Source organism: Copadichromis virginalis, linkage group LG1 (assembly GCF_057382275.1).
Source record: "Copadichromis virginalis isolate Kocher_CV1m ecotype Utaka linkage group LG1, C_Virginalis_male_GT1.1, whole genome shotgun sequence".
NCBI classification, from domain to species: Eukaryota; Metazoa; Chordata; class Actinopteri; order Cichliformes; family Cichlidae; genus Copadichromis; species Copadichromis virginalis.
Window position 1 is genome coordinate 9,627,588 of NC_140618.1, and position 72,089 is coordinate 9,699,676.

The 72,089-nt window shown below is 39.0% G+C and overlaps 2 protein-coding genes across 4 annotated transcripts; both read left to right on the forward strand.

Annotated features, from left to right (window-relative positions):
- Positions 1 to 1,342: 1,342 nt before the first annotated feature.
- Positions 1,343 to 23,464, forward strand: cyld (cylindromatosis (turban tumor syndrome)). 3 transcript variants are annotated; one of them, XM_085448631.1, is made up of 17 exons: positions 1,343 to 1,702; positions 2,804 to 3,346; positions 5,194 to 5,505; positions 7,258 to 7,363; positions 8,024 to 8,125; positions 10,191 to 10,307; positions 13,527 to 13,915; positions 14,389 to 14,554; positions 14,654 to 14,795; positions 15,540 to 15,662; positions 15,899 to 15,990; positions 16,998 to 17,064; positions 19,602 to 19,734; positions 20,200 to 20,308; positions 20,537 to 20,655; positions 20,994 to 21,210; positions 21,638 to 23,464. In XM_085448631.1, exons 2-17 carry the CDS (start codon positions 2,855 to 2,857, stop codon positions 21,820 to 21,822), a joined length of 2,871 nt encoding a protein of 956 aa, XP_085304757.1. In that variant the 5' UTR covers positions 1,343 to 1,702; positions 2,804 to 2,854; the 3' UTR covers positions 21,823 to 23,464. The 3 variants fall into 3 exon arrangements, with proteins under 3 accessions (XP_085304757.1, XP_085304833.1, XP_085304896.1); XM_085448707.1 differs by lacking the exon at positions 10,191 to 10,307; XM_085448770.1 differs by lacking the exons at positions 8,024 to 8,125; positions 10,191 to 10,307.
- A 7,337-nt stretch (positions 23,465 to 30,801) lies between these two features.
- LOC146718319 (uncharacterized) lies at positions 30,802 to 31,701 on the forward strand. The gene is made up of 2 exons (XM_085464338.1): positions 30,802 to 30,876; positions 31,059 to 31,701. Exons 1-2 carry the CDS (start codon positions 30,802 to 30,804, stop codon positions 31,617 to 31,619), a joined length of 636 nt encoding a protein of 211 aa, XP_085320464.1. The 3' UTR covers positions 31,620 to 31,701.
- The last annotated feature ends 40,388 nt before the right edge of the window (positions 31,702 to 72,089 follow it).

The following is a 72,089-nucleotide window of genomic DNA, read 5'->3' on the forward strand; positions in this document are numbered from 1 at the left end:
CAGGTTGGGGTGGGAATCAATCAATCAATCAATCAATCAATCAATCAATCAATCAATCAATCAATCAATCAATCAATCAATCAATCAATCAATCAATCAATCAATCAATCAATCAATTTATTCATAAGCACATTTAAAAACAACACAGGTTGACCAAATGGTTGTAAGTTGACAGAAGAGTTCATGGAGGAGTCTGATCTGTACTGATCTGTAATGCAAGTACAGAGCAGGTGGAAGAACCTGGAGAGGTGAAGAGAGGTGTAGGTGAAGGGAAGAGAAATGAAAGTCAGTAGAAGTAAGACAGAATTTGTGTGTGAATGAGAGAGAGACGAATTAGACAACTTCTAAATATGAAGATGCTAGGAGCAGAGATAGTGAAGGTAGATGAGTTTAAATATCTGGGGTCCACCATTCAAAGAAATGCACAGTGCACAAGAGAAATGGAGAAAAAAGCGTATGCAGGCGGGAGTGGGTCGAGGTGAGAGTTGGTGTGAACAATAGTAGCAAGAATGAAAGGGATGATTTACGAAGTGATAGTGAGACCTGCTATTATGTATGGTTTGCAGATGGTGGCAATGACAAAAAGGCATAGGGCAGAGCTGAAGATGTTAAGATTTTCATTGGGGGAGAACAGAATGGACAAGATTAGAAATTAGTAGATCAGAGGGACAGCACAGGGTTGACCAGTTTAGATAATGAACATGAACAAAAAATGTCAAAGATGGAGCTGTCAAGCAGGAATAAAAAAAAAAAGAAGACTAAGGAGAAGATTCATAGAAGGAGGACATGCAAAGAGTTGGTGTGACAGAGCAAGATGCAAGGGATAAGGTAAGATGGAGCCAGATGATCCACTGTGAGAACCCCTAAAGGGAGCAGCCCAAAGAAGAAGAAAAAATCTCACAGGACCACAATGGAGAGGCTGTATTGTCTTTGACACTTTAAAACTTGGAACATATAACGAACCTGTTTGGTTATACTGAGAAAATTACAAATGATCTCCAACACTTGAGACTGAGAACCTTCACAGACAGATCTCCAGCAATTTTATACTTAAGTACATGATACTATTAATAATGTCAATCTTCTTACTCTTAGGCCATATTTAATTTTATACCAATTTTTTAATTTCATAATTATAGTGTAAAATTGCTTCTATTTAAATAAATATTTCTGAACTGCCTGCAGCTGATGAGCATCATCTGCCTTGGAAGCCACACTCCAACCTAACTACACTTTCTGCCGTCCGTGGGAAAACCCCAGAAAGTGGGACTTGGTTATTGACAAAACAAACAGCGAATCAGCGTTTTAGAAAGAAACGACTAACCAATGTCTGTCAGCGAACACGAGGACGTCATACATTAAGTTTAGTGTGGTCGTCTCCTGTAAATAATATATCTCATAGATGTAGCGATACACTGTATTATTTCACACATTTCTCGTGGAGAATAGGTGTATTTAAATGTTTTTAGTACACTTAGGAAGGTGGCAGTCTTCTGCCAGCCTTCTTGCTGTTGACCGGCTCGCTAGGCTAACTTTAGCGTGATACTTAGCTGGTTAGGATAGTAGCATTAGCTGTCCATTTAGCTAATCAGAGGTTATTACGGGAGCAGTCTAACCTGTTTTCAGAAGCATTTGTCTAACTGGAATGGACTTCGAAATGACAGCCATTTGTAGCCACTAACCGAATTCACGCATATCAAAGGTAAGGTGTCCGTGTTGTTGGCACTGGACGTAAATGACTGTCTGGTGCATTTTAGCTCACTGTACGCTAGCCACTTTCCTCTCTTAAAGGGCCTTTGACTGACAGCTTCTGCCCGGCGACACGCTGCTGATGTTGTCAAAGGAAAATGATGATTAAAGCAAGTCATAGTATCGCTTTGTAGGTGTCATCTGAAAGACCCCGTTAACTCAATGTCACAGCAGGTCAGCGCGTGTCAGTTTGAAATTACTTTCATTTTCAATCTGTGTTGGGTTTTAGCCATGTATGGCGTTAGCCTTACAAAATCTTGTAAAAATGGTCTAACGTTACTCAGGCTCTTAAAAACAACAGCGTATTGACGGAGTAAATGTCGCAGTTCAGTAGCTGCTGTCATGCTTGAAACAATTGACGGATGTAGAAGTATTGTGTGCTCTTGACTCTGTCGGGTGGTTGAAAAATCATATCTGAGGTGTGATCAGGGGAAATCCACCCGACTAGTATCTGTCTTACCCAGAGTGTCAGAATAAGTCAACTGTTTGCTCACTCTCTATTTTTAGAAATTTGAAATAAGTAGTAATTTTACACAAAGTGCTGATTTTTAAATAGAAATCACTGGTCTACTGAATGTAGATGAGAGCACAACAATCTCTCAGAAGAAACCAAAACAAGCGAACTGGATCACAGATTTTCTGAACTCTCAGTGCAGTTAAGACCGTTTTACCAGAGTTTTGCCGTGGTTAATTTCAGTATGGCTCATCACACATCTTTTTGCATCTAATTAATGAAACTGTTCCAATGTGTGTTTTTTGTTTGTTTGTTTTTTGCTCAATTGTACTTTTAGACAGAATGAGCAGTTGTTCTTGTTAGTTGAGTTCTGATTTGTGCTTTGGAAAATTTCTAGATTAGAAATATTGTTAATGTTATGAATTATATTAATGTTTAACTTATTGTGGTATTAAAGCACATAACCGCAGCTGTCTAACCACATTAATTTACATTGCAGAAATGTAAGCTCATCACTTTCACTTATTAGGTCAAACCTTAAGTGTTCTGGGCGGGGGTTTTGTGGGGAGGGTTTTCCTAATTTTTCTCGTTTCTTCTTAGACCACAGGTCAAGGTTGCCTTGACATTGGAGCTTCTGCCTAGCATGCAGACATGAGCTCTGCCCTGTGGAGCCAGGAGAAGCCCAGTGGGGGCTTCAGGGAGGACTGGCGTTTCTACATGGTTGTAAAGGAGTGTACAGTGGAGAAGCCTCCCCAGAAGACCCTGAGGATTCCCCGTGGCAGTCTTGGCCAGGCCTGTCAGGAGCGCAACAGCCTAGGAAGAACGCTGCCCCCATGCAAGGGGAAGAAAAGTCTCCGTATTCTGGACCAAACCAACGTGGTTTTGAGCCTGGATGAGCGGGACGTCTTGGAGCTGGATGAGAAGTTGGCTGAATTGCTCTTCCCCATTACTAACTGTGAGGAACGGTATGCGCTACTCTGTAACAAGTCACGGCTAGAGCGTGTCCGTGATATTGACTGTGGTTCCAAGGTGCGTGTCCAGCTGCGCTCAGGGGATGAACCTCTGCCTGGTGTGGTCCGCTTCAAAGGCTCACTGCTTCCTGATAGAGCTCTTTCTGGAATCTGGTTTGGAGTGGAACTTCTGGTGAGATCTCTTTCAGTTTTATTCTCATTTTTGCAAAAACATGGTATCCATGTAGATTCTTAATTTGATTTTTGATCTGTTCATGAAAAATGAGATGACCACTATAGTTTAAATACAATTTAAAGGACTGACAAAATTGTTTAAATGTAAAAAAAAAAAAGTAACAATTTAAATGAGAACATTTCAGGCTTAAAAAAGGTTTTATTTCAGCTTCATTCATGTATCTAATTAATATGAGACAAATGCTTGCAAAAGTAAAATAATCACTAAAACCAATGTATTACTTTTTAGCATGACCTTAAAAAATCTTGAAAACCAGTTATTATGTCTATGTCTGTGTAAACAACTGAAAACTAAATAGGAATAACAAAAAACAGGAACTGTTTCTTGAGTGCTGTTTGAAACCAGGTGATTTTTGCTTGACTCATGCAACTTTTTTTTGACATGATGGCTAACTGGAAACTGTTGCAAATGATTCCAGCAAATAAAACACTTATTCTTCAAATAACTTACTTAATAAGTTACAGAAGTACCACTATTTCCGCTTACATCTCATGGCACTGATTAGTGAAAGTGCTCAAGAATTTTTTTTTAGTTGTGTTACAAACTGAGTATAGATAAGAATGTAGGTTGTCAGTCTAAGTATGTCAGTGTCATTTATATGGTACTGGGAGGGAAAAAGATCCCCAGATCTTCTCCTTACACAAAAGCACTGTTGAATTCTTGAACTGTTGCTATTTTTGGAAATAATGTATAACAAAAATAGCATAGCTAACAATAAAAAAGCTTTTTTGTAGACTTTTTAAACTGTATTGATGACTGTTGAGGGTACACAGCAGTGCTGCAGAAGCTGAATGAAAAGCAAAATATTCACATTTGTATTGCTTTTACAGCGATGATGCCACACATTGACAACTTCTGTTTCAATTCACTTGGTTTAAAAAGCAGTGTGATAATGACAGTTTGTGTAAATATAACACTGAAAAAACAAACTGTAAAGCTTCAATCTTGTGAATCATGCATCTAATGGCTTTGAGTAAAAATGTGGGATTAAATAATGTATATTGCTTGTTTTATTTTCAGATATTTCAGGTTTTATTTAACAGATGTGAAGTTATTAGCTAGTACTTAAACTTCTAAAGGAAGTGGCTATAACTGTTTACCGTTTACACAAGGCTAAAACAGAGATGCAGTGTTTAAACTGGTTCGATTGTAAGAAGATAAGGTCAACATTTTAATTCTGTTCCTTTTAATCTCATCACAAAATCTGAGTTTTTGAACTAGGCTATTCATTCTGGACTGTACATGCAGTACAATAATTAAATACAGTACAAAGGCTTGTTTATTGCAGCACAATGTTGTTTGTATTCTTCAAAGTCCAGCTGCTGTCTTCTTGAGTGGGCTGATGGAGCTAAAGCATTCAAACTGCGCCTCAGTATAGCTGCCTCAGTTAGCATATAAGCTTATGATAAACTTCTGATTTATACTCCTAACTACATAGAGTTCAGTATGTTCGCTTTGCCAGCAGTAATGGTGATTCAGCAGTTTTTCTATCCAAAGAACCTGCCTGTGGATAAAGATGCACAATATCTTATATCATCCAGTGTCTGTACTAGAAATGTTTGCATTTATCATCACAGTAAGTCAAGTCATATTCCTGCTGCAGTAATCGATCAGATGCTCTCACAGCTCTAGGATGTTTACTCACCTTTATTCAAGAACGCTGAGAAAGCCGTTTTGCAAACTGGCCTCCTAATTAGAAGAATAAGTTGCTCATCTCTGTTGCTCCTGTTTTGACTTGCTCTCTAAATTTGACTCATTGTCTTTCCTCTATTTTCCCATCCCAGGAGGAAGGTCGGGGTCAAGGCTTCACGGAAGGTACCTACCAGGGTCGCCAGCTTTTCCGCTGTGAGGATGAATGTGGTGTGTTTGTAGCCTTGGACAAGCTTGAACTGTGGGAGGATGATGATGACGAACCTTTGGGTGAGCTGGAGGTAGACAATATCGGTCTGGTGGAAGAGGATCAAGACTTTCCTCCACTGGAGATCAACTCAAGGGTCCTGGTGCAGACCAGGGAGGGACCAGAGAGAGGCACCATCATTTTTTGTGACCTGCTACCCGGCAATGAGAGCTTGGGGTACTATGTAGGAGTTGACATGGTAAGAATGGTTCCCTTTAAATGGGTTAATCTATTCATAAATGTACACCTGGACAGATGCAGAAACAAGCAATAAAATTTTTTAGTGCTCTGAACTGCTGGTTAGAATAAAGGATCAGTTTGTTCACCTTCCAGTCTGGGGAAAATGCTAAACATTCAACATAATATTCTAAGATCATACAGAAAAACATTCTCTTTTTCTTTTAAGAAGTAAATAATAACGCTAAATCTGGAAGCCCACTGTTATCAGTCAGGTAATAGTAAGTTGAGATGCCTTAGTGCCTAATAATATGTGTTGTATAGTATGCGTATGTGCTATTGTACAACCTTTTCTACAGACTGAGCAATTTTAGTAAAAAAACAAATATATATATATTTTGTCTTTGAGCTTTAGAAGAAGAAAGAAAATGATGATTTCAAAATATAGTGTATTTCCTTTGAATACAGTTCATTCATGTTTGCTGACATTCAGACCATCTATTATCTGTGGTTGCACTACGTCTGCCAGCTATGTCAAACACATTTCAATTCAGTCTCAAGTGGATGTTGCAGTAAACCACTGAATAATAGCCAATTAAAATACCTCCAAATTTGTCTTAAGAAAAATCAGTGCAGTTTCAAGTGTCTCATTGTTTTTTTGTTTTTTTTTACACATTCAGTCAACTATTATAAAGAAATGTGTCAGTATTGCTATTTTGATACAGACTATGGGTAAAGTCTCTGTCAGTAAGAAGTCTGTAAAACTGAGTGATTTAAACTGCTGGCTCAGATAAAATGACCAGTTTAGACATCCTCTCTCATGATGGAATTCTTACTTTAGGACTTGGTGTGAAAATATAAAAAAAGAAAAGGAAAAAAATGTCCTACTCTGCTGCAGTTTTCATGCTTTATGTTTTTTAAATGTTTTAAATGTTCTACCATTTGTCATCATTTTTATCCATAAACAATTTCATGTGGAATTTGCATGCAGTTCCATGTAATTATCACAGTTAACTCATGTTTGCTGTACAACTTGCCTGTGTTTATTATTTTCTTTTCTCTGACAGTTACTGCGTAGGAACGCGTCTTGTTGCCTTGGATTGTAGTAGCTGGTATCTATGACTACTGTTGTCAGGCGGGAGTGGTATTGTAGTGATAGAGAGATTGAAATACATAACTAAGGCATTTGACTGCTGATCGTTATCAGCACCACCAGCAGCTGCAGCAGCAGCAGCCCACTCGGTGCATCTGAGCCTCCCACACAAAGGCAAGACAGTCACGCGGGGAGTGAGGTAAAGACTTAGTGCTGTATGACCCAACAGCATGGCAAAGGGCCAGCAGGCAGCTGAGGAGAGCCCACTGCTCTGCCTCACTCTGCGTCCAGCCTCGCCCTGCCTTCTCTAGCTAGTGGCACTGGCTTCAAGCTTATCTTAGGCTATCCCTCTGAAGCATATTACTGGATTCCAAACTAGAGAAGAAGAAGAATACCGTGGTTGTACTTGCAGAGACAGTGGAGCTTTCAGGTGGAGGAGGACCTAAGGTGGAAGATATGGTTAATGTGGAAAAAGATGAGATGAGCATGGTTTATGGTTTATCATAACACAGAGGATCGAGTTTAAACAAAATCTTTAGATAGAGTGGGATATAGCAGACCTTGCTGAACATCAAAAAAATACGAGGAGAAGTACCACGTGTGGCACCACTTTAATCAGTGTTCCAGTGCTGAGGAGCATCTAAGAGGGTTACAAGGTTGTCATGTCTCCAACTCTTTCAGGACAATCCTATCGGGGACTGGGATGGTGTGTTTGATGGAAAGCTGCTGTGTAATTTTGCCAGTTTGGAACACACTCGACTTGTCCCCATCTGTGACGTAATGCCAGGTGAGTTATGTAGTATTTGTTCCTGGTTTTTACTGTGTTTGTACTGTCTAGCATTAGCATTTCTTTTCCTGATAACATTCAGCTGTGCCTCACTTGGACCAGCACTAAGCTGCTTCCTAGCATTCTGAGTTTGTGTTTTGCTTGCAGCGGGAACAGAGAGCCTTTTGTGTTGATGGCTCACTTGTTTTTGAAAGTCAAGTGAGATACTCTGGCTCTTTGTTCCCCACAGTGGAATATTGATTTGCTTATCTGTGCTGCTGTCTGACTGTTCAAAGTTGTATTCAAGTTTGAATAGTCAGGTGACTATTCAAGACTAATTGACATTGAAGAATTTGCAAATTTGCCACCTTTCTTTAAAACCATTCATTTAGCAGTATCTGACCATGGAGATATGTGTTATCTCAAAGTAGAACTACTTTAAATTGTCTCCCTAAACCAAACGTGTTATTTATTGGTTCCCAATTCCTCTTGTTTTGATACTTGACAGTGAAAATGTTACTTACAGCTTGCGGGACAAGTGAGGGGCAAGATAACTTGCAGCTAATTAGAATGCCTTAAGCAGCAGTTAGATGCTCTAGTTAACTGTTTATGCAGTTAACAAATTGCACTGGTCATTAATGTGAATTTCCTCTAATATGGATGTATTTTTGGAATTCACAGAATATTCCATGCAGGACCAAAGGCTCCAAAAGCACAGTTTTGCCCCCAGAGGCCCGGCCAGTGACAAGTCGTCCTCTAGCCAAAGCAAACCAAAGAGCAAAGGTAGTGCACTAAGTTATGATGCACAGCTACCTACATACATAACCACAGCTTGATGTGCTGATAAATCTTAAAGAGGACTTATGGTTATTTCCAGCTTTGTATTTTTATTCTTGGACTCTCTTAGAGTAGCTGTCTGGTCTAAAATGTAAATGTGAAATAATCCTTTTTTAAAATCTTATCTGAGTCATCATGCAACTCTTCTGTTCATCCACTGAAAAAATGCTTTTAGCTTCTCCTCCCTTTAATCTGTCGTTCTTTTGACTGGCTGTCTTTTCCAAAGAGAAGTTTTGAACAACAGGTGGGAGTGACTTGCTCATAGCCAGCACTTTTTGCCTGAGATGACCATATTAGTGGTCAATAGCGCTCATAAGAATTGAAAATGCTGCCTTAAAATTAATGTTTAAAGTAGTTGAAACCCTGAGCTTAACTGTAGTAACACAATAAAGAAATTAGGGAAACAGTGGTGGAAATAATTATTTCATCCCATGCTGAATTTTTAAGTTTCCTTACTTACAAAGAATTGAACGGTTTCAAATTGTTTGGGGGTTTCATTTTAGTATTTAATTGCCAAGCAAACATGACCATACTTGATAGAGAAACCATTCCTGGCAAGGACAGCAGTAAGTTGTTTAGTGTAGTTGGCCACTAGGTTTGTATACATCTTAGGAGGGATTTTGGCTCACTCCTCTTTACAGAAACTCTCTAAATACCTTAGGTTTCTAGGGTGCTGCTTGGCAACTCAAAGCTTCAGCTTCCTCCACAGTTTTTCTATTGGGACTAAGGCCTGGAAACTGACTAGAAAACTCAATGACTTTAATGTGCTTCTTCTTTAGAATACAGTATAATTTGGTGATTGTCATTCTAGAAGATCCATCAACAACCCATCTTCAGTGTTCTTTTTTTGGGAAGGAGATTCTCGTCCTAGATTTTACAAAACATGGCCCCTCAATACTGTGAAGTTGTCCTGTACTCACTGTTCTGTCAAAACAGTCCCAAAATATAATGTTTCTAACCCTGCGCTTGACTGTGGGGATGTTGTTCTGTGGGTCTTACTATTCCTCCAATCAAAAAGGGCTCAATTTTGGTTTCATCTGACCATGGCACTTTGTTCTGAATCATTTAGATCACATTTAGAAAGCCATACAGGCTTGTAGATATGCCCTCTTGAGCATTAGGACCTTGAAGGCGTTTCAAGATTTCAATCCATTATGGTTTAGTGTGTTATAAATGCTGTTCTTGGTGACTGTGGTCTTAACAGCTTTTTGATCATTAACACGCTGTCTTTGTAGGACTTGCTCTGTCTGTAAATGAAAGCTTTAAATGAGTAAGGAAGAAAGTAAACAGATGACAGGTGTGTTTACCAGAGCTGCTCTACAGTATTTTGATGCAAAGAAAGTCTCAGTCTTAAATGTTGAAGGATTTTAGTCTTCTAGACACAAAGTCTTTTGAGGAACATCCATAGTGTAAATATGTCAGAAAAGATCTTAGATAGACCAGATGTCATTGCTCATGACATCTGGTTTCAAAACCCCAAAATCCTAACAATGCTCATCTTAAACAGGAGTTCACAAGCCAATGGATGAGGTTTTACTTTTATTCTATGGGAATATCACAGTGGGTTTACTTTAAAGGGGCATTCCATCAAATTTGCCAGGTTGTAAAGCCAAAAATATCCTACACATTTCCACTTTTCATACACTATATAAGCCAGTTATGGCTGTCTTTTATTTGTTGCAGATAATTATTGTTGAAGCTTATAATATTTTTAGATGAGTAAAATCAGGGATGATACCTTTGTTTTGTCGGGAAGTCCCACATAAAAGAAAATAATACAGATTGCTTAAGTTGACTTGATGTGAATGCAGTGCCTCTCACCCTGCTCTTCAACTTTTTGTTGCCGTTCATGATTGATCTTTTCCTTAGAGTTGTAGATGCCTGTTTCCTTTGTTCAGTGTTGAAACATGGTGAGAGAAGTTAAAGCACATACACTGGTACAGTGTGCACACGTGCACATTATGCTTATCTCTCTGTACTTTCTCTTTTCATGTACTTGCTGTATTTACAGGATTAGGTCATCAGTGTGGCAGTAGAAGCAAGTCTGAGTTTTACTATACTTTAAATGGCAGCTCTCTTGATCCCCCAGCCCAGCCCAAATCCAAAAGCACATGGTACATTGATGAAGGTAAAAGGGGGAAAAAAAAAGTACTCATGGGATGTCACCATCTTAAAGGCAAGCTACTGTTTACAAACTACATATTAATCTGAGTTACTGCAGAGCTTTAATACATTTACAGTTGCAAAATAAGGGTTTCCATTCCCACATTCCCTCTATAGTAAAAGACATTCACACTCTGGTACTGTGAGTTGCCATAAATAAACGGGTCCATCAAATGTATGCCGTGAAGTACGGGTAATATAAAGAGAATGTTGTAGAATTTGATGAACGACGTTTCAAAGCTGCTAAATGAATACCTCGAGGTACCGTAAGCCTTGAGCACTGGATACTCATTTGATTTATTGATTTAATTCAATTGCATTTTATTCATACGGTGCCTAATCAAAACAACAGTTGCCACAATTTGCTCCAATGTATTGCTGGTCAGAGCCTGTGCTGCATGTAATTTCCCCGCTCTGTCCTGGTTATCTGCAGCTATCCAAGAAAAACTAAAAATGTAAACGAAAGGAAAACAGTTCCAGAGTGGATTTGTTCAAGTGTCTTTGAGTTCCGAGTCATAAATTTTGGGGCAAAAAAAATGTTATGTGATTGATTTTGCAAAAGAAGGATAACTGTGAGGTTTCCCCCCCTTCCCAAGGTTCTGGTAACAAAAAGTAATTGCAACCAGATTTAAGTAAACACTATTTATACAGAGCAATACTATCAAGTAGTTTGCTGCAGTAGCTTGCTGTAAGGACTTTTCCAGTAGTCTTGTCCCTGTTCACAATTTCAGTGTTTCTTTGTGGTATTCTACCTGCATGAGCTATTTGGTGTTTCTAAAGGCTTTTATTGATGCTTTGTGCTGCAAATGACTCCTTACCTTTCTGATATTTTTGTTTTTTGCTACTGATGGTGGTTCAGCACATTTGCCAGCAAAAGCATTAGTAAAAGATTAGGTTTGTGGAGTCAGACTTGGCTAATTTTTGTCAGATTGTTGTCTTGTTTATGTGTTTCTCATGGTGTAGGAAAACAAGTTGATTGTTTTTGTTCTTCTTCCACTGCTCGTTTCATCACCAATCATCACTAGCAGTTGTGAATAAATTTTTTAAGAATATTTATTGTCCTTGGATCCAGTGACAGAATCACAAAGTAAAAGAAAATATAAATAAGATTAAAAGACATGCAGGAAAAGGTGATAATGTGCCTAAATATCATGGCAAATTTGGACTAATCATAAGCAGAATTTACTGTCTATAGCTGTTTGTGATGTTGCCGTGTCATGGCAAAATAATATTTGAAAACCTTCTGTGTTATTTCAGTAATGCATTTAGTTCAGGTAATTTCACATGCTGTTTGAAATTAGGACAGTCACAAATAGCTGATGTGCCATTTTCACAACTGCTTACTCATCCTGTGAATGTGTAATCATTTTCATCTTCCTCAGGGTTACCCTGCATATTTTGGGCCTTTTATGCACTGGTGCTCTCATTTGTATCAAAGTCAGCAGACAAGGTTACACATTTCTGTGGTTCTTTCAGTACAGGAAGAGTTCATTTGGAGATGGACAAGCTTGAAGTTGCATTCTGTCATGACAATTCAGTCAGCACTGGTTATATCGCACTTTTTTTTAATCACTGGTACATTTAAAATTCAGAGAGGCACAATGAATAAGCATGTATTTGTTGTTTATTCTCTCTGGATAAGCTATGTTACCACAGTGCAATGGTGTCTGTTTATTACAGAGAAACAAATGTTACAATTTAGAGGATAACAATTTGTTAAAAACATTCAGAGAGGGGCAATGAAACTGTGAGATTGGTTTATGAAGTCACGTTATTAGAGATTGTTTGAGGTTGTTGTGCAGCGGGCACCCTAGGTGGCAAAAGCAATAAAATCCATAGATAATAAATACTGAACTAAATTTTTATAACTAAAATGGCTAAAACCTAAGTGGCCTTCTATTATGTTATGCTCTTTATATTACTCAGTTTTCCATATTGAATTTCAAGAAAACAAATGTCAAAGTCCTCTAACAGGGCTGTGTATATTGAACATTGTAAAGGGTAGTGGGGAATAAATTCAGTAACTTCCCACTTCTGTAAAAAGATGGTGTGTAAAGTTCCACTTTTCAGCTTTTCAGTCATTCAAGTCATTCACTGTTCAAGGATTTGCATGAAACATTATATTTACAGCAGTGGAAATGCAGATGTAAATTGCGGTGGCTTTACCAGAATCTCCAGCTTGCATCAGATATTACATAGTGACTGAACTGTCCTGAACATAGGGAATTCATCTGAAAAGTCCCATTTCACAAACACATGGTTTGAATTAATGGTACAGTATTTCCTTGTGTACTTCATTTCATGAAATATTTGTTCACAACTTGATTTTTTTTTTCAATATTATCAAATAAAGCTGACTCACTGTGACATATGGAAAATCTGTAACTTGATTCTGCCAGTAAATTGATTGAATGATATCCAATTACTTAACCTCATACCACAGCTGAGGGCATTTTCACACCATATAGAATATTGCTCAGCAATGGACAATTGTTTTTTTACAATTGTCTAAAAGACACAGATAATTATTTCTGCTTGCCAGTATCTACTCAACAGTATACCCTTTCACAGATGCCTCTTATTTTGGTATTTTCTTCTCATTTAAATAACAAATATCTGGTCCATTTAAGCTTTTGTTGTTCATTTTCATGTTTTCTTCAGCTTGATCAATGGGTCCAATATTTGAGAATTACTTCTATTATTTTCTTTTTACAGATTGTCAGCAAAATAAATGAATAGATGGCACTACTTTGGCACTCATGTGTCTCAAAGTTCCCTGAACCTACATTTTCAGAAAAAGATGCCATTTACTGCATTTTTACTACAAATTTCTTAGAGTTTGATCAGTAAATAACAGTAAAAATCAGTTCGGTCATGAAAAGACTCTTAATGGTTGATCTCTACTGTTTCCACGTGCTACTGATGTATCACTGATGTGTGATAGCTTTGGCGTCACTTGTGTGAAAATGCCCAAAGATGCTGTAAAAATGGTGTTTACCATGTAGTAATTCATCACCATCTGAAACCATCTGCTGATCTGCTGCATGTGGTAAAAATGGAATAAAACAAGCATTTATAGTTTTCCTCCCTAAAGACCGCTCTACAGTCTCTGCCCTACACACAGCCTACAGAATATATTTTTAAAAAACATATTAACTTTTGGGTTTTGTTTTCTCTCATGCAGTTGGGGAGGACCCCGCCAAGTCACTTACTGACACACCCCCTGACTTCAACCAGTCCTCTCCACCATCCAGGGCCCCACCCTCTGGCTCATTGTCCAGCGACAACAAATTTCACTCGCTGCCCTTCAGTCTCAATCGTAAGCCTGGGCCTATTGACAGCATGAGCCATGGACCCCTGTCACTCTCTGTTCAGTCAGTGATGGGAGAGCAATCAGAGTCCCCTTCTTCTGCTGCTCCTCCCTCGCCACGGCCTTCAACACCTCCTCGAGGACAACCAGGTTTGGAGGTGGGGTCTCTGGTAGAGGTGAAAGAGAACCCTCCTCTGTGTGGTGTCATCCGTTGGGTGGGTCTGCCTCCTGGCCTACTGGAGCCTCTGGCTGGTCTGGAGCTGGTGAGACGACACAAAGATGTAAAATTAGGGACAGGAATTAGAGATACTGCTTGTCTTGCCAGTATTATGCAGTATATTAATTTGTTGATGTTTTTGTCCTACCCTTCCCCCATTATTATTGCATTTCCTGTCTGTCGTGAACCTGAGCTCAACTCATATTATTGCCATTTTGCGCATAGTGTAAATATATTGTGCTATCATTGCAAACAATTTGAACAAACACTGCCTTGGTAAATAATATATTGGTAGACAGACAGTATGCATATGGTTAACACATACTAACTGACTTCTATATAGACTAGGTATATGAAATTCAGTATATCAGATACTGAACAGCCACATTATTGTCAAGAAGTACACGATCAGGCAGTCCTTGGTTCCCAGACGTTTGGAGTTAAAGAAAATGTTACTTTTTTAGAGTACATGTTTGTAGGACCTTGCAACAATTTAATCACATGACCTTGTAATTCCAGGAAGAAGAGTGCCCTGGTTGCACTGATGGCACATTCAAAGGCACACGTTATTTCACCTGTCCCCCCAAAAAAGCCCTGTTTGTGAAGCTGAAGTGCTGCCGGCCCGATTCCCGTTTCCCGTCTCTTCACCATTCCTCCAATCCCATAGAGCGCTGCAACTCCATTGGTGAGTCATTTGGAGGTATATCAATAATTAAAATGATTAGTTTAACTAATGGTCTCACAAAATTTGTGCTTACACTTGTACTATGTGTATTTTCTGCAGCATTTGGGGGTTACCTGAGTGAGGTGGTACATGAGAACACACCTCCACGCACAGAAAATGATGGCCTGGATGTCATGGTGGGAAAGAAGAAAGGCATTCAGGGTCACTACAACTCCTGCTACCTGGATTCAACCCTCTTCTGGTCAGTACTCTTTAGGTGTAAGGGTAAATACTTTTTTATCTACAGTATATGAAATTTGTTTTATTGCCCTATGTGCACTTTAATTATCGATTGACTGCACAGAGCCTCACCAGCCTTTGCCTTAAAGCAGTAACTTAATAGATTTTTTATTTTATTTTAAAGCTTTGACCAGGATGAGCTCCAGCTGTGAGCTGACTGGGAGATAGTTATATAGCAGTTTCTGTCAACAGTCATTTTAGGTGAAGCAGTCAATCCAGAATAGTAGAAATTCCTGTAATAGTGCTTGAACTATTGTTGTGGTTATTAAATTCAGTCTGAGGGCTGTAGACAGTAAGGAAGGTCCAAGATTCACATGTGATGCTTAATTAACAAAATGGACACTAATGTAAGTGAACAAATTGTGTTATGTGCATCATATGAAGTTTTACAACTAGGTATCCATGATTTAATACAAATGTTGAAAATGGATATTTGACCAGTAGCTTTTAGTGAATTATTTTTTCAGTTTTTTTTTTGTTTTATTTTTCTTTTTGTTCCAGGTTTAGATTAAAATTTAAATGAAACATCTGAACATCTTACTATCAGAAAATATCTTCTTGTTTGCGGATAAACAGCCATCAAGCTAGTTATATTTCCAACTGTGATACTTTTGGGTCTGTTTGTTTTAGTAAACAAAGACAACCATTGTATGGCAATTAGCTAACAGGCAACATTCATTTTAATTCCTTTGGTGGTCCTTTGCAGTTTGTTTTCCTTCAGTTCTGTACTGGACACGGTTCTGCTGAGGCCACGATCAAAGACTGACGTAGAATATTACAGAGAGACTCAAGAGCTGCTGCGTACAGAGATAGTCAACCCTCTTCGCATGTAAGTCTTAAAAGATACTCAGATCCATGTATTTAACTCTTGCAGTATTGTAAGTCTGTGTTGGAACAGTGCTGAACAATTTTAAATTAGAGCTCATACATTTAAATAAAAGAAGACGTTTTTATTCCATCCATCAAAACCTGAATTTAGATGTGAAGCAAACTGCTTCTGAAAAGCTAAACTGTAGTTGTATTTGCTAAACTGTATTGGAGTATTTAGACCACTTTGTTTTCTAGACATGGATATGTTTGTGCCACTAAAGTTATGAAGCTAAGAAGGATCTTGGAGAAAGTAGAAGCTGCTTCTGGATTTACATCTGAAGAAAAAGGTATGAGACTTTTTTTTGTTTTTTACCTTGTGCTCATGTCTGTGAAGGTTCTCAGTCATCCAGGTCATCGTAGTCAAAGGAGCTTGCAAAGAAAAGCGTCTGGACTTGAAGACGTTTCACCTCTCATCCGAGAAGCTTCTTCAGTTCTGAAGAAGCTTCTCGGATGAGAGGTGAGACGTCTTCAAGCAACTTAAAGAAGTCCAGACGCTTTTCTTTGCAAGCTCCTTTGACTTACCTTGTGCTCATTATCATGGGTTTGGAAATTGATATTGGAAGTTGTCTCAATTATTAGTATTCTACTAGTAGTCAAAGGAGCTTGTAAAGAAAAGTGTCTGGACTTCTTTAAATTGTTTGAAGGCGTTTCAAATCTCATCCGAGAAGCTTCTTCAGTTCTAAGGTCAAATGGTGGGGAGTCCCAGATTTAAACCTAGTGGGAGTATCCCCCCCACAGAGGGACAAAAGGACCCCCCTGACGATCCTCTAATCGCCTGAGCCAAGGTGTAAAAATGGGTGTGGGTCCCAATCAGCCAGGGTTTTGGGTGAGCTCATTGTGAAACCTGGCCCCACCTTATCATGCGAATTCCTGAGGTCAGATGGCCCAGGATGTGAGTGGGCGTTAAGGCGTCTGGGGAGAGAACTCAAAACTGGATTATAGATGGCAGAGAGTTGGTGTCGTAAACCACCGCCTCTGTTCAAAGATGGTCGCTCACAGTGGACATAGATGGCTTCTTTCACTCCTCTTTCAAACCATCGGTCCTCTCTGTCCAAAATGTGAACATTGGCATCCTCGAAAGAGTGTCCATTCTACTAGTATTGCTTTTGTGTCTGGCTAAGGATGTAGATTTTATGTGACAAATTTCAAAATAAATGCTATAAAAAAAGAAGACACTTACATACCAAATCATTAATATACTATATATACGTACACTCATAGTTTGAACAGTTTATGGTGGCATTTGTGCAGAAATATTGCCTCAAAACTCATTTCAGTTAATTTTGCATTGCAGATCCTGAGGAGTTCCTCAATATCCTTTTCCATCACATACTGAGGGTGGATCCGTTGCTCAAGCTAAGGTAAAGGCCAAGTAACTTACAACTAAATGTGAAAATCTGTAAATTCCAAGGAAATACAGGTTTATGTAATTTACTTTTTTTTTTCAAGATTAAAAAAAACAAATACCAACAGAAAATACCCAAACTGATAGGTTTTGTAAAATTAAAATATTTTACTACTCCAAAAGTGACTGTCTCAAACACCAAGAAGAAAACTGATTAAGCCATGGAGAGAATGTATGCTCACTGGCCACTTCATTAGATACACCTTGATAGTACTTGGTTAATATACTATATACATTTTGAAAAATTATTCCAAGATGTTGACTTGTTTTGACATGATATCAACAATCTTCATGCATTTTTTGTCAGCTAGACATCCATGTGAATCTTGTAAACTTAAAAAAAACAAAACTTATCAGTAATATTCTATTACCCAGTTTTGATGAACCTTTGTGGATAGCAGCATTGGTTTCCCATTCTTAGTGACAAAAGTGTTACCTCTAGTGTTGTCTAGAACTCTAGGCTACCAAGGTACACTCTTCTGCATACACTGGTTTAAACAAGTGGTTATTTGAGTTACTGGGTCCTTGCTATTAGCTTGAAGCTAGGGATGCAACAATACCAATTTTTTCAAACCGGCACTGTCTCGAGCTTTCGGAATAATAAATAAACACTTCTGTTTGGAATAAAATAAATACAAATTAGGTTTGAGAATAAAATAAACTTTTCAATTGTTGCAGAGTTTCCATATTGTAAACAAACAAACAAAATAACGAAAGTATTTGGCATTGACGAACGAACTCCCCATCTGGATCATCAGTCCACTTTGCCGTTAAACCAAGGACTGACATCGTGCACACACTGCTTGTCTTTACCTCTTTAGAAAGTTTTGGCACCATTATCTCCCTGATGTGTGGGCGGCTGGGAATTTCATATCGCAGCTTGAGTATGCTGAGAAGAATCCTATGTTTTCCACGACTGGCATTGGCTGGTCATCCAGAGCGATAAAATGAGCCTCTGTTATTTTAACTGCCCGTGGATTTTCTCTTGACATTTTTCATCGCTTTTCCAAAACCTGAGTTAAAGTTGGCTGTTCTGGTCCACACTGACATTTTGTTTAGCCTAGCTACAGCAGCCTCCAGTTTCTCTTTTTTTATCTGGTGCTGCCAGTCTGACTCGTCTAACCCTGTGCCTGTTTAGCGCGGGATGTCCCCCTAGTGGCCAATCTAAAAAACTACAACAAAAATGACAAGCCACCCTCTGATTAATGAAATAAGTTAGTATCGGTTCATGGTATCGGTTAACTTTAACGAGTATGAGTACACACACATTTTACAGTATCGGCCCCGATACCAGTATCGGTATCGGTGCATCCCTACTTGAAGCAGTTTCATCTGACCTCTGACATAAGTTATTAGTCCTTTATTTAACCAGGTAAAAAATCTCATTGAGATTAAAAATCTCATTTCCAAGAGAGACCTGGCAGTGAGGTATTGTTATCCAGAGAACTGATTTTCACTGAATATTTTCTTTTTTTTTTCCAAAGAATTCTCTGTAAATTCTAGACGTTGTTGTGTGGGTAAATCCCAATAGAGCCATAGTTTCTGAAATACTATGACCAGGCTGTCTGGCACCCACAACCATGCTATGCTCAAAGTCATTTAAATGACATTTCTTAAACAAAAAACATCCAGAAAGCACCATCCCTCCATCTAAACAGTCTTTAATTGCTAAAACATGTTATTACTTTGCTTTTTGTAAAGAATTAGTTAGGGATGGTAATAAAAAAAATTCAGTACTTTTCACACAAAAATAATATTAAAGGTTAGGGTTATGATGTGCCATAAAGAACTTCCCCCTGATTATCAGTGCATTACCAGACAGTGGAAATATAGTCACAACAGCACTAAACCATGTGTCTAAATCTGTAATATGTAAATTTATACCACAGTTCTTGACACTGGAACCTTTATGGGTTACAACATGGGCAAAGTGGTTGGACTGTGGGAATTTTGTTTGACAGACTGAAAGCTAATGTTGCGGTTTTATTTACAAATCTTTGAAATTCCGATGAGCAGACTATATGACTTAAAGAGTTGGATGTCATCATTTATGACTGTTGTTTTGCTGTACATGAATTGTTAAGCTGTGTCATTACAAGTTGCCGAACTTGGAATGAATGCTACTGACAATCTTTAATCTGATTTTACAGTCTGTCAGAGACATGCAGATATAGTGAAACAAATGTTAAATTTTGAGCTGTTAAATGTCAAACAGCCTGATTTTAAAAACATGTTAAAATTTTCTGTTTATGTTGATCTTTCACCTCCCGCTCATATTTCACAAATTCTGAGACTATTTTTACTTCTTTTATAAATTGTTACAAATATTGGTACTGGTATTTTTCAGCTTGTATAAGTAAAAATTGCTCTTTGCTGTATCATTTTTTAGGAAAAAGTGCACAGTTCATGAAGAGCTTCCAAGACCTGTACACAATTAGTTTTTCCCTTGAGGAAGGAAGATCATTGAACAAAGACTTTGCTGTTGTTTTCTAGGTCAGCAGGTCAAAAGGTCCAAGACTGTTATTTTTACCAGATCTTCATGGATAAGAAGGACAAGGTCGGAGTTCCCACCATCCAGCAGCTCCTGGAATGGTCTTTCATCAACAGCGACCTAAAGTTTGCAGAGGTTTATTTGAATTATTTTCAAAAGTTTGATATTATAGTGCATTGACTGTTTGAAAACTTTTTTTTGCAAGTCTAAAAACATTTTATATACTAATTAATTTTTTATTTTTTTTAAACATTCAAAGAAAAAAAGTTTGAATTAAGAGGTTGTAACTGAAATATTACATTGGCATGTACTTATTTATAAATGTTTTTGGAGTGTTTAATCTACTTGACCAGAAACGTTTTTCAGTTTTACTCCAGCATGTGCTATAGAAGTTGCACCTTTCCTTTAAAATAAGACATATATTTCCAGATATTAACGATTACACAGTTTATACCGTATATTATGTATTTAATATCCTCTTTTTCTTTCCTGTTATTGGAAAGACTTCCTCTTATTCGTCTGTAGCACGATAGTCTCAGTTCCTATTTTATGACTTGGACATTTATAGACGACCACCTATGGGTTCTCTTTCTCTGTTAGGCTCCTTCCTGCCTAATTATCCAAATGCCCCGCTTTGGCAAAGACTTCAAAATGTTCAACAAAATTTTCCCCTCCTTGGAACTGGACATCACAGATCTTCTTGAAGACAGTGAGTAGCTAATATTTATGTCCAGTCTAGGTCTGTAATGTGCTGGTCAGTGGTGATTCAAAGCTGTATGTGGCATTTGGTATTGAATTTCCACTCAGTTGTCACTTCAGCTCAGCTGAGATAAAGGAACCAATTTTTCTTGCTTTCCAGTCTGCTTTCAATTTTTTGAAGAATTTAACTTTATCACTGCCAACACACTATACCAAAGGTTTGTGTTTTCTTATCCAGCTCCAAGGGAATGTCGTATCTGCGGAGGCCTGGCTCTCTACGAGTGCCGAGACTGTTATGAGGACGGGGACATCACTGCTGGCAAGATTAAACAGTTCTGTGAAAAGTGCAATACACAGGTAAATAACTCAAGGCGTTGTTGCAGCATTACTTCAACCAGAAACAAGTTTTAAAGTCTATGCCAGAATCAGCCATTTGGTGGCGCCAAATCCAAAGAAATCCTAGTGGTTCAGTGTTAAGTTTAACAAACTCTTTGTATTTATTTATTTATTTTTCAAATAATTTGTATGGCAGTAGGATTCCTGGAAGACTTTTGTTTCCTCTAATCTCCTTTATATATTTCTTAAATAACTGTGGAATATTTCTAATAACATGTTTAACATCTTTTGTTTGTCACTAAAAGGCCAGTGTAACAAATGGTGTATGACGCGGGACATATGTGCTTGTACTGATTTAGGTTCACCTCCATCCGAGGAGAAAAGCCCATCGACACGGCAAACTGTCCATTCCCAAGGAGCTACAAGAAAGTACAGGCCGTCAGGGCAGTTTTCCCCGCCAGAGGATGGAGCTGTTCGCCGTGCTGTGCATCGAAACCAGTCACTACGTGGCCTTCGTCAAGTATGGCAGCGCAGATTCAGCCTGGCTCTTCTTCGACAGCATGGCCGACCGTGATGGTGCGTGTGATGGCCTGTTGATGTCGTTTTTGTAAATTTTGACTGAAGTTACTACCATTTAAAAAAAACAACAAAAAAAAAAAACATCTTCTTTGTTTAATGTCAAAACTACGACCCACAATAAGTTAAAAACTATTTATACAAATAAGCAAACAATTGTTTGTTAAGATGCCAAGAAATATTTAATTACCCTCTAGTGCATAAGCTGCTATGTAGCATTTTTGTTGCTTTCTTATGAGATTGTGCTACTGTTCACTGGTAACTTGATAACAGCTTTATAGTTTCACCTTTTTTTTTAAGGACGTCGTTGTAAAAAATCAACTAATAGTGATTGCATTTAATTAAAATTGAAGAGGTATTTTAGTCATGACCTAGCTTTGTTGTGTCCATTCTGCTGTCTCTAATGACCTCGCTTGCGATTTTTCAGGAGGGCAGAATGGTTTCAACATCCCGCAAGTTTCTCCCTGTCCGGAAGTGGAAGCCTACCTGAAAATGACCCCAGAGGAGCTGCACACCCTTGATCCCAAAAGCATCCAGGGCCAGGCCCGACGCCTCCTGTGTGATGCTTATATGTGCATGTACCAGAGCCCGACGATGAGCCTGTACAAGTAGAACCCTCTCCCAAGACCCCTACCCTCCTGCTCCTTAGTCACTCCACCTCCCCAAGGCAGAAAAGTTCCAGGAAGACCAAAAATTAAACTAAAAGAAGAACAGCTGCCTGCCAGTAGGGGCACTGTCCAGAATTAATCCTTTCCCCTCTTACTCTCCTCAATGCCTGTTTGGTTCTGGAGGCTGGAGAGATGGAAGAAAGGGGGAGAAGCCTATTTGCACTGTGCATTAGTTGAAGTGTTGTGTTCTTCATGTAGTCCTATGTAGCTTCCCTGTGTCTCACAGCTGAGCATTGGTAGTGGATGATGAAGCAAATGTAGGCATTATGAGGAATCACTCCCTGTTGAGGGAGGAAAGAGATAATGGGCGGGAGGGCATGTTGCGTTGTAGTGACTGACAAAACATGTGCAACAAAAACACAATGAACTAGTGGGAAGACCTTGCTCACCTCATTTACCTTAAGAAAAGAGGAGTCTTGCTATTCTTAATCACTGAAAATGTTGGGCGCTTTCCATAACGCACATTAAGGAAGTAATGCAGTGTGCAAATCCTCATCCAACCTGTACGCTTCTGTGTAAAATACCTAAGTAGCATAGTCTTGGTAGTAACATCAACAGTATAGATGTCAACCTACTGTGCAGCTGCATCAAAACCAGACTCTTTGCTCTTTGTGAACAGGTTTGCATAATTTCCCATCAAACTGTGTAAGTGTCTTTACAGTATGTTTTGCAGAAACAGATGTAGCCATTGTAAAAGTCTCACGTTTTACTGCATACTTGCATAACTAATGCTGCACCTTTTACATCATCCCCAAGCGAACCTATCAGGAAACATTCAGGTTTTGTTTTTTTATTTTATTTTCCTCCCCATTTGAAGTCACAGTGAGTGCTAATTTGTCGGTCGGGAGACATCGGTTTTGTGTTACAGAATACAAATTTGCTCCTCTGCTCTCGTTGTAAAGAATGGTCTGCATTGCTAATGCAGTGTAGATGCCAGATACATTCATGGAGGGGGGCTTGTACAATGGCTGCTGTTGTAAAGCTGATTGGTGGAGCACTCCATGCATTCATAGGGTCAATGAGGTGAAATACTGGAAAAGTCTGACTGTTTTCTTTAAGGTAAGTGTGTGTGATGTGAAGAATTTCATATGCAGTGTTTTTAAGTCTGTCACTCATTGTGTTGATGAGTAAAACTAAATTATGTTTTATGTTTACAAAACCTTTTCTCTGCCCATCGTGGCGCATTGGATATCCTATGATTTAGGTGAAGCAGGTATTGACTCTCGCTGCCTTTAATGAAAGTATAACTTGCAATATTTCCATCCAGGCACAAGATAACAAAACAGTTGTGATCAAAATATTATTATTTATTGTACTTTAAACATATTACAAACTATTCTCCCTTTCTAAGAAAAAGAAACAGGGTTCATGAAAGTGTACGTTTTGGGTACTCCTTGTCCTCTTACTCTATATGAAGTAAGTTTTTGTCAACAGCAGCTACTACTGAATGTTCATAGTGACACATGGAACAGTTAACAGATGATGGGAAATGAAGAGGCACAAGGCTGGTAACCTTGACGCATCAATGTATGTAAAGAAAAAAATAAATAAAAAGATGATCCTTGATTCCATTATATTCCCAAAAACTTACCAATCTAAATACAAAGTGATTGTTTTTTTTAGTGTGTGTGTGTGTGTGTGTGTATATATATATATATATATATATATATATATATATATATATATATATATATATATATATATATATATATATATATATATATATATATATATATATATATATATATATATATATATATATATATATATATCTCACACACACACACTTAATCACACCTTAATAATCATGGATTAGGTTGTGATTATTAGGTGACCGTATAAGGACAAATTTTAAAGTACCTCCCACCTGACAACTTCCATTTTGGTCTGTGGTCGTTTCCACTGTTGCAGGTATTCTGACACCTGTGCAAACTTTTTCTGCACTGCTGGAGCTTATCACTGATTGGAGCCTTGTTCTCTATGAGAGAAGTCTCAGAGCAGAGATTAGGATTGAGATTTTTTTTTTTTTCCTCTTTCATCTGTACAGTGTAGACATATGTAACAGGTGGAAAATTTATGTCAGTGATGTTCCTGTAAATGTTAAAAATAAAGCCCATTTTGAAGGGTGAAATGTCAAGTCTTGTGTATTTTGTGCCAGTGTAGGAATTTTTCTGCAGATGCTGTGTGGTGTTGGAGCGAATTTGCAAGTTTTCCGGTTGGTATTTCAGCCATGTAGTCACTAAGGGTTTTTAACTTGGCACATGAATAAGTAGATCTTTATTTATTTATTTTTTTAAATGTGTCAAACTACATTAACAAGAATAAATGAGGCTAATGCGTTTTTTGGTCTTCATTTGCAGCAGTGATGCTGAAGCACATGGCAAGTTATAGCATGATATATACTTTTTATTTTATGTTTGCCTAATAATTTGGGAAGAAATAGATATTTTTAAAATTAATTTTCATGCTAAACATTTTTTTTTTTTTTTAAATTAAAGTGTATATAAAGCAACTCAGATGCAGCTAGCTGGCTTCATTATAGACTTTATCATGCCCAGGCTTTTTTGGGCGGGGTAGGAAATCATGGTGCTAGGTTTAAACTGACAGCTATCATTCCATGGCACAGATGTGATACTACTTTCTGAATCAGATGAAAACTCACTTATGTCAGGCTAGTGTAGTGCAAATGCACAAAGACTGATTTTAGTACCTGTAGCTTGCATCTCATCTGCCATTAACAAACATGAATGTCAGTATCTATTTTCTTGTTCAGTGTTATTACTTTTAATTAATTTTTATTTTTGCATTTATTTATTTTAAAGGCATATAGGTATGAATCCCCACAGATCCCTTGGTGTATTCATGACTGTTTAAAGTGTGTATTAACCCCGCATAGAAAGATCAGTTTCTTTACTGACAGGATTACTACCATCATCCACTGACATATAAACATTTAACAACAGTATGATTACAGCCTGTTATTGTTACGGGAGAATGTGAAAGATTAGTTATAGTCTGTTTTGAACACTCGGTTGGTTGCAGTCTTCTAGCTGCCCTAATATGCTCAGCTTAAGTCTACATCGGTGACCCAATTCCCCAGACGACCTCTGACAAAATGATATGCCTGGATAAAGCAGCATGCATTATACATGCATCTCCACCCCGGACGGGAGGCCTGTTCCACACCTTACCCTGTTTAGTTTTTAGTCAAACTTGAAACCAGCTTAGCAAGCTGACTTCAGAAGTGCCAGATAAGTATTTGTCAACAGAACAGCTGGCGCACAATGCCCTCTTGTAGCTTTATGCCACAGCATATGCCAGCCGCTCGTAGCGTGTGGTAATTTAGCCGGGGCTGGTTCTATGGGAACAGATGGGCTCAAGTATTGTTATTCTCTCTCCAGCTCAGGGCCCCTGGGGGGAATCACTAAATAAAATCAAAGCAGATGGACCTCTCTGGGCTAGGCTGTGTTTATGATAAACAGTCAGTAGAACCAGTGTCCATCTAACACCTTAACCCCACCCTCCACACAAACTAACAGCAAACAGGATTACAGTAGTTTAATGTCACCTGCTTTGGTCTTAAACTTTTGATTCACCGAAAAACAGCAGTCAAACCCAAACAAATAGAAGGGTTAGGAAAGAGCTAAATTAGGACTTGCCCCATCCTGTGGAGAGTTTCAACAATTTCCATAAACCACAAGTCATTCTTTACTCACTTGACCTTAAACTTTAAAATTCTCTCAAAACAGAAACTCTTATTTTGGTGCTGGATTAGAAATGTCTCACTAGCCTGTTCTTTCTCACTGACAGAGGACTGTTTTGTTCTTTTATAACCTTGCCAAGATTTCATTGCTGTGGTTCTCACATCCACGCCATGGACACAGGCCTTGGTGGCAGCATGGGCATCTTAAACACCATCTCATAAGGTAATCTGGTGTCCCCTGTTGTTATATGGTGCACAGAAATGCAGAAGAGTTCTCACTTAGCATTGAAGTTCGAATCTACTTTCATTCCCATGGGAAAAAACAGCTATAAACAAAAGAATCCTATCAGTGCAGAAGGAAGGTAAATGTTTGCGGCCATTCAGACAACAGGAAAGCAGTGATTTCCGGCACTAAAGATGAAAAAGAGTGGAGCATGAATGGTTTTAAGCCAATCAGTCCTAACTCAATATACCACTTCAGTGTTGTTTTAACTCCATCACGGTAACCGGTTTTATTTAGTGTCTTCAAAGGTCAGTTTCTGATGAAGTCAAAGTAGTGTAATCAACCTAAATGTTTATTGCCAGAAGTATTAACTCAGCAGTTACTCAGTCACTTTAAGTTATCTTAAAATCTTTTCTTTAGTTTTTTTTCCCCCCAAACTTTTCTTCAGGCGTCCAAAGACAGTTATTTTTCACCATTACCCAGATTGTTTTTTCTTTTCCGTGGACACGTGCCTCTCTAAAATTACACTCAGACATTTAGTAGATCTATCAAGTCAATTCATCAGCTGAGAGATGCAAGTCCCTCTGGCTTGATTGTTGTCAGGACACAAAATTAGCATTTCTGTCTTTTTTTTTTTTTTTTTTTTTTAAAGCATCGATTGCAGCCTTCCATGTTTCATCAAACAACATTCTTTAAAAAAAACACCACCATTTCTTTAAAATGCCACTTGTGGTATAAAGAAATGTGGAATTAACATTTTCATTAATCACTTTTTGAATCAGCAACGACATTCTTACATACAGCACATTGGCCACGATAGTTGTCTTTTGTAAAAAGATAAAACTACACTTATAGCCAAATACTCCATTTCACCTTTTGATGTCTTTCCAGTAAAACATGTATCATTGCTTCTTCTAAACTGCTGTTGTGTTCTGTATTGTAATCTTAACATTTATTCTCATCTAAGTAACACGTAAGTTGTTCTCTCTCATTTTCAGAAAGGACCTGGTCGCTTGGATGAAGAATTAATTGCCTCTAAAGCAACAGCTACCAGATGTTGTTGGTCCTAAGAGCCAGGTGTGGATAAATTGCATATGCAGAATGTGTGTAAAATATTTAAAGTCGTATCTTTCACTTAAGATGTGAAGTGTTTTTATTGCCCATCACTGCTTTGAGTATGGCGAGAGGAAAGGCCGGCGGCCCCCCTGGGCCCACCACACTATAGCGAAGCACGTGTGGTGTTAAGAATACGGCTGGTGAAGCTGAGAGTGAGACTTGGCATGGCTTTGTGTTTGGTGGAGTTGGTGCATAGAAGGGTGTGTAGGTGGAGGTTGTGGGGGTGGGGATCCTTCCACCTGTTCACCCTGTAATTCGCTCCTGGCTGCCACCTTTAACACTGCATTATTTACAGGTGCTCTCTTGATGGAGACACAAGCTGCTGCCTGCTTTAAATATGGATATGTGTGTGTGTGTGTGTGTGTGCGTATGTGCAAACAATGAATGCGTGCACACTATATGTGTACACCTGCTTGCAAAAGAGTGAAATGAATTCATTTCACTAGTAGATTTACTTGTAATGCTAATATAATATAATACATGACAACATGTCAAGTGCCAGTATGAAAAAATGAGACACTAAGTACTGGACAACAGTCACAGTAATAACACCTGGTGATGGCAGTGGAGCATTTTGCAGTAACCTTTATTTTTGGAGAAAACAAACAATCCTTAATAATGCTCAATTTTTTGTGATATTCTTATCAATAAAAAAGACAAACTTTAAAATGGGATTAGTCTATTAAAATGCTAAAAACACTGTTTTTGACTCATGCAAAGTTGAAGATGCACGGTTTTCAGAGAGCACACGCGTGCATGCTCTTTCCCCATCGTCTCTGCAGGTTGCACATTGTGGAAATTGAAACCTGTGACCTTTTTGCTATCAGCTCTGCCTACTGTTTGCTGTTCTTAATGTTAACCTTGACCCACGTGATAGCATTTAGTTACTGGCCATGATTTCATATGAATTAACCCTTAATTATATAAGCGCAGTGCATATGGAGACTGACACCAGACACACACAAGGCATACTGCTTCATTGTGAACTACGTGTTGTCATCCACTTTGTGTAAAAACGGGAATATTAAGGTTTTTTTTATGTCACAATCCACATTATGGTTTGTGTCAGTAAACCACATCCTGCTTCCTTTTGTACTCTTATTAACCCTTTCCTCTCACAACCATAGCAACAATTAGGTAAAACTAGAAAGTGCATTTTCTGAAGAAACTGCAGTGTGAATGCTTGAATCTGAATGTATGCACTGAAATGAATTAATTGCTGAATTTTAAGTTATACATTTTGAATAAGATGAAAGATACAGAAATTTTTACCTGAAAACCAAAGTGCAGAACTTTTGAAAGCTGATGTTCACACAGAAGAAGTTGGAAAATAGCTGAAAATGTTTTAAATGTAAATTAGAAAAACCTAAGTAATGAGAAAAGAAAATTTAGTCAGAAAACATCTGAATGAATATTAAAAGTTCATACTCTTTGAATCACTGAATGACTAAAATGTGATCCCTCCACTTGGATCCACACAGTTTAAAAAGTTTACATCCCTGAGCTTTTAAAGAGACGGTGTTGGAAAGAGAACAACGATGGCGACGTTTTGAGGGTAAAATGATGGCTGTAGAGCAAACACTGTGGACACAGCAGCAGTTGAAAGAGAAGTGTTTAAGATGAATCTTGGCAGAGTGAGAGAGAGAGCTCGTTAAGCAGGCAGGTGTGAGCCTGGTTGCTATAGTGACTGCACCCAATGGCTCCATATACACGCACACAGACATGCACCTCACTTTTGCTGCTTAAAATGAACAGAAAAGTCAGGCCGAAACAAATTGTTCCCAAATGAAAAGTACAAGTCGTATTGACAAAATTCTTTCACCGTGCGTGGCAGCAATGTCTAGTCTATCGAATTCTCAGTTTTCATGCCTGTGGACTTTATTATATTGGCGTGGTGACAGTGGAAAGACAGCCTGTACTTCTGATTTTCAAACGAACTTTCTGAGCCATTTTAACATTAGAGTCTATGGAAGAGTTGGAAGGAGGAGGCTGTGCATTGGTGACATTTATGAAAGAACCATAACACCTATTATAATAATAAACACATTAGATGAAAGAGGACAGCGATGGCTACGTTTTGAGGGTAAAATCAGACCTGTAGAGCAAACGCTGCGGACACAGCAGCAGTTTTAAGAAAATATTTTAAGATAAATTCCCCCCCTCCTCTCACTCTAGCAGTTGAGCTGTCTCACTCTAGCGGCAACATTCCGTCCCATACACACCCATTATAAACTCTGAAACGGCTGAAAAAAAAAGGATGAAACTTAAACTGGAACTGAAGAAAAAGTATAAAAGATATTGAAAAGATAAATACAAGCTGAAAAGTTCAATGTCTTGACTTCGTTTTAAAGTTTTTGAATGGTGTCTCTAGGTCAACATATGTGGAAGTAGTTAGAGTTGAAAGAGGAGTAAGTTGAATGAGAATTTGAAGATCCTCCCTTTAAATTACATGGAAAATTTTTGTTGAATACAGTTGAATAATTTAAAAAAAACATAACAGCCAAAAATGAGAAAAATACAAGCACACATCTCCAAAAGAAGAGGAATCTAATGGTGCTTGAATGGTTTTTCTAAGTTGAATGGTGATCAGTGTTGGTCAAGTTACTTGAAAAAAGTAATCAGTAACTAATTACTGATTACCTCCCCCAAAAAGTAATCCCGTTACTTTACTGATTACTTATTTTTAAAAGTAATTAATTACTTAGTTACTTTTTAAAAACACGATTTACAACCTGAATAGGTGATAAAGCGATAGATCTTTCAGCCCAATTCTACTTTTTCTACATAATCCATCATACAAAATGTAATCAAATGGAAAGGTCCCTTTTTAAAACTTGTTTTATTAGTTTTAATCTTTTAACTTTATGCATCAAGCAAAAATTTAATTATATGCAACATTCTCTGACTGGAAGAATTTTGTTTAATATTTAAACCTATTTTCTGCACATTCCAGCACATAATTTTTTTTTTAAAAATTTTTGTGTTTACACTCACTCTTTCAAATAGATGAAAGTAAAACACAGCAGAAAATAAATAAAATCAAAGACTAGCGGTCGTGTTGCTCTATTTTCACCTGTAAAGCAGGAGTGGGGCAGGCGGAGGTTTACCCTGGTGCAGGTGTGCCGCGGCGGTCAGTGGAGGAATCCGCGAGTTTCCCTGTGAGTTTCCCATTACGTCGTTGCGCACTTGGTGCTTGCTTGGAAGTTTAGGGGGGTTTTTTTGCTGTAAAAAGAAGTTTTCTTCCCACGCACAACGGACACTAATGTTTTTGTCACTTTTTATGGAATCAAACTCAAAGTAAGGTCAGTACTTCCACGCTTTAAACGCTGCACGCTCATACTCTCTCCTGCACTCGATATATTATCCATTGTTGATCTGCACACAGCTGTTGTCACGAACGTCGCACTTGCTTACGTCACTGTCATGAGACATTCTCTTAAAAAAATCACGGTTTTAGTAATGTAGTAACGCAGCGTTCCTACGGGAAAGTAACGGTAATCTAATTACCATTTTTGCAATAGTAATCCCTTACTTTACTCGTTACTTGAAAAAAGTAATCGGATTACCATCTCTGATGGTGATAAAGGAAATAGCATACAAAAAGCGGGTCTACTCTGTGACATCATAGAGGTGCAGATGACATCAAAGGAACTCCACATGACAGACCTTCAAAACCCCTTAAATAGAGGTTGTAACCTCAACTCTTTTCATTGTTGTTTTTCAGTTCGGAGCTTATAGTTGCAATTCTCACACGTCTTGACAAAAGGTTTTTAAAAGTCCCTGAAGTCATTGCTGTGATATCATGCTTGGGTTATCAAAGAAATACTCTTCATCTTCGATGAAGACCATCATTAGAATGATGAAGGCTTTGAGCCTAAAAGATGATCCAACCCAACAGCCAGTGTCTACAAGCCAAGTACGGAGCAGTTTCTCCACTGGAGTGCAAAGTCCACCCAGTGTGATGAAACTATCATTGGTTGATCAATCTGCTTTAACTAGCAACAAACTTGCATCAAAAAGAAAGCGATCTGAAGTTGAGGATCGACTTGATGACAAAAGAAGCTTCTCCACAGCAAAGAAGCAACGGCGTTTCTCTAAAGAGAGACCCTGCAGTCACACTGAAATGAGCAAGACATAGAAGAGGGTACCTAACATATGGATCATCGGCTCAAGTTACATAAAGCGGGGAGAATGGGCAGCACGCCACGAGTTTGGAGAAAACTTTGGACTTGATGCCAATGTTCATTGGTTTGGAAAAACAGGGATGCGCTGGGATGTTGTCCTTCTTTGTTTTGATGCAGAGTTGATGTTCAGAAAGAGTCCACCTGATATTTTGGTCATTCATGCAGGCGGGAACGACTTGGGACTCGTATCCGCCCAGGAACTTTCCTCTGCAATGACTAAAGACTTGACTGAACTGCATGCAAGGATCCCCTCCATGACAATCCTATATTCCTGCATCAACGAACGCCAAATGTGGAGGTACAGAAATCCAAAGTACATGATGGACATGGGCGAAAAAACTGTAAACTCAATCATGAGAAAGGCAGTTCATTCCTTTGGAGGCTTCATCATTGAACATCCCTCCCTGAGATATTATGACGAAACCCTATTCGGACAGGATGGAATTCACTTCAACAAGAAGGGAAATGAAGTGTTTCTGACCAACATCCGCTGTGCCATCGAGAAGATCCTTTAGAACTTGTCTCACAGAAAATAGACTTGAGAAAACGCACGACCTCTGGCAAGCCCAACCTACCATCTGACATCAGGAGCTCTATCAAAACTGTCTTTATTTGATTACTTTAATGTAGTCAAATAAAAATGAGTACAAATCTGAACACTTAAAGTAAACTTCATTAAAATAAAACGATAAATAGATAAATACAAGCTGAATAGTTCAATGTCTTGGCTTCGTTTTAAAGTTTTAATGGTGTCTCTATGTGAATGTATGTGGAAGTAGTTAGAGTTGAAAGACGAGTAAGGTGAATGAGAATTTGAAGATCCTCCCTTTGAAAATTTTTGTTGAATAAAGTTGAATAATTTAAAAAATATAAATGTTAAAAATGAGAAAAATACAAGCAGTAATGTCCTAAAGAAGAGGAATCTAATGGTGTTTGAATGGGTTTTCTAAGTTGAACTGTGTTGAAGGAGATAGATGCCGAAAAACGTACGGAATATATAAAATGGAATAATAAAGATTGAAAGAACAATACTGTGAATGCTGATAAGCATTCACACTAATAAAAATTACAACAACAATACTGTGAATGCTTTTACAAGCATTCACACTAATTATTTAAAGAGACAAATGATAATCTGAAGGTCCATCCATCCATCCATCCATCATGCTTATCCAAGGGTTGCAAAGGGGCTGGAGACCATCCAGACATTATTGTCTTTGTAGGAAAACTTCTTATGAGCTCTTGACAGGGTTTATGAAACATACAAAACCTCACTATGAATGGAGCAGCTTCATGGATTAGACGTGGGTTATATTATTATAATATCATCTTTATTTATATAAATGCTGATCTTTATTATAAATACACAGGACTGCAATTCATATTGAAATAAAACTTCAACTTTATTTTTTTACTCTTTTCATCTTAATAAAGGATTTTGAATCATCGGTTTAATAAATTTTTTTTTATCAGTTACATAAAATGGTTTCCAGAAGTTTGTACAGAATCCCTCTCCTCCTTAAAAATGACTCTCTGGTGCCTGCAGGATGGACGAGGTGCACTCTGTACAGATAAACGCATAAACACTCCTTGTACCCAAACAAAGGCATCAAGCAAGCATTTCATTAGACCATTGTGTGATATGGCAGGCTGCTGCTGTGAATGTATTTATTAGTTTGCGATACATGCCTTTTCCTGTTGTTCCCGGGGCAGTGGATAATGCCGGTTTTGTTCACGGCCCAGTGTGAACGGCGCCTCGGCTGCCAGCTGTCAGGGCTGATACCGTCTCATTTGGATTCCCAGCCTGCTTGCTGAATGGCTAATTAGATTTGCCATTTTCAATCCACTGATTGCTATACATAGCAGGACAAAGGGGCTGACAGCATGTAGCATTCAAGTCCAACTGTAACAATTAATAACTACGGTAATTAACATGTGCGTTGGGCACCATTGATTATGACATTACCTGCAGAACGGATGGCCTGGCCCCTGCCATTTCATTAAGGAGCACAGATATAGATTGTTATTAATAAACTGCTCTCTGCAGCTGAGGGGAGGTTATTAATTACACAAATTAGCGAGTGCAAAGGTAATCAAGTTAAAGCGGTTTCGTTCACAATAATTGATCTAATTTTTACTGACCACTCCTGTTCTATCGTGTCACACGGCCCCGTGTGAAGAGAAATCACCTCATTAACAAAAGTTTAATCCTACTCATAGTTCTTGGACTGCCTGGCTTTAAGGTCATATCTGAAATGTCAGAACAATTTGAAATTGATTGGTGGTAAATTGAATCAATGTCATGTTTAGAAAAAACAATAACAACTAATGGATGAGGCAAGCTCGCCCAAAACAAACAGGTTTGGTGGAAGGTGTGGCATGATGTTTGCTGAGTGAGTTTGGTCTGGCTCTGTCACTTTCATAATTCATTATGTCTATAGTTAGAGAAATGTCAGTATGTGGGTAATTAGCAGCAGCTGCAACGACCTGTTGGTGATGGTGGAGGAGGGAGGATGTGGTATGTCGAGGGGCAGTTTACTGGAGAATAGACAGACAGCAATAGATTGAAGTATGGCTTTAAAGGAAGTCACACTTTTTTTGTTGCAAATGAACTCTTAACATGTCGCCTCTGTTGCCTCACAGCAAGGTCCTGGGTTTGAATCCAGTGACCAGCTGAGGCCTTTCTGTGTAGAGCTTGTATGTTCTTCCTGCGCCTGTAAAGCTTCTCTCTCTGTACCCTGGCTTCCTGCCAGCGACTTGTATGTTAGGTTAATCAGTGATTCTAAATTGACCCAAGGTGTGAATATGAGTATGAATGGTTTTCTGTCCCTCTGTAATAGTCCTCTGACAGACTGGTGACGGTGTGCTCCCCCCAATCCATGACAGCTAGGCTCCAGCCCTTTTTCAAACTTGAATGGGATAGTCAAAGAATAGATGGATCATACTTTTATAGTCTGAGAATTTGAATGTTCAGTTCAGCTGAATGATGTTCTTATGACTGCTAAGAATTTTTGTTTTCTTGTCTATCTTGGAAGATCTTAAGCATCAGTTACTGTGGTTTAAACATTGTACATGGTTTCATCAGTTTTTAGGTCAGATTGGGCTGGTTACATGGTTAACCAATAATTTCGGCCAGATGCAATGGTTCATCATTGTTGCAACACATACTGAAAACAGAAATAAAATACACAGCTGTCTTTTAGAATGGCATTTGCTTTTTTTTTTTAAACATGCATATTTGATTTGTACTTCAAATCTTGTCTTAGGGAGGCTGAAAACCACATCATTATTAAGGCCTTTCTGTGTTTTCACAGTTAAATGAAAACACGAGGACAGCCATGTGATCCCTTTGCATTTTAACAGCATACAACAAGCAACAGCTGACGCATTCATTTGATGGTCATCACCACTGGCAGTAACCAAAAGTAAAACTATTTTAGAATTCATGCTTGGTATCAAGCTGCGGAGCTATATAAAGCTCTTTTTTTTTTATTACTATGGTAGAAATCAGAAGAACTACACATTATTGAATATTAAAGACAAAGTACCAAAATAAATAAATGAATTTGCAATAAAAGTAAATTTTATTTAACCATACAGCAAAGAGAAGTCTCTAATTCTAGCAGTGAATTTACTGTCTGGCTTTGTTCCCCAATCAATCCCCTTGGCATAGAAGGCGTAATTTGGCATGCAAGGGGAAAAGTTAAGGGGAGCAAGTCTGCAGGAGAGCTGGCACTGCGAGTTAAGTCCTGTACACAGGTGTGTAGAGAAGTATTAAAGGTGCAATTTGTAATGTTGGTAGTTCAAAATATTCCAAATCTTGAAAGTTGTCATCAGATTGAAAAAGAATTTTGAAATCTATATGTTGGACTTTAGCGATATCTACAGAAGCTGGCGCTGATGACTAGCTAACTCCGCCCTAGTGGCTGTTGTAACAACACTTTGTACCGTTAGTCTGATTATAATTTCTAAACAGTTCTACTGAATGAATGGATCTGGATAGGCTTTTTAATGCAATACAGATCAGCTTTCTCCATGATTCAGATATCTTGTGGTTTATTCCATTGAATGCATGTGAGATATTTTCCCTGAAATGTCTTAGCCTGTCATTGTTTTTAACCATATTTGTGTTTTACTATTTTGTACTCTTGCCAAAAAATATTTGTGGTTTGCCAGATTTGCAGGTCCCTCCCCAACCCTAACCATGGATAGGGCAGCTTTTTTGCTATGGTTTGTTTTTAGCTTAGCGAACCTCTACCCTCATGATGTGAAACCTTATCTGTGAATATATATGCTTACATTTTAAATTTCGATTAAAAGCTAAGCTTTAAAATGTGAGCATTTCCTAAAGGCAGCGTGCAAGACTTTAAGATCAATGCAGGCAGAACTGTCAAAATATTCTTCAATTTCTTATGTGCTTATGAAAAAAAGGATGGCTAAACCATATGCTCTGTATGTTTATAAGCCAGTCATAATTTAAATATGTGCAGTATACAAAGATTTTGTCTGGGAACAGGGAGCCTTGCTGGTCCCTCTCATTGTTTTAGAAGCAGTCATTTGACATACGTTTTAGCTTCCTAGTCCACAACACAACCCAGATGTCCCTTTCCTTCTGTTTCAGGTGTTGGGAAAACTGCCAGCAAAAACAAATCCTCTTGATCCCTACAAAGCTACAAAACATGAAGGGAAATGGACAGTTTTTCTGATAGGTTCACAGAGTAGTTTATGATAACTGCACCTCCCATCACCACAACACATTGCCTCTACCTCTTTGCACAAGAACAAAATACACACAGATTTCTGTTTCCCCTCCACCTGACAAAAAAACAGCAGCCTTTTCCATCATCCGGAGTGTGTGAAAATTCACACTCATTTTTCACAACACATCTTAATATGCGCTGCTCCTTTTTTTTTTCTTCCTCTCCAATCCCGCATATGAAATCCTTCCATTCCTGGCTGCCAACACCAAAAGATGCAACCAATCATCTCCAAGCAATGGCAGTTACAATTTTCTGTGAACAATTTGCTCCCTTAAGAGGAAAATTGCTTTCAATATAAGCTCCCTTTGAAAGACAACAACAATAAAAAGATACAACTGTAATACCGCTGCCTCTGTCAGCACTTGGCTGGGACAGCTTCAGCGGGAACATATGACTGGGGGATGAGGTGCTTACAAGTCAGCCTTGTAATATCAGCATCTGTGTGAGACAGTCCTGGCAAATGAATCCCACTTTGAACATAACAGCTTGGCATCACATGAAAATGACTGCCATGAGCAGCAGTTGTCAGATATGCTCTTGCCATTGTGTTGGTGAATTGTCATTTATTATATGTTGCGCCTGCTTCTGTCAGCTCCTGTTGACTGCGTGTATTGATTTGCAGGAGCAGAGGGGTGCAGAGGTCACTTTGATCAACACTCTGCAGCACACGGGAATCACACTGAGCTGACATTCCATTACCTGAGACAAAAAGGACTCAAAACAAAGAATATGTTAAAGAACACTGGACTTCAATACAGCAATATGACTATAATTAACAGAGAAATGAATGTCTTATGCTGAAATGGCTACATGGTGTCTTTTCCTGGAAGCTATTGTGCAGTGGAGACAGTTGTGCGATCTCCTTGATATTACATGCTTGACCTTTGGCTCAACCATTCTCCTTGTGGCCTTGTTGCTTCTTTAAAGCAATTATGGTCCTTCCTGGTGCTTTAAATTACCTGGAAGATCAAGCAAGGCATTTGACTAAACTGGTATATGTAAACAGTAAAAAAAATACTGTTCATTCATTTACTTGTAGTTCACTTTTAGATGCGTTTTAATGTCATCAAGCCATTGTGCCGCTGTCATTGGTACCATAGATGTGGCTGATAGGTGCCCTCGTGCACCTAGTCTGGAAGTTGTGTAATCATGTATAGTGATCAGTGGAGGAGTACAAGTTTGTGCTACAGATACAGACGTTTGAGATGCATTTTTGTTATATCAGAATTATGGTGGGTAGGTTCAAAGACATTGCTGTGCAATTATGAGAGTCTTCTGTTGCAGCCAGTTTAACTACCTTCATCAGGTTTAAGACTTGTGCTTATAACCACGCACTTATGACCACAAATTTAGATTTAGAAACCAGAAAACTTCCTCTGATTCTTAGGAAATGACAGCAAAAAACAATGTTTTTGTGTTTACTTGCATTGTTTCTGTCATTACAGGTCACCGCATAGAGAAATAGTTTCAGAGCAATAGGAAACTAAAACTATTTACCATGCTTTGTGTTTACACATCTCACACTTGGGCCAATAAACACATTCATTCTCATAACATTAATATATTTTTCCAAGATTTAGTGTGAATAGAATCTGTTCTAGGATGCCCTCTGGACCCAGTGGAGGTGGTGAGTGACAGGAGAATGGCGGCTAAGCTGTCATCCCTGTTGGACAACGTCTCCCACCCCATGCAGCAGACTGTGACAGCACTGAGCAGCTCCTTCAGTGGGAGACTGCGGCACCCACGGTGTGGGACGGAGAGATTTCGCAGGTCTTTCCTCCCCACTGCTGTCAGACTCCACAACAAAGACTTTAACTGAACAAACACACACATCCACACATGTGCAATAACACTAAGTGCAATAATCTTTTCTGGCATCGTTGTATTTTTACTCAGTTGTATATAGCATTCGTATTCTATTTTTACCTTATTGTATATTTTTATTCTATTTTATTCTACTGTATATAGTATATTATTTTATTCTATTCTGTACAGCTGTGTACTGTATTTATTCTTATTGTATTCTAATTTTTGCGTCATAACTTTTGCACTGTCCACTTCCTGCTGTGACAAAACAAATTTCCCACGTGTGGGACTAATAAAGGTTATCTTATCTTATCTTATCTTAACAAACTAATATGTTTGTATACTGTATTAAAAATAACCCTCCTGTTCCTGACAAAAGAGATTTTTTGTCATCTAGAAATTCTAAAAACTAAATTAAAGACTGTGAGACTGTTCTGACAGCAGCAATATTCTTTATTTAGTAGTAAGTGGTTTGCAATAATTAGGGACCTGGCTGTGAGGGTAGGTGTTCGCTTTGACTGCTCAGCTGCAGATGAAACGCGTGTCTCATTGCTCTTCTTTGAGTCTGGCTGACTGGCGTTATTGCGTGAGCCAAACCTGCCGCTGTCTGTCGGGCCTGTCAAAGTCATGAGAGGATCACTTTATCATCGTTTGTCTGCCGTGTCTGACGCTATTGAGTAGGAGGCAGCCCTTAGGGAAATGGGGGCAGGCTGCTGTATTTGCTGTATGCTGAGTTTTTACTTAGTTGCTAGCTTGGCTTTATCAGGACTGTTGTTTCAGCCTGTCAGATTGCCTGGTAAGGTTGGTTACACGGCCTGCAAAACGCCAGCGGCCTTGCCAAATGTGGTATTACTCAGTATGATGACAGTGATGCTAGAACAAAGCTCCTCAACAAAGCTAGAAAATCTGATTGTACTGCACTGGTCAAAGGTGCCATGCAACTGTGATGACTTTCACAGATTTTGCACAGATACATTACTGTACAGTAGATTACTTTGCAAGCTTTATTTCTTCCCCATATCACTGTACAGTGTTTCTTTCAAGGAAAACCATTGGATCATAACATGCTACTCTCAGGTTTTTAGTTATGAGCTAAAGTGTGACTGATATTTGAGGACTATGGAATGCATCTACTACACTTCATGGCTCTCTTATCGATAGCTGATATATTTCATTCAAGACCACATTCTCATATTGTTGCTAGAAAAAACAAATCACCAAAAACATTTGAAATAATTTGCCTGGAAAACATGACTAACTGAATATAACCACATTTTACAAGTTTTTAGACAACAGAAAGACCCCAAACAGACTCATATTTTCCTGCTAAGGCAGCCGTGAAGAGAGGAGCTCTGGGCATGTGAGCAGATGGATAAACATGACATGAATCCATCATGGCTTATAAAGCTCTGTAACAAGGCCAAAGACTCTCACCATCACCAGCAGACAATATAAGGAGTGCCATATGAAAACATGACACAACACTGAGAGCTCATTAGTACAACATCATGATGCCGACAACCAAATTACATGGGCCATGAGTCTGAGTACAGGAAATCACAGTATTATTCCAATCCATTACACTAAAGTGAAACTGCTGTAGCTTCCTGTGAAACTGAATAGTCATGCTGCTGAACAGTGGAATGAGCTTAACAAGTTCTGAAGGGTATCAACATTAACAGACCGCGTCAGCTGAAATACAGCAGTTTGCATGACTCAGACAAACTTCAGCCTGAAAGATTATCGTAGGTGGCTCACTAGGTATTATCAACTGAACAATATGGAAGATTCAGTGTCAGTTAACACATGTGCCATCACCAGTAAGCCAACAAGACAACAAGCCATCTGGCTTTAATTTTTTTTTTAAATAATTATCCATTAGACAACTTATATGGTATTTTTGTCTTGCATGTCCAAAGCACGCAAGGAAACGTCTGTCAAAGAAATACAGCCTGAATACAGTAGCTGCGTTTGGGTGTATCTAGATGGGATAAAGGAAATTAGCATTATATTCAAGGTTGTTTTATCTGTAAACAAAGCTATTTTAAAAAGGTCCAGAGTTGGGAATGGTGGAGCATGTGTGCACCTCATATGATAAAGCTTAGTGATAGCACTTAATGGTGCTGCCTGCACTTCACAGTTATCAGAAGTTTGAATGGGGAGCCGTTTGCGTGCATCCATCCCAGCTGAGACACTGCATGTATTACACACCGCTCCGGGGCAATCCACAATGCAAAATTGATTAATATTTGCTTTCAAAATGACACGGCTTGATGCATGGGGGCTCTCCACATGTAAATGAACACTTTAAAGGAGATGAATAGCCTCAACTGAGGATTGTAAAGTTCAAGCAGCAGATTTGCATATTTATATTACAACTTACTGATAATAAGCACAGCAGAAAGAAGTAAATGCAATCCGTTTGTCAATGTACAATTCCTACATTACAAAGCTAGCTCTTATTAGCTTCTGTGAACTGATATGTTCAATTACTTGCCACAATAGCTGCGCTGAAGATGTATTGTGCTGCATTTTGACTTTATAATACAATTTAGATGATGACAGAGACAGGAGACAATTGATGATTCATTTAGAAGGACACACCGTACAAGCAGAAAGAAAATAGGCTTGATCTCGCAACATTATTATTTTGTTTTTATATTTATTGTTTGCAAAAATGTATTTAAAAGAATTTATCTGTGATCATTTATCAAAACATTTAAATTTGCACCTGTGTTGTATGCAAAAATCACTATACCCATAGACGTGATCTATGCTTACAATGATTTTTCTGCAGTTACTGCTTGCTTTTGGAGTGTCATAATTTGGCTTCGGCATAGATTTTCTGTTCCTAAGGAATAATCCAAAACCAGACACTTTGAAATTGAAAAAACAAACAAAAAACACTTTATTGTGCTATAATTTTTGATTCAATCATTTTTCTAGAACCATCTGGAAGGTTTAATTTTTTCTGTTTAGTAAAACTGTGATTGCAGTGAGATTTCATTTTCAGGTCAAAACCTAGTTTGGTTCACTTTGGTTTATGAGCAAATACCTGCAGAATGACTATCTGCCTCAGATGTGCCTTGAAATTAGGGCTAATTAAAAAAGCGTGCAGAAATTATGGTAGTTTCGAAAAAATGTAAACAATAAGAAAAGGAAAAATCTTTAAGAACAAAATGACAACTTCACGTGATGCAATTTGCTGTTTTGCATGATTAATACCCTGAATAATTGGAGGCTAGTGTTGCTCAAAAAAAAACAGGTTTTCACAACAGGTAAATGCATTTGGAGCCATGTTTGCCACAAGTTTACAGTTAATTTTTTGAGGGGGATAAAAAAAGTTACCTGGAGCTTAGCGGCCGTTTATGAACATATAACATACTGCTGGTATCAGATACCAGATAAACTTCAATAGATTCTGTGATATGAGTAATGGCAGAGAACATATGCTGCATGAAGCCAGTGGATGAGAAAGAGGATACTGCAGAAACAAAACAATATATGAGTAATCTAATATGTGCCATATGTTCACCATACATATAGTACCTCCTCTCTTTGCTGAAGTAAAAAATGAAATCAAATATCACAAACCATTAAATTAGGCTGATAAAGATTAGCAGGAGTGTAATGCTACACCATCTTTTGAATGGGAATTCTTTTGTTTTTTTTGTTTGGTTGACACTCAATACCCCCCACCCACATCAGTTGAATCACCTTTTTTGGGGGCTCTTAATAACTCCTAGTGTAGTGCTTGGAGAGGACCTTGCCAGGACTCCAGGTGTTAAAATGCACTTGGCCAGAGAGACAGGAGAGTCAGCCAACCAGTCTGTTCCTGGTCCCCTCCTTCACTTCATCTCACTGTTACAGGGATCTTACAGCTCACTGTGCTGTGCACACATCACAGACTGTAAGTCACATGTACATAACGATTTTCAAATATACATTTTATTTACTGTACTACAGTTTCCCATCAGGAAAGGATGCTCACTTTTGAATACCTTAAATGCGAACACTCTCCAGTTCCAACCCTAAAATCTATCACAGCTACTTAAAGTAGTAATATATATAAAATGGGAGACCAGCACCTACTGGAAGTCATTATGTATCTCATTCTAAAGCACTATGCAGACATGTAGTCTGTGCACTACTGTGCCATAAAACCACCATCAGTATCTAGTCAGAATCTTAGTTTTTCTTACTAATTGGGCATACAAATCTAACAGGAGAAAGATGTACATTTAATTTAATCTGGGGCAATTGCTGTGACCATTCAAGACATTTTTGTTGGTGTATTTATGAAGCTGATGTTGGCAGGGAGAGGCAAACGGCTTAGACCTTGTACAGTCGAGCTATAAATCTCCATCATTTTAACAAGAAGAGACTGGAACCAATTTGGGAGATTTATGTTTTTCTTCCCTCAAATATGAATGAAGAACGGACATGTCTGTGAAGTCGTGATGATCACACTAAATCTAATCAGAGTGGAAAATGAATTTTAACAGACTTGTCGTTAGAATTTAAGTCTCATAAGGATCTACTCCTTCTGTCATGTTAATTCAATTCCCCATCACGATGAACTCCAAAGAATGCAGAAACTTCTTAGTTATAAAGAGGGGCTTTACAAGCAAGCGTTGCATGTTTGAGAGAGAGATATGTCCTGTAATTGAATAATAAACAATGTCTGAATCACATTATAGTCATTCAGAATAATTGGATTAGAGGGGGAAAAAATGCAAGTAAACCTCATAATAATACTACATAAAGAAATGGATTGAGAGCAGTATGCTGGTCATTGATGGGACAGGAAGAGTCTGTGCTGCATGCTCCTGTAGCTCTGTGAATATACCACTTTCAGCCAGCCTCATCTACAATAGCGGTTTCATAACCAAGTGAGTGAGCATGGAGAAGCTTTCTCACACTGTAGATAAAAACATACAAAATCAAATGTCAAATTTTGGATCTACAAGCAAAAACTGCTTCAAAACTGATTTTTTAACACTCTGACTCCTTTTCAAGCTAATGTTTTCGCAGTAGAATTTATTCACGGGAAATCATTTAAAAATTATTTTTTAGGAAAATTCTACGCTGATTATTTAAATACATCTACCAAGACAAAGGAAATCCTTTAAAAGAAAAAAGAAAGGGAAACCCACAAAACCATAAAACAATGTTAATGAACTGAGGTGGAAGAAAATGTGAAGATCTCAATCCAATCATTCTGCTTGGGGAGTCTTATGAAAGTGGCGGAAATAAATCAATGAGGCAATGTGGCAACTTCAACTTTGGAAAATGTATTAATTAACTTGAGTCAACTGCAAGGATAGTTTCACACTACCTGTAGGAGAGTTGTAATTGTCATCTCAAACCAGGTGGAAGCTCTAATATGCACGAGTACACACAGGCTGCAACATGCGTGTTTTATATCTGATTCTTAGATAAGACGGTACTGGATATTCTAGGATCGCTAGCCTCACCGGGACCTCTGCATGCGCTGACTCAGTTACATTCACACACGCACCTTCACCACAGGCTCACCATTTTTCCCACAGGAGGAATAAAGCCAGACATCCTCTAACAGTGCATGCCCCAGTTCTGCTCACCCAGCATGCCTTGCCGTGCGTGGCGTAATCTGATAATATCAATCATAATTGTGTTAGATGTAATCCATCTGACTTTCAGTTTGTCGGGGTCAGGGTAGGAAGCAAGGCCCCACTTGCCATCAATTATCAGACATAAGAGAGTAGTGGATGGAGCTCTCCTCTATAAATAATATGGTGGGGCCCCGGCGCTGCCGATCGATGCCGTACAGTTCCACTGTCATGGCTTTAATGGCAGCTGGCTTTCTTGGCTGTGCAGATCAATAGCGTGTCTCCTCAGGGCTCAGTCTGGGTCCAGGTCACGCTTCGTGACGGGGACATAAATGACACCTCTGTTGTGATTGGAAAAATGCAAACCTTTTGGGTTATTTAGTCCCACTACTGTGGCCTTTGCCTTTTTTTCCCCAGCACCTAGAGGGAACACCTGTTGAGGTGAGTCAAACCTTCCTCTGATAATCTGCACTTCTTATCCCCCATCACTAAAGAGTACCTTCACAGCAGTAATCATATTCACTCTTAATTAAAGGTCAAAGTTTTGCCCATCACAGGCAACACACACAAAAAATTCCTCATATAGATGTATATTTTTTCCAGAAAAAAAGTCCCTACAATTGGATTTGTTTTTCATGTCCAGTGTTTCCAGGGTGTTTAAACAAGGAAAGGGAGCCTTTTAAATTCCAAACAGGCTGGTTTGAAGTGATGTCTAATTGAAAAACATGAAGAGGCACAGCTGCTCAGTCTGAATGTCAATGGAAGCAAGAAAGACAGGCAGCACAGCAGGCAACCAGGCCAAGATTACTTGGCCAAGACTTACGAGACACATAAACAAACACACACAAACAGAGTTAACATGGAGACACACAGACACAAAACCAAACTAGGTGGTATCAACTACAAAAAAAGGGAGACAAATAAAAACAAGAAAATAGGAGAGATGGCTAAAGCGTTTTTCCTTTAAAGAAACAAAAGAACAGAGGTTAAAAAACCTGACCCTTGAAAACCGAGATGCTTATCACGAGGACATAATGAACAAACATGTGTAAAACACTGAAACAATTAATCTGTTTCCGTTGGTAGCTTGCAGACTTTTAACGTGTTCCTCCTAAAACAGAAATAAATCAGCTTCGGACTAAAAGAGATCGAGTCAAAAATTCGAATTTACCGTGAAGAACATGTGTTTCTCAGTTGTTTGTGTCTCATGCAGAAATTCTGCAACACTGTCTATCGGGGTGAATAGATTAGCAGGAGATAAGAGTTGTTAACTTCACAGAAATCACAGAGCTGACACAAATTTGTGACCTTGTCCTTTTTTAATGAGGAAAGTGGCCGGCCTATAGCAACCAGGGTGTAAGAAATAAACAGTTTGAATTTAACAGAGATATGGGTCATTAAGCAGCTGACGTTTAGGCTCCTGACTGGTCCTTTCTGGTGTTTTTCGTCCTCACTTGTTCCAAGAAGGGAGAAAATGAGTAGTGAATGTGTCATCTTTCAGAATACAGACATTTCTGCTTCTTTTTGGCTAAAGAAACACTGATGTGAATGAATCACTCGGGGTGGGGAGGAGTGCCTTAGAGCATGTCTGACTTTGATGTTAACACAATCCTTTTCTATAAAAGTGTGCCAGACCACTTTTGTACTCCAGCAAGTCAAATCTTCAGACAAAACAGTATGATAAAGTGGCTTCACAGTTAATACATTTCTATAGAGACTGGATCTGATCATTAAACGGTTGTTGGGCTATAGAAAACTGAGCCTTTCACTCAGACTTGTCCTTGTCTTGTAGACATGATGCATGGTGGAGATTTCGTTGACTGATTGGTCCAAGTATTTTATCGCTGAAAAAGTACAAGCCTGACAATATTCAAAAAAAAAGAAAAGAAAAGAAAGGTGCAGTAAATGCTGAGAAGGCCTTTGCCACATAATAAGCCAGACTAAGGTACAGCTCTTGGACACCTCTTCTCAATTTTCACACTGAACAAGAAAAAAAACTTCTGTGAATGAAGCATAAATCAGTGCTCCAGAGGATGTGTTCATTGTCTGTAGGCTCCTTTCTTAGAGAAGTAATTGAGAGTGGAGGGTCACTGAGGCTGGAGAAGAGGGAGAGCGCGTTTCTGCTCTGCTGCCACTCCTATCAGGCACTCAGGCCCTGGGCTGGCCCAGGAACTAATGGAGCTTCCTCTGGGCTGCTTTTCCCCTCAAATGGGCACAGCTGGGGGAACTCTGCCAGCCAGTACCGGGTTGCACCACCACCCTCCCCCTTCCCACACCCATCTGGCACCTCCTCCACCCTGGTCCTGCCTCCCAGTCCTGCTGTGCCACTTATGTGCTTGCCCGGCACAGATCGGGCTCCTAACACAGAGGGGATGTGTGCATGGGAGACCCACACATTGATCAGTACAGTCTTCTGTAGGTCCCCCTCCCACTGGGAGAAAAGCATGCTTAAATAACACGGCCAGCTAACAAGGGTAATCAAGTCGGCCTCTATGTGCTGGACTGGAGGGTGGTTGGTGTTTTGATATGCCTCTGAAGGGGCCCTGCGGACTTGCTTAGCTCTCCACATCAGTGACGTTTTACACGGCCTGGGAGACAAGGCTGAGAAAAAGAACCTCTGTCATAAAACATTACAACTGTGCTCAGAAGGAGGCGCACACAACTGTCTGATGCCTTCCCTCTGCGCTTTTGTCAACCCAAAAGAAAAAAGGAAAATGCTCTTTTAATTGAAAGTGTACTGGACTGCTACTTTATCAAACTCAGGTATATCAAAGGATTTGGGATAAATTATGTGTAGCGATATCAAATTATAATTCCAAATACAAATTTTATCCATGTACTTATATCTGTTTAAGTGCCTTTAATGTTACACAACTGATAGACAAAGTTTGTCTTCAGCAATAATCATTTGTTAACAATACAAGGGCCTCCTTCCCACTTTATGTGACGGATGGCGCATGTGTGTGAGCATGTTATTAAAAAAAAAAGTGTACTTCCACACCGTGGAACTTGTAAAACATTGCAAGGGCTACACCCTCTGCAGCCACACAGCAGGATCCAATTAGGACTCTTATCTACTAATTATGTCCCTTACACATCTGCATTCCAGAATTTAAAAAAGCCTGCTGTCCTCTCTCAGTAACAAGCTCTCGAATTAATGAGATTGCTCTGTAATTGAACCTCTTCATGGGTCCCTTGGCAGGGAAAATACGCTAACTTAAATTTGTATTAACAGAGCATCAATCATAGCTGATCAAACGATAAACAGTGTTGATTATCACAGGCGCAAAGTGGTTGCACCTTTATGTAAATGTGCTGTCCACCTTGAAGCGGACACACATACAGTTGGGAGCTGCGAGAGAGGACACCTGTCCCAGACTGAGCCACTGTGGGGCGCTGTGCTCCAGATCACAGTGATCAGAGAGTGCTCCAGAACCAATGTGTTTGTGTGTTTAAATTACACACATGTGCACACACATTAAGCAACAAAAGTTTAACCAGTTCTCTTTTCTCTTTCTTTGGAAATTGTGCTTCCAGACTGTGCTGGAAAATATCCTATTCTGGTCAAAAGCATGTTGGATACGCAGAAAGTTTGTAAATCCACCTCCTTTTATGTGTAAAACATCACACTAGACCACAACACCCCCCCCCCCCCCAAATGTTTTCTTTTTTTCATGCACATACAATTGCTTTGAAAGGTAGAGTATATTTAGATTGTTCAATAATTTGATTAAAATATATATTTTTAGAATTTCCCTTAAACACCATATGCACTGGATTCAAGTAATTAGATTAAAAATATCATCTTAATTCACCAAAACCGAACAAGGTTCACACACTAAGGCGTGTTTGTATGTTTGTGGCTTTTAACATGATTTCGATGTCAAGTTAAACAAAGTCAAAAGTTTCAGTGCGATAAAAAAAGAGAGTTCATTCAAATTCTATGAACATTAATTCCATGAATGAAGATTAAATCAAACAAGCCTTGGGTAACTTGACCTCTGTGTGCAGATCCTGTATTATACATGGGTGAAGCAGATACAGAAGATTACATAAGTCCTTTAATATTTCAGGGAACACTGAAAAGATAAGCATTTTTTCAAAGGAAAGGTATATCGGTTAGTTCTACATTTCTTCATAACAGACTACCATATGACTAACATTTAAAAAAAAAACTAGATTTCATAAATTTGCTGTTAATAGCCCACCTATACATGATTAAACACAGCATTTTCTTTAATAGGAGGGAGGGCATGAATTTTCACATTAATATTATAAGTCTGTGTTGAATTTATTGATAAAATTATTTTTCTGTAGATAAAGACTTTGTGCTTTTGCTGACGGACTATGATTCTTTTTGAGAACGCAGTCATGCAGTCGAGTGTTCTCACAGTTTAACAGGTGCTTGAGACTCAAGAGAGGGAGACTCTCATACAGTGAGGAGGTTAGCTAAGGTATGTAGAATGGCGTCCTGGTGTTTCACATTTAAAACCCCATTACAAGCAGATGGAATATAATTCATTACTGGACATTGCATTTATTTATAGACTTTTCTCTAAACACTGTGCAAGACTAGGTAAAGATTCTAACTGGTGAGAAGTTTTTTTTTCCTTTTGCACTGTTGTCAAATTCTTGCTCAAAGTGAATGATTGGGTCTCTATAATATTGCAAGGCCTTGACTTACCTGTGTCAAGTACCCTGAGATATCACATTTGATGATTTCTTGTTACATAGATGAAATTCAACTTAATTCAGGGTATGGAAAAATGTTTATTACACACTAAACTTATCAAGTTTATCTGACAAAACTTAGTATTTGCTGTGTTATGTTAAGCATCATGTGTGGAAATGAATTTTTCTTTTTAGTTTTACTGCTTCTTTCCAATTTTGAATTACAACTTGCTTTGCTAGAAACTGAAGGTTAATAATCATTACTTCCACCAGATTGTGGTAACAAATGCCTCTCTGTCAGATTATGCAAAACCTACCTTCACAATTTTCATAAAAGGTGGTTGAAAGGTCAGAGCTTGGACCAACAAAGAACCTGTTCATTCTGACCAGGTCAGTTTTAAAAACATATTACATGGATTGCTGCCATAGTAAAGTTTGTTTGTAAAAACAGATTTACTACTACTAATAAAAAGTTTTAAATGCCAATCCCCTACCAGCTTCTTGCTCAATATTTTTTTAACCAATGTCTTAAAAAACAATATTTGGATTTTTCAATAGTATCATTCCGTAGCCAATCAAAAACGAAGCTGCCTAACAGCAAATAAGTTCATATCTCAGCATCACTTTTACCATTGAAAGTCTAACTGCATGCACTTGGAATACCATTTTGAGGAAACATGTATGCATTACTATAATATCAGTTGATGTCCTGATATTCATGTTTTTACATAAGACTGGACTGATGGCCTTAGTGTAAATAGATGCAATCCCTGACCTGGACTGTGTGTCACATATAGTCAGCCATGTCTCACACAGAAGTAGACAAAGAAGACAACCAATCTGGAGGTGAATGGAAATGGCAGAGGCTTTCTTGTGAGGCTGAGCTCACTTTATTAGCATTGATTCCCTTTTTATGTATTTTGTCCCAGCTAATGCTATTGATCAGATCAGGGCTGCCACTTTCCGTGGACCCTTTAAAACTTTAACAAATTCCATTTTTATGTGCTCTTTAGCTTCAAAAGTGTCTGATGGTCTTTTAGAAATAAAGCTACTGTTTATTTCAAAAATGTACTTTTTTGTAAGCAAAAGAATACCGCTGTTTAGGTTTTTTTTTTATAAAAGCGTGACGTCTAAAAAACTGTCATTGCAGGTGCTGGTGTGCCAATCAGGCTACTAACGCTATTCACGATGCATAATAAAACTCAGTTGAATGTGGATTCCAATTTCTGTTCAAATATATTGCACGTTTAGGATTGTAAATTTACTTTTATTTTAGTGCACTGCTAAGAACTCGCAAACATAACCTGTGATAACAAATCAAAGAAGCTGGATTTTAAAAAGTCCTGCAAGTGTTGATGCCAGCTCTACTGTGCTCCCCATGGCCCGCCATGTTGACAGGACAGCCGGGAACAACAGCTAGGAATCGAACGAAGTTCACATGTCCCTTCCATCTCAAACAGGTCCCCGCTGAGGAGGAGAATAGCAATTACCATGCTAAAAAGGTGAAAGAAATGTGAGACAAACTTTGAATTCACATCTAAACCAATCAAATAGTTTATTTGAATTTAGTAATAGGAGGTCTTGGTTAGTATTTGTCGAAGATTATCATAATTCAGGTAGCAGATTCTAGAGGTTAATATGTGCTAGCCAAAAAACAGTTTTTTTATTTTTTAGTGTAGATTACTTACATGCACACTGTAAATATGATCAAATAAAATTAATTTCCTCTAAAAACAACATGAGTAGATCAGGGTGCTTTAAAATATGGAACAGAGATTGTCAGAAGCATTTAAAAACATAAAGAATCTTTTTAAAAATATGATAACATAACAGTGAGAAATGCATGTTAAGATCTTAGAAATTTATTGTTAATGAGATAACTATCTGTTAGAGATAACTTACGACTAAGCAATGCTAATCAGATCATTTATGTGCAGTTGCCCTGACCAAATTCTTACTGTGGTCTGTAAAAATACAAACAAATAAAACAGATAATGTAGCAGTAAAAAGCGTTTTTTGTTTCCTATAACTGTATTGCCACAGATAAGAGTTTGCAGCTAAAGAAACTCTACATAAAAGTATTGCTAAGCTTGGAACCATCACAATCAGGCTTTTCAAAAAAACAATTTTTAGATTTTCATACAACAAAAATTCAAGTTCATTTACTTTTCATGCAGTAGAAATGCTGGTTAAGACTAATCAAAACCCAAAATGAGTTAAAAAATCATAACAAAAGAAGGCTGTTAAGATTTAGGTGTTTTAGCACTGACATTGTCCGGTTCTCCTATGTGACATCAGAGCTGCAGCTTAGAGCGTGAGACGGCCCAAGCCTTGCTCATCAGCTTATGGTAATGTTGTGAACAGTGTGACTGCTCCAATAGAAAGCCAGCTGACAGCCAGTGACATGGCCTGCCTGTCACCTGACACCTGCCAATAGAAGGGGGAGGGCCACACACACGCACATATATAAACACACGCACACATACACACACCTGATAATCATTGAATTATACACAGTGCGCCTCTTTGACTAACCTCTCCTCTCCCGGGACCCAGCTGTTCATGAAATACCTCCCAGTAAGACAGTGGGGATGGAGGAGAGGGGCAGCTGAGGGAGGCTGGAGGGAGGGGTGCAGGGGAGGTGGAGAAAAGGCATTAAAAAAAAAAAAAAAATCACGCCTCACTGGCTCCCAATACCATGCACATTTTTAAGAGAGCCAAAGTGAAAAGATACAATTTCACTCAATGAGGCGGGCTGCAAAGGCAGGCACAAAGGAGACAAGATAGTGCAATCTAGAGGTCACTGACACTGCCTCTGCTGTAATTACTACACTTCCTTACTTCTGCAATGCTCCCACCCACATCTCCTTCTATTCCCCCCCCCACCACCACCACCCCAACACACACACACACACACATACACACACCTCTTCCAGACCAACATGAACATGTTGGTCGGTAAGAGAACAAGTGCATTGTCTGAGTTAAATGCTATCTTCATTTTCTCTGGGACAAGATTTTGAAGGTGCTGATCCTGTTGATATAATAAAAAGGCAGATTTGTAACTTGGCAAGAAACCACACGACCCATCCTTGCTTTTCGCTCCACTCACAAGCAGCTCTTTGGTTTCTGGTAACACGGCTGTAGCATTAAACTTCAGCTCACAGAGATGATCAAGGGTATCACAGCCCAAATAGGTCAATCAAACCTGAACACACTCTAATTCAAACATCTGACTGAACATAAAGGTATTGCAGACCTATGGGTCTGGTCTGGCCTCTACTGAAACTTAAAAGTCTATTATTTGGCCTTATTGTGTGTTTGGTCAAAGTATAGGTCTGCTGCAACTTTCCTTTAAAGTACAGGGTTACTGCAAGATTAATCCAAACCGTTTTCTATTTGTGATTCAGGTTCAAATTTGCAATTTTCAAACAAGAAAGTCAGAGTAAAGATCCGAAGAGACTGAAAGAGCATCTTCTTTTTGTACACTACTCAACACTTTAGCATTTTTCAAATCAAAGTTCTGTCCCACAAGAGAAATTCAAGGGGTGAGCGGGAATGAATCACATCAAAAGTGATACCGTGTATTTGTCTCGGGTTAAGTTTTGACGTGTGTGCTTGTGTTGCTGTTTTAAAGGATTGCAAGCTGGGTAAAAAGAAAGGGCTGCAGTCAACAAAAGGCATTATATACCGTGCCCAGCCAACCACTTAAGATATCTTTGAAGATGAATCAATCACTATATTATAGCGAAAGTCCACAAGGTGCCTGGCTCATGATCGAACACTCTGCACTTCATAGCAGTCTACAGGGCATTGATGCTCTGATTGATTGCAGAATGGAAGTGACTGGAAAGAAGAAAAGGATTACGCTTGTCAAATGCAGTCAATACACCAGGCTGGTGGTCAAATGTTTGCAGTAAATCTCAAATAGTGTCTGCAAAGCTAAAAAGGAAAAACTGAAAAAAAAATATTCATTTCCTCAGAGGACCATCCTCTTGCATCCACACTCAAACTGACAACCCTGCAAATATGCAGTGGGATGAGTAGCCTAAAGCTTTAGGAGATTAGCAATGCTTTAAACATCAAAACAAGTCTTTCTGTTATCTCAAGACGGACCTGCCATCTGAAACCGAACAGATTTTAAGTCAGACCAAAGAACATACTGCTTCATACACAATGTGCATTATTGTTTCACCATCCCAGGATTTTTATAGGAAACTTTTTTTTCTCTCCATCATTCTTACCATTGGTTTAGTGCATCTCTTGACAGTAGCGGTATTAAGTGTTGCCCCTTTTGAAGAAATTATACACGCAAGTCAAAGCATCAAATCCCTGCGTTGGCACGAGGATATTGGAAACAGGTAACGATATCTGTGCATCAACCAGAGCTCAGCAGGGCTGCTATTGAGCTTAGTGTATTCAGTGCGCCAATAGCTCGAGTGTTATTTACAGAGGGTTTTTCTTTTATGGAAAAATCAAGACGTGATTGATTCAGGTTAATGTGACTGCAAGCCAGCACCAAGCAGCATTTCAGTGCTCAGGTTAACAGAAAACACTAACTTCCATAAAGTGCTATGGAGATAAATCACTGTTATCCTGACAGCGCTGACAGCAGTTTAAGCAGCGGCAATCATCAGAAGCACCTCGGGAGCCCCTGTGCTGCATTCTGCAAAATGTCATGGGGGGGTTGATGGAAGGGAAAGAGACGGGTGGTCTGGTAGACAGAATGGGGGTGGAGTGGGGGACTGGGGGGGTCACTAGGAGAGATGGTCATATCAACCACCTATCAGATTGCAGGGGCTTTACATAAACATCCCAGAGCAGTAAGCAAATTCTGTTGACGAATAAAGGTAATAAAACAGACAGAGGTTGGCAGGACGACCGGCCCCCGGTGCATTCCCCTAGCACCGCACGCTCACTCACTCACCAGCTCACCCGAGTGAGATTATGGTGTTTGCTTTTATCTGTCAGAGATCAATATTTCAAACGTCCGATAAAAGAGGAAATTGAACTGGGAATAGACTGAAGTGCTGTAAAAGTACAAAGCACAATTATCAAAAAGCACTTAAACTGCCTAATAGGATACACATATTAAAAATGCTCAAATGGATGTTCCGCAGCCATAATGAGAGCCGATTCTCGTCCTCCATCCCCACTAGCCCCACCGTGTCTTTGATCACAACACAGTGCCCTTCTGCATGTAGTCACTGTGGTCAATGCACTCTGGGTAGTATATGGAGCCCTGGAGGCTATGTACACTGTGTTTTAACACACCGCCATTAGGTGTGATTGGGCACTTTCGGCCTTTTATGGGAAGTGCATTACAGATTTAAACTTTGCATAAGAGTGCTAAGTCTGGGGATACAAGGACACGTGAGAGGCCCACAGAAACAAACAGAAAAGAAGGAGAGTCCATAACCCTCTTTTGTTAGAGGCACTCACTAAGTTTACTCTGTAATGGTCACCCTGTTGCCAAGAACTCTACTTCATGGCATAAGCACATCACTGTTAATGGCTTTGAGTAGCTCAGTGGATAAATCTGGCTGCAAAGTTGGAAGTTCACCTCCCAGCGTGCAGCGGGCAAAGTTTAGCACTGGCCCATGTTCCTTGACCACCTCACTATTGATATATTAGATATAAGGAGCTTTAGGTTAATATCACTGCATGATATGCCTTTAAGTATTTTTCTATTTGTGCAAAAAACATATAAAAACACAAATAAAAAGAGGAAAGAAAGTAATAGAATGAGTTTGAGAACATATTCACTGCTTTGGCTAATGAGGAGAATTGAATCAGGTAAGAAGAGGGGCTGGAAATATCATGTGATGTAGGAGGAGTGGCTGCAAGAGACCTATGAGAATTACTTCTGGGAGCACAGATAGTCACTACTTAAAATCACTGACAGGTGAATAACATTGATAATCCCATTACATTGATGCTGGCACTCAAGCAGATGTTGATTTATCATGTAACAACTGTCTAAACTTTGTTTCAGAACAAGCGCATCCCCTTTAAGGAGTCCCCGGTGGGAGTTGTGAGGTTCTGCGTGGCAGTGCGCACATAACAGATATCAGTGCTTACTTGCCCTCCAAACTCAGATTATTCCAGTTAATTATTTCAGCTAAGCGTCCGTGAGACTTTAAAGTTAAATTGTATTGCGCTGAGACCCCATTTAACATAAATTAGCATAAAAACATTTTCAGTGTACAGGGTAGTCCAATAGAGTCAGTCTAGTCTTTGTTCAATATTTCTGAGAAAGATATAATTTCACACACAGGAACTAAAGACGCCCTGTGCAAATCGAAGGCTAGGTTTGATCACTGGACCCATATCCAATGGTATTTAGCCCAGTCGCCACTTACTTCTAAGCAGTATGAGTAGTCTGGGAATTTGTATACATATATTGCCTTTCATTTGTTCAAAAGGCCAATTACAATACTGTGTGGTCTAAAAAGAGAAAATTAGCTGCAGCTCTCTGGGTGAAAAAGCCTTGTTGATGCCAGAGGTGAGAGGAGAATGACCAGACTGCTTTGAGCCAGTGGCGTGTCTAGAAAATTTTGTTGGTGGAGCCAGGTAGGGGCACAGATTTGGAGAAGGGTGGCAGATGTAAAAAAATTCTACCAACCGTTAACCATAATTCAATAATCCTGTAAACCTAATAACCGAATGCACTTTTAACTCTTATTAGAATGAGATTTTAACCACTACGGTGCAAAGTTTTTAGATACTGCGTTGATAAAGTACAAGAGATACAATCAGTGCTTTGTCAGTGTTTACTCAGCATTCAAGGACAATTGACAAATTAGCCAGTTCCAATGTAAAACTTTATCTGCCTGTTAAAAAAAGAAGATAATCTTCTCACAAACTGGTGTTTGATTTTGAAACAGGAAAAAAGTGGGGAAACAACTGAAAAGACTAACATTTGAATAAAACCTGAAAGCAAGTAAATACTTTCTATGCTGCCTTATGGTAAACTTTGGTAATATTGATCAAGAACAACACTGGCTGATGATGAAATACAGTCAGCTGGCATGGTGACACTGCCAGTATTAACCTGCAGGGCTGGACTGGGACAGAAAATTGGGCATTTTGACTACAGACCGGCCCACCAGGTATTAAAGCCATAAAGCCTTTGAATGAAAACAAATGCTGTTGTGACAGTGATGTCTTGTTGGTATATGTATGATTTCTATACATTTTACGTCAGATAAAAACTTTGGTTGTAAGATTTAGATAATTATTTAATAAAAGCTAGATATTTTAAATGAGAATAAGAAAGAAAAGTATTTCTTTGTGCCCCACCTTTCCCTGTTAATGCCCTACCTGGCCCCCTGGCAAAACTTTGCTAGACCCGCCCCTGCACAGTTACCAGCTGTCAGCTACGTAGAAAAAGGATCCTGGTGTTATTTATCTCTCAGAAACAGTTCATAACTTCCCTTCAACTCATTCATGTCACCTAAAACCTGTTTCTCCATCATCTGTTCAGCTCTGATGATTCAGTAAGGACATCTCCTGGTTTCATCTTCATGTTTCCCTCTCATCACACATCCAAACCGATATCATGACCAGCAGCTTTACAGCTGTGGCTCCAGCAAACATCAGCTGATACTAGAAATTAATATTAAATAAATTCTAACAACAGCTGATCAAGCTTAAACGTGCTGCTGTTGTTTAGCGCGACATCTGCTGGTTTCCTCTTTCTGGCGCAAAGTGGGCGATAAATAAACAAGAGAGAAAAGCTGATCATTGATCAGTTTCATGATTGAAGTAGCAACAGGAGAGGCAGGGGGAGAGAATGAGAGAAGAAGAGCCAGCTGTGCAGCATAAGGACAGAATAAATCCAGCTTTGTGTCTTTTTTTCATTATAGCGAAAGTCCGGGACAAACTGCGTCTCTTCTCAGCTCAATACGAAACGTGTAATATTTTCTCTGAATGAGGGACCATCCCATTTTTTTAAGGAGCCGTTGGCAACTCTACTAACTAACTTTATGAATAAAATAAAGTTCACTATCAGTAACATCATAGCACCCACCCAGCTGTATATAAACTCCGTCAAGCTGGCTAGAACGCAGTACGAGTTATTGCAACTGAGGGTAAAAAGTCAGCACAATGAAAATAAACTCCACCTAAACTTGGTTTATATCTGACCCAGATAGACTGCAGGTCATAACTTCTTACCTGAAGTTCAGTTCACCTGACACTCGGACTGGTGGCCGCCTTGGGGCTCTCCTCCTGCCTCCCCTTCCCTCATCCACCTGCTGGCCTCTGTGGAAGCCCCGCCATAGCCACCACCAAACAACTGAGTTATTTTTACACATCGACCTGCATCTGGCCAATCCACCACCTCTCATTGTTCATGCCATTACAAAAAAAAAATAAAAAAATAAGTCACCGGGCATATGCTCGGTATGCCGGATGGCCAGTCCAGCTATGTTAACCTGCAACCAAATCTGCAGCTCCATACAGCAATGTTACGACTTAGATTATATCTTATAACTCATAACTCTTATGTTAGCTGCCCTCAGTAGCCTACTGTCTGATATATTCAACGGCTGCAATAATTCTTTAAGTGTTATTTTTTCTTTGGTATTCTAATTTCACCGAAGTTTACTAAACTCAACAAACTTAATATTACTTACCGGGACATTTATTCTGTCCTCATTTTCTTTCACCGAAAAATTGTTTCCTGCAGTGCCGTCTTCCGTGCTTGGCTCTCCTACCTTTGCTAACGTGATGCACATAGCGCAGAAGCCGATGCTGCATTCACTTACACTCGGATATCTGAGCTTCACCGTGAAAACATAATCGGACATTTGATATTTGATTGAATTTTATTGTTTTGCCTTTGGGGTGGCACCTGGGGTGGCCAGTCTAGTTGGGGGGGTGGCCTGTGCCCCCCCGCTGGACACGCCACTGCTTTGAGCTTACAGGAAAGCGACAGCAACTTGATAATCAATGTTACCAAGGTATGCAGAAGAGCATCTCTGACCACAGAATATGTGAAACTCATAAGCAGATGGGCAGCAGAAGACCACAAGAAATTGAGGAATTAATTTGCACAGGCTCACCAAAACTGGACAACAAAAGATTGGAAACATTGTGATCTCGTATAGTACATCTTGATTTACGCTGTTGCTGCCAGATGGTAGAGTCAGAATCTGGCATAAACAAGGTGAAAGCATGAATCCATCCTGCGTTTTCCCAGCATTTCAGGCTCCTGCTGGTGGTGGTGTATAGGGAATATTTTGGCACACTTTGAGCTCCGTAGTACCACTTAAACATGGTTTAAATGCCTCAGCCTACCTGAGTGCTGTAGATGACCATATTCATCTCTTCGTGGCCACAGTGTATTTGTCTTCTGATGGCTGCTTCCAGCAGGCATACTACAAAGCTCCACATCACTTCAAACAGGTTTCTTGAACATGACAATGAGTTCACTATTCTCATATGGCCTCCACTGTCACCAGATCATCATCCACCTTTGGGACGGATGATGACCACCTTTCACAGAATCATATCAACATGGTCTAATATCATAATTGAACAAAATCCACGAGAAATGTTTCATGCAGCTTATTTAATCTTGGCCACAAATAATTAATGTGGTTCTGAAGACAACAGAAAGTCCAACCTGGTATTAGCAGAGTGTACTAAATAAAGTGGCCACTTTGTGCATGCTGTTACTTCATGATGAGAGACTTCTAGTTTTACTTAGTAATGCAACATTTAAAGTGAGAGTTAACTGATACTGAATTTGAAAAGGTCACTTTGCTATTGTCTCGCATCATTCTAGAGAAAATAGGAAATATCAGTAGTTACACTATACTATATTAGAAATATCCCTTTAAGCAGAGAACAATAGAAGATGAGAAAGTGATGCAGGTTTCCATTATGATGATATGGAAGGCTTGCTTTTACTGATATCCGGGAATCTTCAGATAAAGACATCCTATTACTCCTTGACATAATATGATATGCCAGCCTATTCTTCTCCACCCTATCTAAATGATCCTTCATTAGAAACCTGATCAATATGCTTTCGTGATTAAGTGGGATGAGACACACTCATTTTATTTTAAAGCATTTTTACAAATCAATGGCAAGATTATCTTCCAACAAATGAGAGATGCAAGGCCGGCATTTTGAACGTTGGCCAATAACATCATCTCTCACCATCTTGTTTTCTTCAACACCCACACACACACACGCACTTGCATATACATTCTTATATAATGACTCACCATTTTAGGTTGAGTAAACATCCAAAAAGTGACACATAAACACAGAGATGCAGACAGAAGGAAGTTGCAGAGAGCATCATGGAACCTGGAAATCACTGCAATATAACTGCAGACAAAGCTTTTAATCAGGAATTGTAATGCATTAGGTAAATTAGTTTTTAAAGATTTTAGATGTTTAAAGATTTCATTTGGAGATACCTCCGATTCAAAGTAGAGGAATCACTCGACTGATAGATGTGGAGTAGCTGTAAAATGTGTCGACAATGCAAAGCAGGCATCATTATAGAACAGTATTTGCCTTCCACTTTTTCTGGGCATGTTCTTAACTGATCACACTGATGGGGCTGATGTTGTATTCCTGTAACATATCGCATTATTTCTGTGCCCTTTTGCAGCTTGTAGTTGCACAGTAGTTGTAATCTTTAAAGAGAGTTCCACTGCTGCAGTATCAGTGCCCTGCTCATGGGCACCTTGATTGTAGTTTTTTATAATATCTTTTAAGAGTTACATCTGAAGATCCATACTAGCTTCATATTTGTGCCAATGAATAAAGGAGTAAAATGGTCATTAACTTTGGTTAGAACTACTTGAAGAGCTATATTGCATTGTGTGTGTTCCACCTACATTAAAGCATCACTGACCAGTTTTCCAATGTAATCTGCAGCCATTAATGATTGTTAGAGGTGTGAGAAACTGAGACTTCCTTCCACAACAGTCAAATATTGACAGCTATTTATTTAGAGCGTTGAACACGTCTTCAGTGTCTCATTAAAAGTTTCACAAAAGAAATATAAAATCAAGTTAACTTAAGTAACTTAACTAGCTTATTTTAGCTTGTTAACACTATGGATAATTTTGTATGCCAATTATTGTTGGGGGGGGGGTTTGTAACCAGATATCAGCGGTGGGGAAATAATGAGTAAGTAGGACTATATGACAACTCTGAAAACATAAATGGTAACTCAGAACCAAAACAGAAGAAGCCTTGACCAACTCTATTCCATGTACATCAGTTTAATTCATAAATCATTTTTACTTATATAGTATCAGGTAACAGTGACATTCACTTTATTTTACGAGAAAAAGACCTTGAAATATTAGAGAGAGCGAGGACCAACAATCCCTTATAAATATGCACTTGCCCGCTGTTGGAAGGAAGAAGTCTTTTAACAGGATGAGACCTTTGGCAATACCAGGCACTGTGAAGGGCAGCTGTTTGCTGCGACTGGCTGGGGAGTGAAGGGACCGAATATAGTTAAGCATAGAGGAAAGACACATGAAACAAACAAGAAGATGACCAAACGAGAAATCCTCAAATTGGAAAGAGAACAAAAGAAAGAAAGAAATGCAACTCCCCATTAGGTCAATAATTACATAGTCTCTCACTGTGATGGCAGTGCACCTGTTATTCATTAATGAAAAACAGTAACAGTGAAAACCACCTCAAACCACTTGTATTTAGGTGCATACTCAAATAGCCAAACACTTGGCTATATGTATAAAAAGAGTCTTGATCAAGACGGGCTATGATTTACACGTGCTACCAGGTCTTACAAGCAGTTGGTGCTTAGCAGAATCTACTTAAATATATAACCTACAATAAATATAATAAATAACAAAGTTGCAGGAATCAGAGAGAGATTTATTAGTAGACTAACCCTGTCCAAGATGTTCCAGAAGTTAAGTGCTTTTAGGCACAGTCACATCCGAGTTCCCTTGTCAAGAAGGGAAACGATAAGAAAAAAAAAGCCCATGAGAGGAAATATTTTTGTCTCATTGTTCTGAGATTCAGTATTTTATGGGCTGAGCCATTAAAGTGAGACCACTTGCGTCACTTGAGAGACTTCAATTAACCCCTGGGGCAGTTTGGTCAGTCGCTCAGTGACTCTGGGCACAGTATCTAAGATGTTGTAGTAGCCAGCTGACAGTGAGCTAAACAGACTCAATCAATGCCTGTAAAAGAGAGCTCAAGCGAGAGGGTGTGCTGTCACCCACTGCACTACACTGGTCCACCTTCTGGCACCCTTCAACTTTAATTTTTTCCAAGATTCAAATCACATTTTTGATATTTGCTTTATATGATAGAAAACTGAAGAGAAAACTCTTCAGGGAAGAATTAGAGCGTTTGTGCGAGCCTCGAGGGCACCGATCTGGGGTTCAACCTAATTTGGAAAAATAGAAAGGTCTTGCTGTGTTATTATCATTTGTGCTGGTGCATTTGATACTGGGCTGCCTCTGGGAGTTGAGCAAACAGACGCCAATGGCAAAAGGCGACATCTTAAAGAGATATTTCAGCTTTGTGGACTGTTTTCACTTAAAAGTTTGGGAGCATATAATCTCCAGCATTAGCTGCCCAAAGGGATCCAGTAAGCACACACACAGACACACACTTGATTTGATCACAGAAATTGTTGTAGATACATACCTAGCTTCTTGTAGAATAGTACTGTGAGCAATGCACTACGGACAACCCTGGTTAGGTTTAACAATGTCTCTGATTTATAAAGATACTTTTTCATACTGTCATCCTGCTTATAGAGAAAAGTGACTGTGTATAATGAATTGGGACAGATCAGTGTGGGAAAATTCAGCCCTCAGTTCAATAAATTCAAACAGCTCCATGTTATGAAACGTGGGATAGTGCAGCTTACACACACTGTCTTGCCCCTGTGAGGATAATTCATTAACTTTCCTAATCCTCTCATGTGGTGTTGCAGCAGAAAAAAAAAGATGAAAAGCTCACTGAATATCAAAAACAACGATTTCTGAGCCCCTCACCATGGTCCTCACACTCTTTCACAAGTGTCTCTGAAAAGGGATGCTACATGTTCGACGCATGCCTGTCCTGTGTTAATGAGCTTTGAAATACATTTTCGTGCACCGCTGTGGGATGAGAACAGCTCAATAAAATATACACAGGAGGTCGAAACGGTAGGGAAATAAAAACCCCTTTTTGACAATGTTAAGCCTCGCAGCTGCTTTGAGGCAACTGAAGGGTTTTTATCAGCTCTTCAGATGTTGGATCATAGGGCACAGAAAGCTTTCCAAGGGTAAGCAAAGTCAGGGGAGTCAGTACTGTACCAACATATGCCTTTGCACACATGATTAAAACACATGTTGTGGTGTCTTCTGTCCATCTGCACTATATAACCCCAATTTTTTCTTGCACAATATATTTGCTGACCATGGAAACTAATGTCTTATAATTACTTTAAAGAATTAAACTGAGCTAAATGTCGCCATTCTAATTTATACTGTATACACAGAGGAGAACTGAAATGGTTTTCAAACATGTGTGCTACACACTCATATGGTAAAGTATAACTATACAATATCCTTAAGAGTATTAGTATTTTAGTTCTTTTTCACAGAACACTGCCAGTGTTTGGCAGTTCTGCTTTAGTGCATTTTGAGAACCACCTCGCATTTTTGCAGGTTTTTAGATAAAAACAATTGTGGAACAGAAACTGGAACATTATTCGTGCAACAGAATCTGTGAAATACATCTACAAATAGTCAGTGATTTTATTTTTCGCAATAGCTGTGATCTATATCAGGTGAGTACCAGATGTTTGGTACTAACCCAATACATAGCGTTGTCTTAATAAGTGCAGTTTCCCTCACTGTCCTCTGCTTCAGATTCCTGCATGGTAGATGATGAAGATGCTGCAGATGCACCCTGTACTTGGTTGGCTGTTTCCAGCCACATGTCAACAGCTGGCTTTGGGTTAAATGTCTCTGCCGTCTGCTTTGACAGATGAATGTGCATCACGGCAGAGAGATGAGCATGTGTCAGACGAGATCTGTACTTGGTTTTTATCAAGTTGAGATGAGCTCTCACAAGCTTCAATGCTTAAAGGCAGTGTAAGAGACAGATTAACCACCTTGTTGATGTTGGAGTAAGCACTGGGGTTACTTGTATTTACTATCTGGACCAAGTCATACACAGAAGAGGCTCCCAGGCATTTTCCTGCCTGCTTTAATTGCATCCATTCTGTTACCGTGGTGTCTTTGTCAAGTTGCAAAGTGACCTCATATTTCTTGAGAATCCTGCAAACTGTTGTGTTTCCAGAACTGTGGAGGACTTGCATTTCCTGAGGTCATGTTGAAGGATCAAATACTAAGAAATGATCACATGACTTGAGGGAGTCATATCTAATTTCAAACTCTTCGATTAACCCCCTGAGTAAGTTTGTCTTATCTCTGTCAACATCAGCATTAGAAACAGTGTATGCCCTATAGTGACCTTCACTATCAAGCAGAAGGGAAAACTGTCCAATGGTCACCATGAGTTCATCCTTACATTCCCCATTGATCAGATTTTCCTTCTAGAACCTAATGGATGTTGTCTTTAAAATGGTGCCAATGTCAACCATGTTTGAAAGAAAGCATTGAAAACGCTATGTGCACATATGCTACAAGTCACTGTTATCTCTCATAGCCAGTTGCATTTTAATGGCTGGCGATAGTCTTTATATTTTTAACTGTGTTTTTTGCCTCCATGCAGACCACCTGAAATTATGAAACTCACCAGTTTCACAACGGGTTTTCTTCACACGGCTTCTTCAGTGCAGCATTTTTTTGCTCCACCTTTTTGCAGATAAAACTGCTAAATGTCTCACAGTTAGTAAAGTTGCGATCAGCTGATTTTAGGCAATTCTTCAGTGTGTGTGCCGTGCACAGAATGTGCACAAGGGAGTCTCCAACTGCAGCAAGTTGTCTGAGTTTTGCCACAATGCCGTTGTACATACCCACGTTGACAGCAGCCCGTCTGTGCACACAGCGACCAACTTTGTTGTCCAGTCATCCAAGCTTGTGTCCTGAAAAAGTCTCACAAGTCCGTCCGTTATGCCTGCATAACAGTCTGTTATGTCTGTTCAATCAGTCCAAGAAATGCAAACAATTTCCTGCTCGGTTTTTGTGATGTCCTCAGATCAATCAAAAAATAGCCCCCAAAATTCAGCAGGCTGGAATTTGTTTCGTAACTCCCCAAAGATGGTGTGAGCGATACTCTACATGATCCCAACATTTACTCCTAGCCACTTCAATAAAGGAATATCCTCAGAATATGAATATTGCTTGTCTTGCTATCTGTTACGTGAGCGACTCGTAATTTCTTCTCGGCTATCTTGTTTATTAGCAGTGACTTGCACCACATTCATGTGCTCCCTGCTCTTTTCATGTTTGTCAAATAAAGGATGGTTCAAATTCTTTGATGTGAATGGGAATGAATCTTGCACCACGTTTCAGTGTGCTCATTGTTAGCTTAAAGCCATGGCACATCTTGGACCCAGTTTTCCAAGAAAAGTATTTTCTTCGGCTCTGGCTCCGGTTGGCGTTTCTTAGCTGGTGTCGAAACACCAAAGTAGCTGCCTAATGCTTGTTGTTTTTTGGATATTTAGATGGTGACAAACCACACGTGTAAGGTGAAATGAGATGGTCAAGTACGCAAAGGCGCTTGGTAACACAAGTGTCACTATGCATTCCTAATTTTTGTCGCCCATGCGTACCTACGTACCAGCTATGTGCATCACTGTCTATAGCACCCTTGCGTCATTGGTTCTGATTTCAAATCCCACTATTTTATGGATTACTCTTCTTTCAGTGGAAATATGTGGGACTGGTTCTAGACTTAACTAGTGAATCTCCTCTTGTGATTTGTAACTCTACAAAGCATAATAGGTTAATGATGGTCTTTGGTCTACAAAGTAATTCTGTGTTAGATTGCTTCTATGACTAGAAATCTAGTAAGTGACCAGTGCTAACATTTCCATCTTACATTAGAGCCTATAAATAATTTCTGGTCTCCAAAAGGCTACAAAGAGATCCTCATAAGATATCACGTGTTGGTCTTACCTCAAGTGTACTGTAACACCTTACAGAAAAATGCTGCTAAATCTGATTACGTAAAGGTAAACCTGATTACCTTTATCTAGTAAGTGCTTCTACGCCAGGGAGAGTATTCTATTTTCTGTATCTCAAATCACATGCTTTTAATCAGTTAATAATTCCTGAAGACAGTGAGAAAATAGGTTTGATGTGGCAGAAACATAATGCACATCAGGTAAGGAAACTCTGGTATAATTGCAGGTTATTCTTGAATATAGTTACATAGTTGAAAAAACATCCCCAGACCTTTTGTAGTTACCCAGAGGAGGAGGAAATGAGTTTATTGATGCATGCTTCTGTCTGTGTAGATAGTGTTATAAAGGAGTGGTCAAGTAACAAAAGAAGCTCTCAGACAAATGTTAAAGGAGTGTTCTATAATGACCTTGCTCTCAATCCATGGCGTAGGTTAATGACTTTGTACCTGGCCTAGGCTCTTAACAGTGATTTTTCAGAGGCCGCTGTGTGATGTATGATTGTATGATTCTTTGGGGTGAGTATAAATTAAAAGAATGGCATCTTGTTGACATTGTGGATGATAAAATAAGAGGCACTTTAGGTAATTCTTCTGATAAACTGCATAGTGGATGATAGAATCAAAACCACTTGTGCAGGTCGCTGTCAGAATCATCTGTCTAGTTGGTCCATTAAGGCGGAGCGTGTGGGTTTCAACTCCCTGCCAAGACAGTGTGACTCTCCCCTATCCTAAACATGCACTATGAAGATGAGAACCAGAGTACCCTATGGATAAAATCAAATTGGAGTCAGTGTCTTTATGTTTTTATGTGTTCTGCAGATGACAATCATTATAAGACCTGTTGGTTCTGTGACACTTAATTCAAGTCATCCAGTTTTATGTGGTATTACTCTTTATTTATGAAGGTGCAGTTACAGAGTTTAAGTTGCTTTTCAAAAGTAAAATAATATTGACTTAGTGAGGGCGATGTCCTGTCAGTACTCATATTGGATCCTCTCAGGAGGACTCTGTTTTTGTTGGGAGTGTAGCGTCTCTAACATTAAAAATGATGACATTGCATCAGTGGCGATAAATAAGTGGGTAAATATGTGGACAGGAAGCAGGATAACGGATATCAGCACTTGCTGCACTCCATTAGTTGTTGACAGCTTCTGCAAGAGAAGCAGGCCTGAATATGTGGCCTGTAATTCCGTCTCATTACCACGCTAGTCGGCACTTCCTCCCCCAGACCTTTAACTCATCTCTTATAGTTTGCCTGTCGCTGGCCTTTGTTTTATTGCAAACTAAGTTGCGTGCTATGATGCCTGATTTATGCTGGTCATTGAGCGCCTACAAATCAGAGAATATTTTCATTGATTACCTCAAATTGTCTAATCTTTTCAATGTTCTTGGCCTCTGATTGGGTAGTATTTACTGATTGCCTCCTCCTAACTTAAAAATCAATCAGTGGCTACAGTCAGAGTGGCTGGATGAATTCGGGCCAAGGCAGCTGCTCCTCCTCCATCAATAATGTTGGAGGCATCAAATGAATTCTAATTTTTGATGATGTTTATATTTGCAGCACTCATCTCTCATACAACAACCAATAAGTTACTGAATGCATTGGGTCTTTATTGTGAAATTAACTGTATTCAAATCAATTCATTCTTTAGAGTCCATTAATGCATGTCCTAGGTTTTTCAACTGTCCCAGGAATGCTTTCCACCAGCGTGTTTCTAATCACTACCACATATTGCAGTATCATTTTGATTTTCATAACAAACAGCTTCAAAAATCATCAGATGGATTTCCATAAAGTTGTATATCTTCTTCAGAGAAAAATGTGTTTCTGGAATTTTTTTAATGTATCTTCACACAGATGATGTTTGCTGTTTTGAGTTAAATAGCTCAGCATTAATTTTATCCTTCATGAAGCATGCTATGTAAACCAAAATTATTTTGGTAAGTATTGTCATTATGAGGATTTTGGCAAGATAACATTAACATTTAATCCAAAGCAATCAATTGCAGGCTCATGGAAGGCTAGCTTGCTGGAGCGTTGTTATTTAGTAATCATGTTACTAAATAACCATGTATCTTGTTAGTTAGTGTTAGTGTTTCATGTTTGAAGATCACCTTTCAATTAAATAGCAAGTTTAATCCAGTGCTAGCAGGTAACACAAACAAGAAATATTGCCTCAGGTACATTTACAGTAAATAGTAAACAATCAATATCTGAAAATGCAACAAAGAAGTCACTGCTGCCATCAGACTACATGTTTTCAGCATCACTATCTAAATCTTATTTCACTCCCGTGCAGCTGCTTTGGCCCTTTGTCACTATCAGACTTATTTTCCTGACAGTGACCCCAGCTTTCACTTGCACTTTTGACATGAGCTGACTTCCTGATACAAGGTGTGGTGGATAATTATAGAATGCATTCAGGGCAGCAGAGGTGTGCTGCTGTCCGGGCTGAATCTAATGCAGTCACATCTGTTTAACTTCACCATGCGGGAGCAGCTTCAGGTCTAGGAGGGAGAAAACACAGCGACACAGAGAGGGAGACACTGCCGGTAAGACTGGACAGGTTTAATACTCTGGCCACTGGCATCTTGGATGGTATCGAACAACAAGGAGGAATCTGTAGAGGGGATGTGGGATCAGAGTGTGTGATATGAGTCTGTGATGACAAGTGCTGATTTATATTGAGTCAGACATGGATGTACAGAGCCCCGAGGGTGGCTCACCTACTCACGCATTACCGTCACTGTCAGGAAGGGACAATGAGAGAGCGATAGAGGGAGACACACACACACACACACACACACACACACACACACACACACACACACACACACACACACACACACACACACACACTTTTCTTTAACCAAGGTAACTACCAGGAGCGACATAAGACACCTTGAAACAGTGCAGTTTTCCCCCGTCCCTCTTCTCAGCTGTTTCTCTTTCCCTCTTTCTTTCTCCCCTTCTTTCCCCCAGTCAAGTCTGTCCCGTATTCAGTAAGTGAAAATAAAATAAACAATAAAAGGTGAATCAAATGGACCATTACGGCAAGGCTGGGATGGTCAGTTTGGTAAAGTAAATCCGTTGGGCATCTTTCTTTGCCTTTAGACAACAATTCTGAGGGCAAAAGAGCCAAACGGGACAGGCCAAAAAAAAAAAAAAAAAAAAAAAAATGATAAGGTCAAACATTCTTCTCATAATATGTCCTGAGCTTTTTTCTAACTGCCTCTTTGTTGTCCCAACAAAGTTGCACTTCTAGCATACGAGAGAAAGTGAATAAATTTGTGTTTATGCTCAAAAAAAAAAAAAAAAAAAAAAAGAAACAGTGTAGTTTTCTTATATTATTCGACTTATATGACTTTAAAGAAATAATTTGTAAAAAAAAAAAAAAAATCTAGCAAACCTGTTTGTTACATTTTTAAGAGGCCTCAAAGAGCAGTTGAAATAAGTGCATATAAAAAGTGGGCTGGATTCCCATCTGTAGGCGTCAGTAACTAGATAATCCAGAAACTAGACCTTTACACATGTTTACCTCTATGAAGGTAGACGTGTAATTTAAGCAGAGCCATATTTAAGGTTTCAATCTGACCATATTGACCAACACGTGAAAACAACAGTAAAGGATGATTGAAACTTCAAAGTAGATTGAAACTTGAATTGCAGTCTCTTGGATGTTCTGAGTTTGTGCTGTCTTTTCCCAAAGTCCCTCAGACTATGCTTATACTCCACCTTCATAGACTGTGTTAGCTTCTGTAAGTCGAAATACTGCCTGTCAGTTGGAACACATAGCACAAATGGTTGTATAGTTGGAGGACCTTTGGCTATAATGCTTATGATTTATTATACAACCTTGAATATTCCAATTCCCAATGTAACACAAGATACATAATAGCATCACGAGCTCTAAGTAAAGAAAGGGGGCTTGTAAATTAATAAAAATAAAGTTCCTAACGCTGGACACACCGCAAACTTTGCAAGTATAAATGTATTTTCATGTGGGATGTTGTCACCGAAAATGGAGCAACAGTAAAACACTTATTTAACTTCGATGCCCCTCAAGTCCAATTGCACTATTACCATTGTGCAATTGGACAGCTACAGGCACTTGGGCATTTACCTAATTGACAGCGATGTTGTGTACAAGAAAAGGATGAGCAGACTCTACTTCCTAAAGAAGCTCACATCCTTTACTGTGCAGCAAGATGTTGGAGATTTTTTACCAGTCTGTGGTATCGAATGCCATCTGTTTTGTTGCCGTCTGCTGGTGGGGGGAAGCATTAGTGTCAGAGATGCCAACAGGATCTACAAACTAATCAGCAAGGTTGAAAACATCATTGGTCAGAATTTGGAGGCATTTGAGTCAGTGAGGAACGGGAGGTCACTGAACAAACTGCTCTCCATCATGGATAACCATCGCACCAGCTCCAGTCTACACTTCTGAGGCAGCAGAGCTTCTTCTCCCTCAGACTGATTCAACCTTGCTGCCATAAAGATCGCTTCAGGAAATCATTCCTATTGTGTTCTATCAAGTTGTGTAATAACTCTTTATACTGTGACAGGTGAACACACCTGTCAGGCATAAGATCCCAAACATATTCTTGTATTATACCTTCATGCAGCAGTTTTTATTAGATTTATAGTGTACCTCATTTTTACTTTTGTTTTTATCACTGTGTGTATTGTATACACATAAATTCCTGTACTATCTCATAGTATAAGACCCTTAGCAGGCGCCTCTGGCACTTTTATTTCAACTTTGTTGTTTATTGTAGAATGTACTATTTTTATTCTTTCTCATGCTGCTGTAACACCAATCCCTTGTGGGATTAATAAAGTATCCATCTATCCATCTATCTATCTATTTAATACAGAGCACTGAGCAGGCTCTATCCATGACTGTACTGCAGCTGTGTTTTTAAGTGCAATCAAATGCTGTACATTGTGCTTATTGCTAGTGATCGATGAAAGGCTCTACCTTGCTAAGGAGTGAAACAAATCATGTTTTCCTTTGCTTTTCTGACTGTACTCCTGAAATGTGCTCAAGTTGGGATTTTTATGACTCCCAACTCCAACATCCAACTTCTGAAGCAAATGGAATCCATCATTACTTCAGTTCTACTCAAAGGACAAAACTTATTTTGAGATCAGGAAGTTATCTCCAAGTGTACTATTATTAAGTGCACATATATGTGGCCCTTTATCAAAAGCTCCCTTTGAAGCAGTCTGTGAGTAAAATGTTTATACATATACATATTTGGACTCAAAACCAATATCACAAAGAAAAGTGATCTTGAAAGTGATCACTACAATGGGTTTACTGTAGAAACATGTAGAAATGGAGGCAACAATACTAATTGCCTCCATTTCTTGTGTTAGGCCTTGTGCTAGCCTTGTGTTAGGATGCTATTTATGAAGATGTTTGCAAAGTTAACAACATGATGCAGGTGTTTCTGACCTAGGTGCAATTTGCAGTTTTTAAAAAAAAATCACATTCTTGTCCTTTAGTACAATAAAACTAACATTAATTTCCAATTCTCCACTCCTCAAAAGTTGTTGGCTTTTCGTCACACTCGTTCACGGCGTTGACGAGGCGCTTCCATGACTCATCAAGTGACGCTACTGACCAGCCAATCGGTGGGATGCAGTCTGATGACATCACATTTTAGTACCTGCTTGGATTGCTTGAGAGAGCAGGTACTAAAAACGTACTTGGTGCCAGGTACTATGACCTAACGCAAAACCCTGAACACTGTGGCAAACCCTGCTGAGTCAATCCGAGCAGGTATTAATGGAAAAGGGGCTTTTCTGTTAGCTGTGGTGCACATAATGAAGAATCATTGTAACCCAAGTAATGACATAATTGTAACTGTATTTAGTATAGTAAAACAAAAATATAATGTGATTACACTAATGCTCTGCAATTACCACAGAAGTTTCACATACAGTTTGAAGTATTGAATGAAACACAATTAAAAAACAATTCACATATGAAAAAATTAAATAAACAATTTTTTGTGTCAAAATGATTTTTGAGCTCATGAAAAATAGTTTTTTGTAAGATGCCAGAGATACAAGCACATATAAAATAGCATAAAGCCAAATTTACCAAATCTGAAGTAAATCCTGATTAAAAAAGGAGTATGTGTGTGGATAGAGTAAGTGTGTGACAGAAAGAGACAGAGAAAAGGAGAGGAGACGAGAATGGCATGAGAGCAATTTTCCTCAGAAATTTCATCTGCTGACATACACACTGGAGGTTCATTTTAAAACTACAGGTCTGAAATGGGAATTTTTAAGCCCCACCATTAAAAAATAAGAATTCAAATAACTTTCTTCATTGAGAAGTTTATGGATTCCACATTACAGATGACCTTGAAGAGAGGGAGAAAAAAGGAGATGCTAATGAAAAAGTTCTTGCTGGGATAGAGTTACAGTGTAGGTTAAGGTGGTTTAAAATGGCTAACAAATGTACAACATGAGAAATGGGAGGGCCCGGAACAACTCCTAGTAAATTACTGACGTTGAATGTCTTTTAAAGCAGCACTTTGTGGTGTACATTAGACAGCATTATTAAGTAAAAGGTGCTTACTTGGGAATCAGGCTCATCACATGGCAGTGATAACGCTGTGGTTGTGGAGGACTGCAATTACAACAATCAAGAGATCAGTTTTCTCTATCATGTTATCAGCCAAATTACATTATTAGAATTTTTCTTTGATGATATCAGAGCCTGTGATCTTTCAAAGGAAAAAACATTATGAACCAAAACTGTTCCGTTGCAATCAACCCTTGATGAGAAAGCCATCTTTGACTGATTAAAAACTCCAGCATACATTTTTGAGGGACTTCCTGTTTGGTCTGTCTCACATCCCCGCCTAAGAACAGCGCTCTGTCTGTTGAGTGTTTTTCTATTCGCTACATTAAAGTCCTCTCAAATATTTACAGAGCTCCTTTTAATAACTGCATTTCCCTCACAGTTTTTTTTTGACTTTCTGCTTATAAGCATCTCTTCAGCTGTAGCCTGATTTTGCTCAGTGGAAGATCACTGTGATAAGAAAATCTAAACATCCGCCAGGTTTATCCTTCATACCCTTTTTTTCTGCAGTGTGCATTGTCTGTGACAATTAGCCCGGAGAAATGGAGTCCTCGGTCGCAGGCCTTGCTTTTATTTTATGCTGACAGACAATTCCCTCTGGGGTCACAACTCTGCAGCCACACTGAGACAATAGAAAGACAATACAAATCCACAGAAATGAGCTATGAGAAACAGTATGGCTTTTAACTCCTTTGGGGGAATAACTCCTCGCCAACAAGTAAAGACGGCAAGTAACATCAAACTCATCCACTGTCCACCTCGCCTGAGTAGCTATCTGCTGTTTTCTCCTCATATCACCTAACCAGCAAGCACCCCCATGCCTCTTTTCCCACCAACTCAACCCCCATCCTTAGCCGTCCACCCTCGTCAATAAATCCATCTAGGAGATCAATGCTGCAGCGAATCACTAAAAGTTATCAGCTGAAGCGCTGCCAAATCAGCACACACAATCACTATGTAAATCCATCTTTACTTCTCCTTCACAAAGACGAGCCTCCTGTAAGAGTGAGGGAGCTCTGAGTTTGAGTGAAGCTGCATTTAGTTAGAACAGAATGTGTTACAGAAATGGAAAGTATTGGATGATAAAGTATATGATTCAGAGCTTCATATTCTCACCAGATTTAACAAGGAGTACAAAGCAGTTCAATAAAATTTAAACAGACATGAGGTTCTTAATATGCCAAATCAGCTGGATACTTATTCTGTTTGTTTTTAATCATAACTTCAGCTACTTTGTATGTTTCCATGTTTACTAGACAGTTGCCATGGGCTGGTCATTTATATGCCTCGATTGAGCTCCAATAGTGACATCTGTGCTTCTGTCAGTCATGATGCTGCTGCAGCCCCCACCTTCCCCATTGCCGTGGGCAAACCCTCCCCTGCACCTCCTCTTCCTCTCTCTCTCTCTTTCTCTCTCTCAGCAACTCTGTCTCTCTACCCCCTCTCTCTCT

Excerpts from the sequence above, each read along its gene's own strand:
- LOC146718319 (XM_085464338.1), top strand. The coding sequence starts at position 30,802 with ATGATCCAACCCAACAGCCAGTGTCTACAAGCCAAGTACGGAGCAGTT. Across the intron at positions 30,877-31,058 it reads TGGAGTGCAAAGTCCACCCA|AAGAGGGTACCTAACATATG; the intron begins GTGTGATGAAAC and ends AGCAAGACATAG.
- cyld (XM_085448631.1), top strand. The coding sequence starts at position 2,855 with ATGAGCTCTGCCCTGTGGAGCCAGGAGAAGCCCAGTGGGGGCTTCAGG. Across the intron at positions 7,364-8,023 it reads CATCTGTGACGTAATGCCAG|AATATTCCATGCAGGACCAA; the intron begins GTGAGTTATGTA and ends TGGAATTCACAG. Across the intron at positions 21,211-21,637 it reads CAGCATGGCCGACCGTGATG|GAGGGCAGAATGGTTTCAAC; the intron begins GTGCGTGTGATG and ends GCGATTTTTCAG.